General features: G+C 46.6%; 3 protein-coding genes across 3 annotated transcripts; 2 read left to right on the plus strand and 1 right to left on the minus strand.

Moving 5' to 3' along the window:
* Positions 1-6,244: 6,244 nt before the first annotated feature.
* Positions 6,245-9,655, plus strand: LOC143219688 (uncharacterized). Its single transcript, XM_076445556.1, has 3 exons — positions 6,245-6,409; positions 6,547-7,413; positions 7,916-9,655. The coding sequence occupies exons 1-3, from the start codon at positions 6,245-6,247 to the stop codon at positions 9,653-9,655; spliced, it is 2,772 nt and encodes a 923-aa protein (XP_076301671.1).
* A 29,261-nt stretch (positions 9,656-38,916) lies between these two features.
* On the plus strand, positions 38,917-43,129 carry LOC143219689 (uncharacterized). Its single transcript, XM_076445557.1, has 4 exons — positions 38,917-39,222; positions 39,420-40,927; positions 41,021-41,508; positions 41,976-43,129. The coding sequence occupies exons 1-4, from the start codon at positions 38,917-38,919 to the stop codon at positions 43,127-43,129; spliced, it is 3,456 nt and encodes a 1,151-aa protein (XP_076301672.1).
* A 104-nt stretch (positions 43,130-43,233) lies between these two features.
* Positions 43,234-50,073, minus strand: LOC143219690 (uncharacterized). The gene is made up of 6 exons (XM_076445559.1): positions 45,768-50,073; positions 44,935-45,644; positions 44,615-44,630; positions 44,418-44,543; positions 43,683-43,766; positions 43,234-43,391 (listed from the first exon to the last, which is right to left on the minus strand). Exons 1-6 carry the CDS (start codon positions 50,071-50,073, stop codon positions 43,234-43,236), a joined length of 5,400 nt encoding a protein of 1,799 aa, XP_076301674.1.
* Between the last annotated feature and the right edge of the window lie 20,274 nt (positions 50,074-70,347).

Genomic DNA, 70,347 nt, shown 5'->3' on the forward strand with positions numbered 1-70,347 from the left:
CAAAGTGCAATCTGCTCAATCTAAAATTCAAAATTCTTCCGTTAGCTCTAACAACGTTCCCTTTTACAGATCTGAAAGCTATTATGATGCACCTACGCACCTTCGATCCAAGCAGGATCGTGGTCAGCGGAACTCCAGGGAAGGCAACTCCTGGAAATCTAATCTCCCTTCCTCTCCACACTTTGGAGAAATCCGGAAGGCTACGGTCAACTCAGCTAAGCACCACCGACGCAGGATAATCAGAAAGCAGCTACGATCCTTCGAGGAGCTGACCACGCTCCTGACTGGTATCGAAGCTTGCCGTCTCTCAAAATTCGTACTAACCTTGACAGACGACCCTGAGGATCCTGCAGCCCTGACGCCGGGGCACTTCTCAATCGGAGAGCTCATCACCGCTATTTCCGAGCCCAACCTCGAGGAGCCGCCAGTATCCCGGTTATCTCTATGGCATCTGGTTTTACTCGCAACTTTGCGCCTCTTGACGTCACCATTTCTTCGACCGGTGCCCAACCTGATCGCTCGGTTGTCGCCGGAAGACGAGGAAAGGGATACTGGAGGAACTCCAGAGGCTGGACTCCCACGCGGTTTTCCGATCCGTAGCTATAAGCGAATTATAGGTTAATCTACTTCGTGGTGGATCACCTACACGATCCACTATTTTTCTAATTTAGCTATCTCAGCTGTCATTCACTCACCTCTGTATCACTGCTCCATCTAAGTTGTAATCTCGCCGATCATCACTTCATCTCACGATCACTTCACTCGGTGCCACTATTACTCGTAGTTTGTTTCAGGTTACTACGCCGCGCGTTTCCGACCCATTCATTCTTCTCAATTTCGTCAATGAATGACGAGACGGGCGGAATGTTTGGGATTGGCCACGCGTGTCGTAGGATCGTGACGCACAATCCACCACGCAGCCCCCGTATTGGCTGATCCTTGCGACATCGCGAGGATCGATGATCGATTAGCAGCGCGCTGCGCTATAGGCCATCGCCATCGGATCGATTATCGACTGGGCTAATACAGTTTCTATTGGCCCAGCGGCTCATATCGTAAAGTCATCGCCCCGACGGTGAGAGAGAACTTCTCGCTGCTGGTCGATCTAAATCAATCGTTCTTGCTCTCTCTCACGGTAAACGTCGCGCGTCTCTTGACCGGTTTTCGCGAGTAAACATAGTTCGATTCGCCTATCTACGGGATTCACGGCTATATGTGTATCTCGCTATCTATCCACCTACAAAGGGAAACTCATCAGTTTTCATCTGAACTCTTTATTGAACTTCTCAGGCCAAAACGAGCTGTGTTTTGGCCCGTTACATCTTGTGTTTTTTGGACAAGTTCTCGGACATTTTGAACGTACCCGACTTGGGTGAATAAAGTTAAAGTTTGACCTCAGTGCTGAGTTTTATCCATCCTAATCCGTAACAATTACGTATTACGAATTTTCTCGCATATCACCCCTCAAACCTAGATGAAGATTACATAAACCTTTTGTTTCAGGCGAACACAATAGAATCGTACAGAAACGGACCCGCCAGACGTATACAAGATTCCTGGAATCTCGGAGTTGGAGAAGGAATTTCACTTCAATCGCTATCTGACCGGATGACGCCGCCTCGAAATCGCTCAAGCTCTATGTCTGAGCGAGCGCCAAGTGAAAATTTGGTTCCAGAATCGACGGATGAAGGCGAAAAAGGATGGGATAATATGCAAACAGAATGCCGAGGTGGTAACCAACGGGAATCATTTATCCAACAGTCAAAATTGCTCGTTGATTAACAATCAATTTGCAGCTGAAACGATGACACCAACGATGGCGCCGCTGCAGATAGGACAATTATCGGCGACAAAATCAGCCGACGACTTCTGGTTTGCAGGAATATCCATATCTTCACGAAGCCTACCTGCATTAGCTACAAACTATGTACGATGATAACAGTTATTATCAGAAAGAAAACTACATGGAGCCAATGATTAAGTTGGAAACTCTTGGAGACTAATAAATCTCAGTTGCGGAGGAAGAAATTCGGGTGCGGCCACTCGGGGGTTTGAAGGATGCCTCCGCGATGGCTGATACGTGTTTCGTACACACGCGGTTGGCGCGATGTTTACACTCGGGTGCGTTCACCTGTATTCGACATCGAGGCCGTACAGCTGATCGTCCAAAAACGCCAAACACATGAGCGTTCTTATGCTTCCCGCGGTCTTGATTTCGGGACTGTTACGTGTCAAATAAAATATGAAATTCTCATTAATAGTTATTCATCTTTAAAAGGTTTACGAATACTTTGCACACTCGCTGGTACGACCACGCTTGTTAGATCACTTCCATAATTACATGCACGTACGTCGCTTATCAATTTCGCCAATTTTAGCAGATCTCGCGAACCATTTTCGATTCTGTGGGGGGATTGGTGTTCGCCGATAGGTCGACATATACTCCGGACTTATGGGGTAGCCGAAGGGGGTCGCGCACATGGCCGGCATTGTGCGAGGTCGTGCGCATGGAGATTCAAGGGGAACCAAGGGGAACCAATATCTGTTCTGCGTCAATAGCGTTAATGGCGGGAGGGGGTTGCAGTACATATCGGAAAGCGGGTCCGCAGTATCGGGGATGGGTTTAACTCTGAATCAAAGGACAGCTGATAGAACGGAGTTCCCGTGGATACCATCCACGGGAGGCTTTGACACAGAGAACGAAATCAGGAAAGGAAAAGGGAGACAGGAGAGATAGAAAAGAGACACCCTAATTGTAAACCAACCCCCTCCACCTTCGCCCGACAGCCTCGATCCGCGTGGTGAGGTTATAAACCCGGAGAAAGTTTGCCGGGGTGCTCATTTTTGGCACACATAGAACCCCCTGTGCACCGTGACTGGTCGAAATCGTAACGGGGACGTTCCATTTCATTGTAAGTCGGCTACGGTGCCCGGCGGAACTACCTCCACTGTCCTTCAAGTACCTGGACTAGCCGCATTAACCCTGGAAACCATCTAGGTAGTCAGACTTTACACGAAATTCTCGAAACAGTCAATTGGCGTCGCGCTTACAGAGCAGTCTTCGTGCTCTTGAAAGTGCTAGTATAGCTACGCTCGAGGAATTATCAATTGCGAAGAGGGAGTGCAGTGCTACTCGTGCCACGAAGAGGACGTGCTACTCGTGTTATCTACGCAGATCATCTGTAGCCGTGATCTTCAGAATACATAGTGCAGTCTATAACAATTCTAGAAACAGTGAGGAAACATTTTGTGCAATTTGTGTCATCTGCGGTTGTTCCGGCCGATCAACGTTCGGCCGATCCGCGTCACCGCCGTCACCTAGTCGCGCGGATCCGACGTCACGTCATCCGCGCGGCCCCCCTCCCTGCGATCCGCCGAACAGGTGATTCTCGGCTAAGCACCGGCGGATCGTCTCTCGTGACCCAGTCGACGACCTCCGCGGATCAAAAGTAGACATATACATCGCTCGTTAGAACATTGTGCTTCAACAGCCACTCATCGTGACGTGGCTACGAACCGTTCACCGCTAGATAATACCTCATTCTCCGCGATTATCCATAAAGAATTCAACAGTCTTGTGTAACAGTGTGTATTTAGTTATTAAATGTGTGTGTGACAAACGGGTGTATAGTGATTGACGCTCACCCGCTGTTTTCTCACTAATCCCCGATTCCGATCCCCAACATTTTTTGGTCCTTCGAGCCGGATAGATCGGCGGCTCGTAGCATCTCACGTGAGATCATAATTAGTGGGTGAAAATAGTCGCGGGTGTGAGTTACTAGCAAAGCGCTCGGTACATTTGAATCGGTGCGTTAACCGTTGGCGACCGCTCGCGTGTTTAGTGTTTGTGTCGCGCGATTACATCGCGACCTCGCGGTCGTTCAACGTCAACGAGCTCGTTCAAAATTCGAAATGACTACAGCTGTCTCGCTTGTCACTCGCCAACTGGACCTACATGGGCGCATCAGCCGCACTATAGTCAACACAAAAAAGAAGGGTATAGCCAACATTACGGAGTCGTACATCCAGGCCCGGTTAGACGTTCTTCAGCGAAATTGGGATGACTTCCTGGCAAACCACGCACAGCTGCAAGACCTATGCACCGCCGAACTTCTTCAACATGAATATTTCACCGAAAATCTGTGTGAGCAGTGTGAGGCTATCGTCGTCGACACTCAGGCCACCCTCTGCGACATGTTGAAGGACCTATCGCCACGCGGATCCGACTCTACCGGAGAGACCAGCGCCCGCGGTCACACGACCACCTCGGCAAAGCTCAGACGGATCGACGTCCCCGACTTCTCCGAGGAATTCAAGGACTGGCCGCTGTTCAAATCACTGTTCACATCACTAGTCTTAAACAACGCGGGCCTCGACGAAACCGAGAAGTTTCATTATCTTCTCCGGAGCCTAAGCGGCGAAGCGCTCGATCTGATCCGAAATGTACCAGTTGACGGCGATCAGTTCGAACTAGCGTGGGAAATCATCGTCGGGCAATATGAGAATACACGCATCTTGGTCGACAACCTGCTCGACACACTGTATTCGTTAGCCCCGGCGAAATCGGAATCTGCGACGGAGTTGAAAAGAGTTCGCGGGACAGTGAAGCAAATCCTCGGTGCGCTCGAGGTCCTCAACTGTCAAGTACAACACTGGGGGCCGTTCGTCATCTTCTGGGTCTCTCGACGGTTGGATCCGGAGACGCTGAAAGCGTGGGAGCTCCTCATCGCGGATCAAACGGACTACCCAGAATACGCCGTCCTCGATAAGTTCATCCAGAGCCGTATACGCGCACTCTCCACGGTGGACAATGCAAAATCTGGCGCGATCCCGCAAAAGCCGCGAACGGTCAACACGTACTCGCACGCGACCGCCACATTTAAATCCCGGTGCATCCTGTGCACCGCACCTCACTACGTCGGAAGTTGCCCTCGATTTCTCTCCAAGAGCACAGCCGAACGCAAGCAGTTCATCATGCAGCAGCGACGGTGTTACAACTGCTTGGGAAATCATCCATTGGAGGCCTGCCGCAGCAGCAAGCGATGCCTAAAGTGCACGTCCCCTCATCATACATCGCTGCACGACGGCTCCGACGCTGCCTCCAAGTCATCGTCCGCGAAATCAGCACCGACAGGCGAGTCGGCATCCGCAGCCTCACATCACGTCACTCCCGTCTCGCCCAAGGTCTCGCTGCACCGTCCGATACTGCTAGCAACCGCTCTCGTCGATGTCGTTGCCGCCACCGGGGAACGCTTTCAGGCTCGGGTCCTGCTGGATCAAGGATCCGAGGTGTCCTTCATCACCGAGTCCTTGTGCCAACGGCTACGTCTTCCACGGCTGCAGGCCAGTCTCCCCATTTACGGGATCGGAGCCGGTCACACCGTGACGACTCGGGGGGTCTCCATTGTCGCCATGTCCTCGCGTACAGAGACGTACACCTGCAAGGTCAAAGCGTTTATCTTACCTCAATTAACGCATTATGCCCCCACCGTAGCCACTCCACACGCAAACTGGACGCATCTCCAAGGGTTGAGGTTGGCCGACCCTTCCTACCTCGATGCGTAGCCGATCGACATCGTGATCGGCGTCGATGTATACAGCAGCATCATTCAGCCGGACATCAGACGAGGGGACGATAACGCTCCAGTCGCCCAGCTCACCAAGCTGGGTTGGATCCTGTCCGGTCCAGCTGCCTCTACAGTCACTACAGCTGCATTCGTCGGGGCTTCCAGCTTTCAATGTGGCGTCGACCAGGACCTATACGATCTCATCCAGAAATTTTGGGTCCAGGAGGAGCCGAGCAATCAGATCGAAACAACGCGAGGTATCCTTTAAGAACCTTGGCTCATTCTCGTAGGACTCCGTGGTGCGGCAGTACGAAGGACGCGGAATAGTTATTGGTTTCAGGGGTGCCACTTTGGACTTAGCGGAGAGCAGTGTGACGCGGAATGTGTCATCGTCGTCTCGGATTCGGAGATAGATGACGATGCCCATCGCACGTGTGGATGCATCGGCGAATCCGTGAATTTCGATCCCGCGGTTGGGGTCGAGCGGTCCGACCCACCGATCTAGGGTTAAGTTGTGAATCTCCGCTAAATCGGTGCAGAATTGTTCCCATCGAGGTGCGAAATCAGTAGGGAGCGTCTCGTCCCAACCCGTTTTTTGCGTCCATAATTCTTGCATGAGTAACTTTCCCCGCACCGTGACTGGCGCGAGCCATCCCAACGGTTCGAACAATTGGGAAATGGTCGATAATACTCCCCGCTTCGAGCCGTGCGCGTGTGTGGGAACCTTAAAGGAGAACGAGAAAGTATCGGACGCTGTGTTCCACGAGAGGCCGAGGGCACGGTGCGGGGCATCGACGGACATTGGTTTTTCTCCGCAACGCTCACTGACTCCGAGCGGGAATGTGAGAATCATTTTATTCAAACTCATTCACGCGATAACACCGGGCGGTACATCGTGCGATTGCCATTCGCAAAAAACCCCTGCGAGCTCGGGGACTCGCGAACGGCAGCGCTGCAAATCCTATTTCGGAACGAAAAGGTCCTCGCGTCGCGCCCCGAATTCAAAAACAAATACAACGAATTCCTCGACGAATACGAACGGCTCGGTCACATGCGTATCGTATCCGACCGCGACACTCAAACGAAACCCGCGTCCTTCGTACTGCCGCACCACGGAGTCCTACGAGAATCGAAAATACGCGTCGTATTCAACGGATCGCACCGTTCGTCGTCCGGTACATCCCTCAACGACTGTCTGCACATCGGTCCGAAATTACAAGTTGATTTGTCCGACGTTATTCTCCGCTGGCGCCGATTTCAATTCGCGTTCGCAGCAGACGTTGAGAAGATGTACCGACAGATTCGCGTACATGAAGACGACCAGACGTTCCAGCGAATCGTCTGGCGTTCCGAGCCCTCGCATCCAGTTCAGGAATTCGCGCTCACCACCGTCACCTACGGCCTCGCGTGCGCGCCGTTCCTCGCGTTACGATGCATGCAGCAACTAGCCATCGACGAAGGCGACAACTTTCCGCGCGCGAAGGACATTCTCTTGCGGGAAACGTACGTGGATGACGTGCTATCAGGCGCAGACTGTGCGCACTCAGCTCAGGAAAAGATCCAGCAACTCAAGCGCCTCCTGGGAGCGGGTGGATTCGCGCTTAAAAAATGGGTCGCGAACTGCGCTGAATTACTTCCTGCGGAAGAACGAAGGCCGGAATCGTGCGGAGAAAAACCAATGTCCGTCGATGCCCCGCACCGTGCCCTCAGCCTCTCGTGGAACACAGCGTCCGATACTTTCTCGTTCTCCTTTAAGGTTCCCACACACGCGCACGGCTCGAAGCGGGGAGTATTATCGACCATTTCCCAATTGTTCGACCCGTTGGGATGGCTCGCGCCAGTCACGGTGCGGGGAAAGTTACTCATGCAAGAATTATGGACGCAAAAAACGGGTTGGGACGAGACGCTCCCTACTGATTTCGCACCTCGATGGGAACAATTCTGCACCGACTTAGCGGAGATTCACAACTTAACCCTAGATCGGTGGGTCGGACCGCTCGACCCCAACCGCGGGATCGAAATTCACGGATTCGCCGATGCATCCACACGTGCGATGGGCATCGTCATCTATCTCCGAATCCGAGACGACGATGACACATTCCGCGTCACACTGCTCTCCGCTAAGTCCAAAGTGGCACCCCTGAAACCAATAACTATTCCGCGTCTGGAACTGTCGGCCGCTCTTTTGCTCGCGAAACAAATTGCGCACGTCCGTAAAACTCTTGACATCGAGCGAGTTCCGATACATATGTGGACCGATTCGGCCGTCGCTCTCGCGTGGATTCGCAGCCCCCCCCCCCCCCTCCAAATGGAAGGACTTCGTTAGAAATCGCGTAGCGGACATTCAGGAACTCGTACCACAAGCCTACTGGCACCACGTTCCCGGGACCTGCAACCCGGCGGACTTAGCATCTCGCGGCGTGTCTCCACAGTCATTGCTCGATTCCATTTGGTGGCGGGGGCCCGCGTGGCTGCGAGACTTCTCTCCAGCATGGCCCGCTGAAACCCTGTCTCCGGATCCCCGCATCGACATCGAGAAGCGATCGGAAAAATTGTACACGTCTCACTCCGCGACAACACAGTCTTGGAATCTAATCGAACGATTCTCTTCAATCACCAGGTTAGTCCGCGTAACGGCTCTGTGTCTTCGAGCAGCGAGCCGACTGAAGGTGAAACGAGCGGACCGCGGACCTTCAGATCCATTATCCGTCTCAGAGATCGAAAAGACGCGTCAATTTTGGATTCGGCAAACTCAGAAGGAGCACTTCACTCCCGAACTTCTAGCAATCACTCACGGCATCGACATGCCCAAGTCAAGCCCTCTCGTACACCTGATGCCCTTTGCGGACGCGAACGGCATCTTGCGCGTGGGAGGACGATTGCAGCACTCACTTCTTGATGCTGACCAGAAACACCCGGTCATTCTGCCGCGGTCCTCGAAGTTCACCTCGCTCGTCATCGCCAAAGCGCATCTGCACACCTTGCACGCCGGTCCACAACTCACCCTCGCGACGATACGACAATCGTATTGGATCGTCGGCGGGCGACAACCGGTGCGAGCGTTCATAAAGCGTTGCGTTATTTGCACTCGCCACTCCGCTCGCCAATGTACGCAGCTCATGGGGCAGCTCCCGTCGCGCCGCGTCACTACCGCGCGGGCATTTGTAAACACCGGCGTCGACTACGCCGGCCCATTTCACTGGCGAACTATGCGTGGCCGAGGAGCCAAGGTTCTTAAAGGATACCTCGCGTTGTTTGTTTGTATGGCCACCGGGGCAGTCCACCTTGAGTTCGCATCAGACTACACCGCAGACGCATTTATAGCCGCTTATAAGCGCTTCACCGGGCGGCGCGGCATCTGCCGTACATTGTCGAGCGACTGCGGCACAAACTTCATCGGGGCGAATGCCGAACTTCGACGAATGTTCACGCGCGCGTCGCAAGAAGCACAATACATAGCAGACAGTCTCGCGAACCTGGGAACGCAGTGGATATTCAATCCTCCCTCCGCTCCACACTTCGGTGGAAAATGGGAAGCCGCAGTAAAGTCAACTAAATTTCACATGCGCCGCGTAATCGGAGAATCTCCACTGACATTCGAGGAATACGCGACACTGTTTGCACAGATCGAAGCCTCGTTGAACTCCCGGCCACTCTGCCCACTGTCCGACGACCCTTCCGATCTCGCCGCACTCACACCGGGTCACTTCCTCATCGGCGATGCACTAAACGTCATCCCTGAACCGGACCTCACCGATACTCCGCGTTCACGATTGTCACGCTGGCAACTACTGAGGCAGCTGATCGACCATTTCTGGTCGCGATGGTCTCGGGAGTACATGCAACAGTTCCTCACTGCGTCCAAGTGGCAAACGAAGTCACCCCCAGTCCGAATCGGAGATCTGGTTCTCGTCCGAGACGAACGGACACCCCCGGCAAGATGGCCTCTAGCGCGCGTAACGGAGCTGCATCCGGGCAAGGACAACATCACCCGCGTCGTCACGGTTCGAACCGCGACGACAGTATTAAAACGGCCAATCACGAAATTGTGTCGACTGCCGGTCGACGCCACTACGACTGACTCGTAATCCAGCCTCACTCAAGGGCAACGACTCCGCGTCTTATTGCCGAACTGCGTTTCGGCAAGGGGGGGAGTAATGTTCCGGCCGATCAACGTTCGGCCGATCCGCGTCACCGCCGTCACCTAGTCGCGCGGATCCGACGTCACGTCATCCGCGCGGCCCCCCTCCCTGCGATCCGCCGAACAGGTGATTCTCGGCTAAGCACCGGCGGATCGTCTCTCGTGACCCAGTCGACGACCTCCGCGGATCAAAAGTAGACATATACATCGCTCGTTAGAACATTGTGCTTCAACAGCCACTCATCGTGACGTGGCTACGAACCGTTCACCGCTAGATAATACCTCATTCTCCGCGATTATCCATAAAGAATTCAACAGTCTTGTGTAACAGTGTGTATTTAGTTATTAAATGTGTGTGTGACAAACGGCTGTATAGTGATTGACGCTCACCCGCTGTTTTCTCACTAATCCCCGATTCCGATCCCCAACAGCGGTGGTGATATATGCATCAGGACTACTACATCAGTTTGCAAACGGAACTTCAGTCACCTTCCGTCATCAGTGAAATGAGATACGGGTAGGCAAAGTGAAAGACAGTGCAACGAGGTTCACGGGGGTGACCTACCCACGCATGAACAGGTTCACGTGTGTGTCTAAGCAAGAGTCCAGTTGAGAGGAGTATGATCGAGAGAAGAGCTTGATCCGACTGGATGCTGCTAGATTGAAAAGAGATTGATTAAGTGTAGGTTGATCAGGATCGAGGCCCAGTTTCATTCAAGTCCTGCTGGACTTAACTATCTTAGCGTCCAGTTCTTTAGCCACATTTCAACATGTCCAACTCTACGTACCCAGCCAACTGCGGGCCCGACTATTGGCTTTATCAAGCAACGGTCGGCGACCAACCCCCTCTACAAGTTATGTACCCGGATATCGCGCATCAGGCGCATCAGCAAGTACAGCCCAGCCCGGATTACATGCAGCAACTTCAATTACAAGAACTCTCGTCGGCTCCAGCGAGTCTTCTAGAATCACTCCTCCGTCACGGAAAGAACGGAGTCCCCGATAGTTACGCGAATTCTGTCGGGAAACCGCCGACACCACCAGGCGGACAATTCCTGCTGACACCGCCATATACACCGACTTCGACAGACGGAAAGTCACCTGTCACAGGATGCGTGCCGATTGGTCAAGTGCAGGAGACGAGCAACCACGTGCAAGGATATCAGAGTTATTCACAGCAGCCGCTGTGTAATGTGACGCCTGGGCCGTCTGATTATGTGGCGCAACAAACTTACGGAACTGGTTATCTGGACAATAGTAATATTGTTAACCATAATAACGTTAACACCAATAACAATTACAATGGGGAACCGAATCCTCAGTTGAAGTGTACCGAAGAGGCCCAGGTAGATTACGCATGGATGAGATCAAATTGTTTGTAGATTGCGACTTTTTGGAAATGTTATTCTGTGATTGTCCTATTTGTTGTTTAAAAATTAACACATTGGTCGCCACATACATGGGTGATGGATACTTCCGTGAGGGCCCTCTCACCCAGATGTGGATGACGTTCTTCTTCGTCAAAAGTTAAACAGGATTTTACAATTTATAAAAATCCCATTTGTAACACAGAATTAAATGGAATAATCACTGGCAAATATGAAATATACTAATACAAAGCAGAAGTATTTTAAATATACAGGGTGTCCCAAAATTCGTGAAAATCCCGAAAGGGGGTGGTCCCTGTGACCATTCTAAGAGACATTTTCCTTTGCACCAATGTCAACTGCGGCTTTGTTTAGGAGTTATTAACGAAAAACACGGACCAATCAGAGCGCGTCCTGGTCCGCCGCGCCGTGCCACGCCGGCAAGCGAGTGTCGGTGGTACGCCGTGACATCGCAACGAACAAGAGTTTCTCGATAATGTGAATCCTCTCCGATTTCGATGAGCTTTGGATACGTTGTCCAGACCATGATTCTGAACAACATTTCTCTTTAGACTTTTTGGCGATCGGCTTTAGTTTACGAGATAATCGTAAAAAAAGAGAAGAAGCAGAAACTGATTGAATTAAAAACTCACGTATTCAGCCGTAAATCCATTTGCTGCTTCGAAATGTGTGTCACTGGGTCACTCGGTGACGAACTGCACAGATGTCTTCAGGTACACGGCAGTACCGAAAGCCAAGGGACGTACGGCCAGGTCGACGAGCTGCACAGCCGGTGGTAGAAGGCCTAAGGGATGCGCGGTCAAGTCGACGATCCAGAATTTAACTTTCACTTTCGAATCGATAAATAATTCGTATGTTTATTTTACACAGATGCCTTGAAATTTTTCCACACTCACAATCACTGTTCACATTTGTCAACACATAGTTATGCACTAATAATAATTGCCATATCCGTGTCCTGCTGCACAAATCACAACAATCAGGGAATGCAATCACTAGACTGCGGATTTCATGCATTTGTAGCAAACATGAGTAGGTGCATTTTAATACAGTAGAGAGATTAAAATAATTTCAAAACACCAATGTATTATTTTCAAATTCTTAAAATGATCACAGTAAGAATCAAATATCTGTCTGGCTCCTGTCCCTTGTAATAGCGGCAGCCAACATTCATTTTGCATAAAGATTCGCAGTCTAGTGATTAGTTTAAATATCACAGTCAAAAAAACAGCTAATACATAGCAACCGTTAGCTTTGAATTTACAAGTCTTTGGAGATGTTCTCTCTACCGCGGCTCGAACGACACTGATTTTCCGCAAGATTTTTCTAAAGAATTTAGGAAGGGCATTTAGAGTGTCGAAATTCGAAATGCACGCTGTAGCACGAGAACGACGGGACGGTTGGACGAAAAACAGGATACGAGAAGGACCGCTTTAAGACTTATGGCAATCACATGTTTAGGTTTTCCTGTAGATTGGTACGCAGAGTCGATGGGTAACCGTTCGAAAACGTCGTCTGTCCTTCTTTTAGAAAGTTTCTTAAGGAAGGTATAGGACAATAGGGATGCTACGCTGACCTGACATTTTTACCCCCTGCTGGGTAAAAGGACGGATGACGTTTTCGAACAGTTACCCATCGACTCTACGTACCAACCTGCAGGAAAAACTAAACATGTGTTTGCCACAAAGCTTACAGCGGTCCTTCTTGTATCCTGTTTTTCGTCCAACCGTCCCGTCGTTCTCGTGCTACAGCGTGCATTTCGAATTTCGACACTCTAAATGCCCTTCCTAAATTCTTTAGAAAAATCTTGCGGAAAATCAGTGTCGTTCGAGCCGCGGTAGAGAGAACATCTCCAAAGACTTGTAAATTCAAAGCTAACGGTTGCTATGTATTAGCTGTTTTTTTGACTGTGATATTTAAACTAATCACTAGACTGCGAATCTTTATGCAAAATGAATGTTGGCTGCCGCTATTACAAGGGACAGGAGCCAGACAGATATTTGATTCTTACTGTGATCATTTTAAGAATTTGAAAATAATACATTGGTGTTTTGAAATTATTTTAATCTCTCTACTGTATTAAAATGCACCTACTCATGTTTGCTACAAATGCATGAAATCCGCAGTCTAGTAATTGCATTCCCTGATTGTTGTGATTTGTGCAGCAGGACACGGATATGGCAATTATTATTAGTGCATAACTATGTGTTGACAAATGTGAACAGTGATTGTGAGTGTGGAAAAATTTCAAGGCATCTGTGTAAAATAAACATACGAATTATTTATCGATTCGAAAGTGAAAGTTAAATTCTGGATCGTCGACTTGACCGCGCATCCCTTAGGCCTTCTACCACCGGCTGTGCAGCTCGTCGACCTGGCCGTACGTCCCTTGGCTTTCGGTACTGCCGTGTACCTGAAGACATCTGTGCAGTTCGTCACCGAGTGACCCAGTGACACACATTTCGAAGCAGCAAATGGATTTACGGCTGAATACATGAGTTTTTAATTCAATCAGTTTCTGCTTCTTCTCTTTTTTTACGATTATCTCGTAAACTAAAGCCGATCGCCAAAAAGTCTAAAGAGAAATGTTGTTCAGAATCATGGTCTGGACAACGTATCCAAAGCGCATCGAAATCGGAGTGGATTCACATTATCGAGAAACTCTTGTTCGTTGCGATGTCACGGCGTACCACCGACACTCGCTTGCCGGCGCGGCGCGGCGCGGCGTGCCAGGACGCACTCTGATTGGTCCGTGTTTTTCGTTAATAACTCCTAAACAAAGCCGCAGTTGACATTGGTGCAAAGGAAAATGTCTCTTAGAATGGTCTCAGGGACCACCCCCTTTCGGGATTTTCACGAATTTTGGGACACCCTGTATACACTATTACAGTACTCCCCAATCTTTTTATCGCCGCGGACCGGTCAACGTTTTTTTGATAATTTTACCGCGGCCCGCTGAGGGGGCGGGGAACGTTGATTGATTATATTTTAGATTGTTTTGATTTAATAATTTTAATTTAATTGTATTTAATGTTCCTTGCGCGGGGGTTGGGGACCACTGCACTCTATTATACTAATTTATATTTATTAATTTATATTTAAAATAAAAAATATAACATTATACTACGTAGCATCCCAATGAGCACAGGACTATCCTATGTACGTCCGAGGGAGGTCTGCTTCGGACGTTCGGGACGATCGGAAAACGTCCAGAATATCCTAGTAAGGGGCTAGAAACATCCTAGTCACAACCTCTGAATGGTCATGTTACGAAGTAGACTATCCTGAGAACGTACGGTGGCGACATACCTAGACGGTTTTTAGACTGTTCGAAAATACCGTTCTCCGGAAATTCCTAGTAGAGGTTTTTAGACTGTTCGAAAGTACCGTTCTCCGGAAATTCAGAAATTTTGTGAACGTTTAAAGAAGGAACAACATTTATTTAAAATTTCATTTATTTTAGGATTTTTTTTGCATTTGGTATATGTAACAAACGAGATTTTACAAGATTATACGGACATTTACGAACATAACAAGATTTTAAGTACATTTACCTGTACGGTGCAGGCCTGTTACTAATAGACACGCGCCGAACACCGCCGACTGACACCGAGAACCGCCGAACACGCCGTATACACATACCGCGTCACGAGGTACAGTCCCGCGCTCCGAGACGAGTGGTAGGGTTTCCTGGACCATTCCCGCCTGTATCCTGAGCCGGCACACGCACCAGATTGCCGGGCACGCGTCGCGACGCCCCGGTCTCACGACGCCGGTAAACTCATGCACCAGTTACGCGGATGAACACTCTCGCGCCGCGATTCGGGATCCACGTTAGAATCACACCCGGTTCCGCGAAAGTACGAGTATTGAGGCCCGAAAATACATATTCACGCAGTCGTTATTTCTCGCCCCGCGCACCGAGTCATTTTCAGCTTCCGTCGATTCTCTCGCCAGTAAACGAACCTGGCTCGGCGAGCTATTCGGCACGAGAGGACACGACCACCGTGGCAGACACATCCCGCCGGAAGCAGAACCGTTACAGCTTCTTATTTTCGACTGCTGCAACTTCTTGGCTCCGCTTCCTGCTGTCTTCTTTCAAACTCTCTGGGTCTGTTTAGAGTCAGCAAATCCCCGCTGGAGGCAGTAACTAGAAATGAAATATGTTTTTATGATAAAAGATATACTAATTACAGTAATAGGATGAGATGTACAGCTATGAATGTAATAAATTAATGTTCAATATGTAGAGCGATTCTTTTTTGTATCTACATACCAAGGTTGGTTTTCTTCTCCAATCTTAGGGGAGTGGGTAAAATGGTCTGTTCTGTCCCACACAATACGGTTTTCCTTCGTTTTGACTTCTTCGCCGCTTGCGTATGGTCACAACTCGTTACAGACGAGAACACTCCTCATCTTGGATTTCCAGGATTCATCGTCTACTTTGTCGATATTCTGCGCGCCGTGTAAATAGTACTGAATAGTACCTTCATTTTTTGATCGCGCAATGGCGGCGATTTCAGCTTCAGTAGTCGATGAGATGGCGTCAGATGGGGTACCTCGAACACCCCGCAGCAGTGCTTCGATTGAGCCAACCTTTTTGATACGATGGATGGCCGCTAGAGGCGCTGCGCGGAAAAACAGTAACGTATCTACTATTGGGTAGCAGAGCGGCCAGAGCCCTGAGGCAGTTATATTGGCGGGAATGTATCGAAATAATCTTACCGGACAAAAAGACTGCAGGATGTGTCCTACGAGTTACAAAATATACACAAATACACTTGTTATACATTCATTTTTCAGAATCAAATCATATAAATTTTTTAAAATTCTGCGGGGTGCTCAAGGAACCCCATTTCATCTACCCAATAGTAGATACGTTACTGTTTTTCCGCGCAGCGTCTCTAGCGGCCATCCATCGTATCAAAAATGTTGGGCTCAATCGAAGCACTGCCCCGCAGTGCGCCAGAGCGGAAATAGTAACTTCAACAGCGCCACTCGAGGTGAACTACGAAGACAGAGAGCAGATATGTTTCTCGCAGGAAAGACAATGACAGAGAATATGAAACTAAAAATTGGTATTATTTGAATCTGAAAAATGAATGTATAACATGTGTATTTGTGTATGTTTTGTAACTCGTAGGACACGTCCTGAAGTCTTTTTGTCCAGAACAGATTAGATTTAACAGATCCTCATTTAAGCAGATGGGTTACTGTTTGGGACGCACATGCGCGTGAAATCTTGCACCACATCGGTTGATACGAAACCGAAAGAATTATTTTGCGGAAATGAATGGTGTTACCGAGATATTCGCAAAAAACTGCTATGCTCTAGTTCAGACACGGCGGAAACAGCGCGTTTTCGACCGCGCGATTTTTGTTTTTGATTGTTAGACCGCGCGGTTACGTGTGAACGAATACATAAACGCTAATGTCAATAATGTCTGCGCGGTTCAAATCGCGCGGTCGAAAACGCGCGGGTTCCGCCTTGCCTGAACTCTGAACGAGGTCTATTGCTACTGTGTAACCTATAATAAATCTAAGCCGTATTTATTCAAATTATTGCAAATATATAGATTTGGGTTAGGTCTAAACAATCTACAAATTCTGGATGACATCTACAATGAGAAGATTATTTACATATGTGAACAGAATGAGTTGTGGTTAGGTCCTGGGAGGGCTGGAGAGGGTCGGCCCGACCCAATAAAAATCAAGGTCAGTATACGTCAGTATAGTGCTATATACTGCTATAGCAATAGTTTTTTGCGAATCTCTCGAAAACTAACAGAGACACCTCATGAGATTTCACATAGCTATGTGAAAAAGTTGTTTAAAATGTGTAGCTGCATAACATATTCAAATTTCAACAAAATCGGAGAGGATTCCTAAATAATTACCCCACTTTTTTGCGAATATCTCGGTAACCGTTCATTTCTGCAATATTATTTTTCGGATTCGTATTATCCCCCTCCTCCCGCACCATACGCGCCTACCGCCCACCACCGCAGGCGTTGTCAATATACCAAAACAACCGCTTTTAATCGACAAACTTTGGGAGCATATCCTACAATATACATATATATGCTCTCCAAGTTTCCCCAATATTTTATACAGGGTGAGGCGCCAGAAACAGGCCACCTGAATAATTCGGCTGGTATTGGTGTTAGGAAGAAATGCATCAGATGGAACTTGCTTGGCTTCAAGGGCCCGGGGCATTAATCAGATGTGAGTAACTTTTTTGCAGGTGTATGCGTAAAGGACATATGAAGGTGAATTTCATTTTTTTAAATGGAATGAGGTATTTTTTCATACATCAAATGATGCAGCTGGGCATTCGGTATAAGAAAGTACTTACCTATATGTATGTAGAAAAATTAGTAGTTCAGGAGATATTTCAATTTAAATAACTCTAAAATACCATTACTGTCGTACTAAGACATTACACAAGTAAGTAAACACTAACGTCTTAGTACGACAGTAATGGTATTTTAGAGTTATTTAAATTGAAATATCTCCTGAACTACTAATTTTTCTACATACATACAGGTAAGTACTTTCTTATACCGAATGCCCAGCTGCATCATTTGATGTATGAAAAAATACCTCATTCCATTTAAAAAAATGAAGTTCACCTTCATATGTCCTTTACGCATCCACCTACAAAAAAGCTACTCACATCTGATTAATGCCCCGGGCCCTTGAAACCAAGCAAGTTCCATCTGATGCATTTCTTCCTAACACCAATATCAGCAGAGTTATTCAGGTGGCCTGTTTCTGGCGCCTCACCCTCTATATTCAACACGGCTTGAATATTTGACACGATGACTACACACTGAGATCCCACACTGGATCTCATGCACAAGAAATCCCTTCGCTCAAGTTACGCAATGCTGTTTCCGCTGTATATGCCCTAACTATACTATTTATTATTATTTTTTTAAAGCGCTACAGGATTTTACAAAGAACGTAAAATACACTTTTCACATATATTTTTATTTTGGAATATTTGCAATTATATACAGGTGGACAATGATACAGTAGCGGACAAAAGTTTAAGACCGCTCTAGAGAAGACTATAACTTTTTTAATATTATACCATCTTCAATCATATAGTATAATATTAAAAAAGTTATAGTCTTCTTTAGAGCGGTCTTGAACTTTTGTCCGCTACTGTAGGTGACAATGATACAGTGTTAGAAATGTTTCGTTGTTCCCTTACTTCGCTCCGTTGCTCTCTTGAGCCAAGATTGCATGGAAGCTTCAGTTTCGCTATTATGCTTACATACTTTCGCCTTTGTTGCTGCATCTAAACAATGAAAATTTTGTTGAATAATATTCAATCGTATACAAATAAATATTATAATAAAATAAACGTGATGATTACCTATTATTACTTTTGCTATTTGCAAAGTATTGAAAGCTTTCTTGCCTTTCCGACCCATCCAACTGTACTGCATAGCGAATTTATTGGTCATCAAACAGGTCATTACCCGTTTCACGAAATTATAGTTATGTTTACCTCCCACTGCTGCTAATTCGTCCACCTACAAATTGATAATTTTGTTACAACTGAATTAGAATTCTACTTGTATCGTTAACGTTATATTTCTTACCGCGTCTATGAAATGTTTCTCGTTTTTCAGATTATTCTCGAATTTTTCCATCTCTTCTTCACAATCAATCGGGAATAATATGCCAGTTTTGAAAATTGACGGACTTCCTTTTTAAGCCGCAGACTGTAGGTCGTCCCATCTTTTGTCGTTACTGTCCATCCTAATCAACACCTCCATCAGGAGACTGCGCAACAGATGTAGCTGCTCCATTACAATATTTAGCTTGTTTTCTAGAAATTTAGATTTGGTAGGTGTCAGCTGATGTACAGTTATGAATGCAACATTTGATGTTCTATATCATAAGACGCTTGCTTTTGTATTTACATACCAATCGGGCAGGATCTTGTTGGCTCCTCTTACGTTTGCTCTCTTCTTCTATGCAGTCCGCCTAGCAGTGACGGTGATACCTCGTTGTTGGCAGTGACTGCAAATAAAATATATTTTGATGAACAAAGAAATACTATTTACAGTAAGAGGACGAGATGTACAGCTATATGAATGTAACATTTGATGTTCTATATTGTAAGACGCTTGCTTTTGTATTTACATACCAATCGGATAGGATCTTCTTGGCGGCTACTGTGTATTTTCAAATGCTCTGCATCTCTTCCTGGAGGGCGGCAATTCCTCGCTGTTGGCAGTGACTGCAAATAAAATATATTTTGATGAACAAAGAAATACTATTTACAGTAAGAGGACGAGATGTACAGCTATATGATTGTAACATTTGGTGTTCTATATCGTAAGACGCTTGCTTTTGTATTGTCACGTTAACCTTTTTCCGACGAGCGGTTTGACTCGCGGAAGCCGGTCAACTTCGGGCCTTGCAGGCGCTGAGACCAGGCCGCGGGCAAGCCGAGTACACGCGGTCCGCCCGAGACAAACGAGACTCGAGTATTCGACGATTTCCTCACGACAAACGAAAGGTTCGGGCGCCAGGCACCGCAAGGATGCCACACGGAACGCGGAACAAGGCTCGAGCTCGGAGAAGCCGAGGTCGAGAGTCGAATCTTCGAGACACGCGGATCGAAAACGACGTCGCGACTGGGCCAGATGGTTCGAACACGGGATGACTAGGACAGCCCTCTCGGCAGGACGGATCTCACAGGGAATCGAGTAATTCGACTACGATATGGTCTCGAGCTATTTATTGTAGCAGTTGTTAAATTACAAAATCTGCGGCCACGTGACCGCGACCCGAGAGCCCGCGCTCTTCATACAAGATAGCGAGAAGGTGGTCGTTCGCCGCGCGGTTGTCTTACCGATTTTGCTCGCACGATACCGCTGACAATTACCGTGGTTTCGTTCGCAACGAACTTCGGAAACGCGAGGCGCAGATGATCGGCGAACTGCGAGACTGTCGCGATGACTTCCGCCCGTGATTCGCCCCGACGCGTACGCTAACGATTACGCGATCGAACGCCGACGAAAACCCTACGATGTTCGGCGAGAGACACAGGATTCGAGAAACGCGAAGAGACCGAAAAGATCACTCGCACGAAACGCGACTCCTCTTAGGACACTCTTTCGCACGTAATTTAAAGACGAAAACTCTCAAAATAATCTCGAAATCTCAAAGCATTCCCGAAACGAACGCGAGCGAATTATCGAGGACGGAATGGGAAGCATTCGTCCTCTCGCGACGAAGGTCGAGCCGTCGCGCAACGAACTACCGAATGGATCACAAGTGCGGCTTACCGTTTCTCGTTTTCGATACCCTTTTTCGGAACTGCTCTCGATAAAGCGTGAGGCACGGCCGGAGCGTAGGTGGACTTCATCCTAGACACCACGAAAACCTCCAACGGGCACTTCTCGGTTTCCCGACGCTAAGTTACAATTAGTTCGCAACGCGAGTGCAGAGCGCACGACATGCGATAACGAGAGCCAGCGCGACAGTGATCCATCGATTTTCGGCAATCTAGCGGATCGAACTCGGTTCCCCCCACTCGACCACTTTTCCGAATTGCCTATGGCGTGTTTCCACGGCGTAACTCTACGGCACAGGAGCGTTCCCTCTTCGCGCCCTAGGGCCCCGGGCAATCACGAAATTGGTCAAGGAGCCTATCGCTCGACTTGACCAGCGGAGGGGCTTCCTCTTCTTGGCTACGAGGGCACCGACCCCGGGGTAGCTCTCCCTTGACGGGGCGAGACGGCGTCAGGTCTTCCAGTCCGTCACCTTGGACGAGATGTTTAAGAGAGCTACTGTCCTGGCGGCGCCTCCGGTTTGTTTGCCGAGTGTCCTCGCACCAAGCTCTAATTTCTCGAAACGGCCATTCACTTTTCCGTCGGGCGCTTCCTGGCCTTGGGGCGATTGTTCATTTCCCGTGACAATTCGGACGGTCGGTGGTTCCTTCTGCGCGTTCCATATACGGCCCTGAAACTTGCCGTTCTCGGCACGCGCGACAGATGTCATTAGGAGGTCCTCAATAATATCGGGATCTCTTAAAGGAGCGCTCTCGAATCCTGTCTCGGTACGTGTCCCGTTAGAGGGCGGTCCGGTCCTTTATCGCTCTCGAAAATATGCGCGGAATTAGCGGAGAAGGGACGTCGCAAACGTTGCAACGTCACAGTATTTACATACCAATCGGGCTGAGACATCTTGGCTCCTCTTCCATTTACTGTATCTTTCATGCACTATGGTTGTTGTGGGGTAGAAGTGCGGCAATTCCTGACTGGTAGCAGTAACTAGAAATAAAATATATTTTGAAGGAAAAAGATATACTGATTACAGTAAGGGAATGAGATATGCAGCTATATGAATGTAACATTTGATGTTCTATATCGTAAGGCGCTTCTTGTTGTATTTACATACCAATCTTGGGTTTCTTCAACAAAATTGGGGGAGTGGGCAGCATTGTCTCAACTGAACTGTCGTCTTCCTCGCTGCTCCTCCACGCCGGTCGTATGATTTTTCTTTTTTTTAACACTCCTGGTTCGTCCACCTCGGACTGCAAATCGCTGGTGTATTCAGCCTCTTTTGCTTTTGTTCGCGCCTTCGCGTAGTCGGCTAGGAGAATTATTTAATTATTATTTTAATTGTACATGTATGGTGTATAACTACTTCAACTTACTAAAGATGTTGTTCCGGAACTTCTGTATAATATATTGATCCCAATCTGGTTGCGGCACTTCTACTTTTTTGATCGCGTTAGCCAATCTTGGTCCCTGTAGAGACGGCCAAGAGCATATATCGCCTTGTAGCCAATTTGTTGGCACCGCTTCTACCGTCTTGTCAGCTATAAATTGAACAACCGATTATGTTTTTGCCGGCTCCATTGTATGTATATCCTAAAAATTGAAGAATACGGTAAAAGCTATTTTTGTGTATTACCGAGAAATGAGAACGCGAATTCTGCACCCATGCAATCATGGAAAAAGGGGTTTGTCCCCTTAAATAGTAAATTTATTTAATAGTAAACTTACTAACTTAAATAGTACTTACTTTTGTAAATATATACTGGGTCTGATAAGTTCTCTCAATGACACTTCACAACAGCAATTCACAACAGCACTTCAAACTTCAAACAGCTGCTCACAAAACCTCTAGCAAAACGGTACGTGTCCCTTGACGGCTGCAGGCGGACAAGTGACGGAAAGAGACCAGCGCGCTTTTTTATAGAGAAGGCACCCTCGCCCCACTCCGCGGTCACATCCCTTAGGACTTAGGAACATGGTGTCCTTCTACAGGGTGGCTAACAATTAGTTTACTGTAGGATGTGAAAAGAAATTTTGATCAGGACAGTAGAAGTAACACTAAAAGTTGTATTCTGCAACTTTTTTTTATGTGGGCATATATTGAAAATTTAAAAAATACGTTTTGTTTTGTCGATCTGTGTTAATTAAACATATCCTGAAAATTTCGTCAACATCTGTCGACGTTGCAATGAGCTACAAACATTTAAAGATGGTAAAAATTGCAGATTTTCACGATTTTCAGCCTATAACCGCAGTCAGTCTAAGGATTATTACATCTTTCAATGCCTTTCATTTTTCTCTGCATCAACCGATTTCGATGAAACTGTCGCATAAGCCCGCATAAAAAAGTTTGAGAATGCAACTTTTAGTATTTTCTCTACAATTTTGAAAGATTGCAATTTTTCTAACAACTTTAGTCACCTGCGAAAAAAAAGGTTGACGTTCAAAACTTGAGAGGTTGGTTTCTCAAGATAGAAGACTGCTCTATCGCGTGGTATATTTCGATTTTCCGCTGGACCCTTATTTAGAAAATTAAAAAATATCCACAAAAATTGGTACGAAAGTGGTGTTTAAACGTGTTTAATATTGGCATTAATATTGGATATCAGTGTATTCGGGAAAGTCTACAGAATCTTTTGCTGTAAAGAACAAAGTATGTAGACAAATTTAAGGAATTTAAGGAAAATTTCCAATTTTTGCGTCGCCTCCGAAAAGATTGTATTGTATTTAAGTTCGAGTGTATATATATATATTCACATAATTATTTGTATAATACTTATCATTATTTCACACTTTTTAATTAATTTTTTTAGTGCGATTTTTCGAAGTCGATTTAATTGTTAGTTATAACATTTTTTTATTTCACTTTCTCAATTTTTGTGCCGCTTTGTGCTTTCAAATTGTTGTGCCGCAGCCGGTTACTGAGAACCTTTTTTCTTTATTTTCACAATTACAGAGAGTAATAATATATTGACATAGTTGCACGCGTACTCATTCTGCCCGCGTGGGGCGGTGTCCGGAGTTTTTATGTTGTATCTCTTGCTGACTAAGCATTGGCAGGTCGATTGCCTCGCTTTAGCAATTCGCTGAGGCAATCTTATGAAGGTTGTTGCCTTGGCCAAATGCTTAGTTGCAACTTCCGGACACCACATTCCTACCCCCTTGGGGAGAGTGCTCTTACATTTTTCCATGAAATATGTAGAGCACGATATGATACAGTAACGGATAAGTTTAAATAGCTTATAAACAATAGTAACGTATACTTATATTATACTTATATAATAATAACGTATACATAAATATTTTATGGTTCTATGGGATTACGTGGTTCGGTTTTGGTTTATTTGCGGTTTGTCCTGTCATTTCGATTGGTTGGCTATAAATTTGCTGATTTTTTCGCTTACATTTCAATCGTGAAGCATACTTGTAGTAACCTAATACAATTAAAACGAGTATAATTATTCTGCTTATGGAAAAGGATGATATAAGGCTGTATTGAATTTCTACCGGTATTACATTATTCTTAGAATCTAGGTCGGTACTTAATTCTATTAAACTTCTGCTTATCGCTTGTAATTCTTCTGGATTCTTAATTATTTTTCGAAGTTTACATTGTTCCATGTATTTTAAATGCGTGACATTAATGCTCTTCACTAAGTTCGGTACGGTTAAATTATGCATAGGTAAATAATTCAAGTATTTTTCCGACCTACAATTCCTACTTGTTTCTATTGTAAACTCGGTTGTCGAAATTGTACATTTTTCCTTGATCATTATTAGTCCAGAATCTTGTATTAATGTGTTCTGAGTGGGGTACTGATCGCAAGATATCACTAATTGTATTGGTATTGGCGTAACATAGATCCACGTCCCTGGTTGATTTAATTCGATCAAAATGGTTTGGTTGAGGTTTATAAATCTAAGGTTACAGTTGTGAGGTTGCTGTACTAGTTTCGTAAAGATCTGTACTTCACATGGACCTTTTGGTAGTGCTTTAAAAACAAGATGGTGTAACTTACATATACTGGGTGTCCCAAATGTGGTGTACTTAATTGAAATGAGAGGTTCCTGAGACCATTCTAAGAGACATTTTCCTTTGCACCAATGTCAACTGCGGCTTTGTTTAGGAGTTATTAACGAAAAACACGGACCAATCAGAGCGCGCCCTGGGCGGCCGCGCCACGCCGCGCCGACAAGCGAGTGTCGGTGGTACGCCGTGACATCGCAACGAACAAGAGTTTCTCGATTATGTGAATGCTCTCCGATTTCAATGAGCTTTGGATATGTGGTCAAGATCATTATTCTGAACAACATTTCTCTTTAGACTTTTTGGCGATCGGCTTTAGTTTACGAGATTATCGCGAGAAACTTTACTTGTAAATCCATGGGATCGATGTACTACTAGCTCCTATCCGATTTCAATGAGCTTTGGATATGTGGTCAAGACCATTATTCTGAATAACATTTCTCTTTAGACTATTTGGCGGTTGGCTTTAGTTTACGAGATTATCGTAAAAAAAGAGAAGAAGCACAGAAACTGATTGTATTAAAAACTCACGTATTCAGCCGTAAATCCATTTGCTGCTTCGAAATGTGTGTCTTGAAATTTCTCCACACTCACAATCATTGTTCACATTTGTCAACACATAGTTATGCACTAATAATAATTGCCATATCCCTTGTCCTGCTGCACAAATCACAACAATCAGGTAATGCAATCACTAGACCGCGGATTTCATGTATTTGTAGCAAACATGAGTAGTTGCATTTTAATACAGTAGAGAGATTAAAATAATTTCAAAATACCATAGTATTATTTTCAACTTCTTAAAATGATCACAGTGAGAATCAAATATCTGTCTGGCTCCTGTCCCTTGTAATAGCGGCAGCCAACATTAATGTTGCATAAAGATCCGTAGTCTAGTGATTAGTTTAAATATTACTATCAAAAACACAGGTAATAGCAACCGTTAGCTTTGAATTGACAAGTCTTTGGAGATGTTCTCTCTACCGCGGCTCGAACGACACTGATTTTCCGCAAGATTTTTCTAAAGAATTTAGGGAGGGCATTTAGAGTGTCGAAATTCGAAATGCACGCTGTAGCACGAGAACGACGGGACGGTTGGACGAAAAACAGGATACGAGAAGGACCGCTTTAAGACTTATGGCAATCACATGTTTAGTTTTTCCTGTAGATTGGTACGCAGAGTCGATGGGTAACCGTTCGAAAACGTCGTCTGTCCTTCTTTTAGAAAGTTTCTTAAGGAAGGTATAGGACAATAGGGATGCTACGCTGACCTGACATTTTTACCCCTTGCTGGGTAAAAGGACGGATGACGTTTTCGAACAGTTACCCATCGACTCTGCGTACCAACCTGCAGGAAAAACTAAACATGTGTTTGCCACAAAGCTTACAGCGGTCCTTCTCGCATTCTGTTTTTCGTGTAACCGTCCCGTCGTTCTCGTGCTACAGCGTGTACATTTCGAATTTCGACACTCTAAATGGCCTTCCTAAATTCTTTAGAAAAATCTTGCGGAAAATCAGTGTCGTTCGAGCCGCGATAGAGAGAACATCTCCAAAGACTTGTCAATTCAAAGCTAACGGTTGCTATTAGCTGTGTTTTTGATAGTAATATTTAAACTAATCACTAGACTACGGATCTTTATGCAACATTAATGTTGGCTGCCGCTATTACAAGGGACAGGAGCCAGACAGATATTTGATTCTCACTGTGATCATTTTAAGAAGTTGAAAATAATACTATGGTGTTTTGAAATTATTTTAATCTCTCTACTGTCTTAAAATGCACCTACTCATGTTTGCTGCAAATGCATGAAATCCGCAGTCTAGTGATTGCATTACCTGATTGTTGTGATTTGTGCAGCAGTACAAGGGATATGGCAATTATTATTAGTGCATAACTATGTGTTGACAAATGTGAACAGTGATTGTGAGTGTGGAAAAATTTCAAGGCATCTGTGTGAAATAAACATACGAATTATTTATCGATTCGAAAGTGAAAGTGAAATTCTGGATCGTCGACTTGACCGCGCATCCCTTAGGCCTTTTACCACCGGCTGTGCAGTTCGTCGACCTGGCCGTACGTCCCTTAGCTTTCGGTACTGTCGTATACCTGAAGACATCTGTGCAGTTCGTCACCGAGTGACCCAGTGACACACATTTCGAAGCAGCAAATGGATTTACGGCTGAATAAGTGAGGTTTTAATACAATCAGTTTCTGCTTTTTCCCTCGTTCGGGTAAAGTTGCCGTAAGTCGGGTAAAGAGATCCACCCATATGAATTGACAAGTAAAGTTCTTCCGACCGACAAAAACTGTAAAGGGTAATGTTGTTCAGAATCATGGTCTTGACAACATATCCAAAGCTCATCCAAATCGGGGAAGATTCACATAATCTCGAGAAACTCTTGTTCGTTGCGGCATCGCGGCGTTACACCGCGCTCGTCTCCCGGCGCGCCGGGCTGAACGTGGCATCGCGCGTCTAGGGCGCGCTCTGATTGGTCCGTGTTTTTCGTTAATAACTCCTAAACAAAGCCGCAGTTGACATTGGTGCAAAGGAAAATGTCTCTTAGAATGGTCTCAGGAACCTCCCATTTCAATTAAGTACACCACATTTGGGACACCCTGTATAGTCGTTGTCTAAAGCTTACATTTTTTAAATTCTTCGGCATTAATATGCACGTAGTCTAAATTTGCTACATCTATTGTTACATATGTATCGGTGGTATCTAAATATGCGAAGAGTGACCCGTTTATTTTTGTGGGTACTGGATATACCTTATTTATCTTATATTGTTTGGCGTTGAGTAGTGGTACTTCGATAATTGTAGTGATAGACTGGGAAGTGCTATAGGCTGCTAAATTGATTAGTTCGTATAAGGAGTGGATTTAGTCCTTTTGGTAGGTGAGGTAAGGCTGAATTTAGGTATTCTATAATCTGTTTGGGAGGAAGGATTGTTGGGTTCAGAATTCCTTTCCTGATATCTTTTGTGTATTCTAAAAGGTTTTTTACGTCTTCGGCTAGATCCTTGACTATACTTTCGAAAATTATAGCCTGTTCGTCTATTGCGGCTTGGAGGTTCTCGTTGTTCGTCTCCGTTTCCAGTAGCTGTCTAAGTGCGTTTGTTGTGTTTAACAGTGTTCGTTCGTTATGATTGATGTTCCAGATGGATTCGTTATACAATTTAATGTTTCTATTTACGACTTGCATTTGTTCTAACAATGATGTTCTTAGTGTACTACCTTCGTTTTCAAGTATTGCTATCTGTCTATTTATTGTTCGTCTGTCGTTTGCGTCTATTGTACCAAATAATGCTTTCCCGAAATGTCCGATTCCGTCAATTAGTCCTCTGCGACTCCGAGTCGCCGTTCCTATAATTTGCTGTACATAATCGAGGTTTACAGCAATCTGTTCTAATTCCTTGCGGGATATATTGTAGAATTGTTTACAAAATTTATTCAGTCTGTAGTTAGCTGTGTTCGTACACTGTTTCGTCGTCTCGATAAGCGCAGTTTGTATTTTGGCATTGCGAATAGATAACGGTGTTACATCTAAGTGAATTACTAATTTCCAAGTATTCCTATACATGTGTAGATTACCTAGTTCTTCGAAATAGATTTCTGGCTGGTCTGCGAACCTTTGAATGTTAATGGACTCGTCCGGTGGTATCCCGTGAGTTATTCTTATAATTAAAATTGAGACTCTGCAAATGGAGTACAAGGCATTGGTCACTATGGTGTATTGATCTATTAATAAGCCAAAAGCTTAACGTAATCCTATTCTGTTAGTAGTATTAATCTATGAAGTGTTTTAAACGGTTAGTGTGGATTCGTAGAGATCTACGTCCTTTTTTTATAGTATAATTTTCGTTAGCGTGTGCTTCTAATACCGTGTATGGTCCTATCCAACTCGGTGTCAATTTTTTCGATCGCCCTCGTCTAACTGTATCGTCGCGTAATAGTACTCGGTCGCCTGGTATGAATTTGATATCTGTCGCCCTTTTATCGTAGTTTTGCTTAGAACGCAGTTTTTGGTTATTTATTGTGTCCCGCGCTATTGTATTAGTAGAGCGTAATCGTTGTTTAAGTTCGTGAGCATAACGATCGTAGGTATAGTCTGGTTGCGGCGCGAGTCTGAGCGAGGTCGGTAGTTCGGCTTGTCTTCCAAATACGAGTTCGTAAGGAGTAAAACCTGTCGCTGTATGCGGCGTTGTATTATACGTGAACATTGCATAGGAGAGCCATTCATCCCAGTTCGATTGATCTTCGTCAATGAAATTTTTTAGATATTCCGCTAGCGTCCTATGGCTTCTTTCCAACGCACCGTTTGACTCTGGATGATATGCCGTCGTCTGTATTTTGTCTATTCTAAGCAGTTTGCACGTGTTCTTAAATATCTGACTAAGAAAGTTAGTCCCTTGATCTGTAAGTAATTTTTTTGGTATTCCGTACTCACACACTATTTTTGTTACGAATTTCCTGGCTATGGTATTTGCTTCCTGATCTTGTAAGGGTATCGCTTTACTAAATTTGGTTAACAGATCTTGGAATGTTAATATGTATTTGTTTCTGTTGCTGCTCTCGGGTAGTGGTCCTACTATGTCCAGCGCGCATTTTTCAAAAGGTGCCGATGGTGTATCCGTAATTATCATTGGGGCTTTGATTGTTTTTCTCAGCTTATTTTTCTGACATTTTTCGCATTTCGAAATGTAGTTTTCTACGTCTTGTCTTATTCCTGGCCATGAATATTTTAATTGTATGCGTTTCAAAGTCCGCTTCATACCTACATGTCCACCTAATGGGGCGTCGTGGTATTCGTATAATATTTGTTTCTTTTCTTCTTCTGTATATTTGTCGTTTTCCGTATCCATCGTGTCGTCTTCGTCTGTTTCCGAAATCTCTGGTTCGTCCTTTTCTTTTTTATCGTCTTTACCTGAGCTATCTGATGCCGCCTGTGGTTCGTCATCCGTTGATTGTGTCTTTCTTGGCCTTCCGCGTCCGCGTTTGATAATGTACATCCTACTAAGTGCATCCGCGTTTTGGTTTGTCTTCCCTTCCTTGTAACGAATCTCGTAGTCGTATTCTTCTAACTTTAGTCTCCACCTGATTAGTCTAGAGCCCGGATCTTTTACGTTAAATAACCATGTAAGTGGTTTATGATCAGTGACGATTATGAATTTAGTTCCGTATAAGTAAGGTCGGAAGTGTTGGGTTGCCCACACTATAGCTAGTAGCTCCTTTTCCGTCGTACTGTAATTAATTTCGGTTTTATTTAATACTCTACTTGCATAAGCTATTGGTAGATCTTTTGCCTGCTGCTGTTGAGATAATATCGCACCTATTGCCTTGTTCGACGCGTCTGTTGTTAATGTAAACGGTTTTGAGAAATCAGGGTATTGTAACAGTGGTGCCGAAGTCAGTTTTTCTCTTAATATCTGGAAGGCTTCTTGTTCCTGATCAGTCCATCTGAACTCTACATCTTTTTTTAACAATTGTGTGAGTGGTTTTGCTATACTAGAAAAATTTTCTATAAACTTTCTATAATAACCTGCTAATCCTAGAAAGGTTTGTAAGTCTTTCGCCTTCTTAGGTATTGGGAAATTTTTTACTACTTCTAATTTTGACGGGTCTGGTTTAATGCCGTCTTCGGTGATGACATGGCCCAGATAAATTGTTTCTTTACGCAAGAATTGGCATTTGTTTGGTTGTAATTTCAAACCGCTTTCTCTTAATCTCTCGAAAATTTGCATCAATCTTTCCTGATGTTCTTTGAGTGAGCGTCCATGAATGACTATATCGTCTATGTATACGAAGCATTTTATTCCACGTAGCCCTCCTAATAAGGCTTCCATGGTTCTTTGAAAAGTAGGAGGAGCGCCCTTAAGACCAAATGGCATACGTTTGTATTCAAAGTGTCCGTACGAAGTTGAGAACGCTGTCTTCTCGCTATCCTCGGGCTCCATGGCAATTTGATGGAAACCTGATGCCAAATCTAATGTAGAAAAGTATTTCGCTCCTCCTAATTGGTCGAGTATTTCTGCTATATTCGGTAGAGGGAATGAGTCTCCCACTGTTATCTCGTTTAATTTTCGGAAATCGACTACTACTCTGTATCTTCTTTTGCCGGACTCGTCGGCCTTTTTAGGTACTACTAACAATGGGGCATTCCATTCGCTTGTACTAGGCCCTAATATTCCTTGCTCCCTCATTTCTTTGACCTGTTTGTCTACTTCTTCCTTGTGTACTTGTGGTAGCCTATATGGTTTTATGTTTACTGGTTTCGCGCCCGGTATCAATCGTATTTTGTGCTTTACTTTGTCCGCGAATCCTAGTTTGTCTCCAAGTAGAAAATGTCGTTATATTTTTCACATAGCTCAATCAAACGTGCTTTCTCCTCCTCGTTTAGATGCTCTGTTTTAACATTGTCGCGTAGGGCCTTCATCCTATCTTTCCCGGTCAATACTCGAATGTCATACAGTGGGTGTAGAAAGTATTCGTACACTGATAAATTTCAAACAAAACTGTGAAATTGTTGTTTATTAACTATTTTTTCTGTAAACAATGAATACGTACATATTCTGAGATGTCTATAGAATAGATGCAATGCAAAAAAAAATTAATTTCTTGATTAACTTGCGAATGTAATAAGGAAAAACAAAAAATCGACTGAAATACACCAGCAAATAGTATTCGTACACTCCTTAATTCGAACTGCGTAGGGAACAGTTCTTAACGTAAACATACCATGTAAACATAAACAAATTGCGGTGTAAGTATGATTGATCTCCTCAGTATATTTAGAAACGTTGTTGGCATCAATAGCAGTTCAAAATCCTGAAATATTCAAAGTTATCGTTGAAAAATGGGACGGAAACGTGCGGAAACAACGATAGACGGAAGAAAAATTATTATTAATTTGCACAATCAGTGTAAAAGTTTAGCAGAAATTTCGCGTATTGTAAGTAGACCTCGATCTACTATACAAAGTTTAATTGATAGGTATGGGCTACGAAAAAGACTACAAAATAAATCAAGAAGTGGACGTCCACGAAAAATCAATGAATACACTGGTAGAGTTATTATTAGAATGGTAAAGACAAATCCAAGAATAAGTGCAATAAAAATAGTTGAACACATTAAAAATAATTTAAACATTGACGTATCTGCTAGTACTGTGCGCAGTTTTATACGAAATTCAGGATATCACGGACGGGTGGCCCGTAAAAAATTTTTCGTAAGTGAAATGAATAGAAAGAAAAGACTGGAATTCGCAAATAATAATGTAACTACACCAGTGGAGTACTGGAATAAAGTGATCTTCACAGATGAAAGTAAATTCAACATTTTTGGGTCTGATGGACACTGTACCGTTTGGAGAAAAAAAAATACAGAATTGAAACCACAAAACTTAAAACCTACAGTCAAACACGGTGGAGGTTCAGTACTTGTTTGGGGCTGCATGAGTGCAGCTGGTGTTGGCTCATTAGAATTAATTGATGGAATAATGAACCACAGGGTCTATATTGACATTTTGAAACGTAATCTTGATCTTAGTGCAGAGAGAATGAATATTAAAGATAATTTCGTTTTCATGCACGATAATGATCCCAAGCATACTGCGTATAATACCAGAATGTGGATACTACATAACACACCGGCGTATCTGAAAACTCCGCCACAATCTCCTGATATCAATGTTATAGAACACCTGTGGGATTATTTAGAACGACAGATCAGAAAACATGAAATTTCTTAAAAAATGCACTGAAGGAAGAGTGGAACAAGATTCCACAACACGTGACCTCAAATTTAGTAAATTCAATGCCGAGAAGAATTGCAGCGGTTATAAAGGCCAAAGGCTATCCAACCAAATACTAGTTAACAATTTTTTAATGTCACATTAATTTACACTACGTTTTTTTTCTCAAATTGTAAGCAGTTAGAGACTGTACGAATACTATTTGCTGGTGTATTTCAGTCGATTTTTTGTTTTTCCTTATTACATTCGCAAGTTAATCAAGAAATTAATTTTTTTTGCATTGTATCTATTCTATAGACATCTCAGAATATGTACGTATTCATTGTTTACAGAAAAAATAGTTAATAAACAACAATTTCACAGTTTTGTTTGAAATTTATCAGTGTACGAATACTTTCTACACCCACTGTATGTTATATTGCTGACACACTCACTGCTACTGCTGATATCGCGTAGGTCAGTATCTGGTGTTGTCGAGAACGTCTCTAGTTGCATCGTCGGAGGCCGCAACTGTATTGCGCGAGTCGTCATGTTTATTATAGGTATCGGGCACGTGCCATCATCAGAACTTGTCAAACAATTTCCTATATATACGCCCGGTTCTATCATTTGTTTTTCTACTAACCCATGCCCCTGCTTATTTGTTAGTGCTCGTATAATCGTCTCGGTTCGTGGTTGAATAATAATTTCTTCATCTTGAACTAATGGCCAGTGTGTGTCCAAAATTTCTACGCGTACTCCTGGTCTAATTATTGCCTTGTATTTAGTAATGAAATCGTATCCCAGTATTCCATCTACTTGTAAGGGAAAATCATCTTTAACTACGTGACAAGGATGCATAACGAACCTATTACCTAGTTTCACATTAAGTTCAATTTTACAGATGGTAGGGATATCAGTGTTTCCTATACCCCTCAGGGTTACTACTTCTCGTGTAGTGCGCACTTTCCCTATAATTTTGCTATACTTGAGTAACGTAACATCTGCTCCCGTGTCGACCAACATGCGAATTTTTGGATACTTTATCTCCTTCGCTTCTATTTATACTATATTTTTTGATTTGCTCCCTCCATTGGTGCAATTTATTTGATAAGATTCGAGAGTTGGCCTTTCATGTGATTCTGCTCGCCCAGATCTGTTTCCCATTCCGTTACCATGTGACTTATTTTCCGTATTCCCGTACGCGTCACGTCGGTAACTAGGTATTTGCTCAGTATTTCTGGTTCGTATCTCCCCGTTGTTGATTCTCATTAATGTTCTACAATCGCGCTGAACATGCCCGGGTTTATTGCAATAGTTGCAAACTACTGTTGTGTGATACATCTCCCGTCTGGGACCGACGCCTTGGCGATTAAACGCGGGGCGATTAGATGATATTTCCGGTCGCGGCATGCTTAGGCGCGAGTAACAATTCTTCGCAAGGTGCCCTTGTCTGTGACATCTTTCACATTTCGGTTCATTATATCTTTGTCCTACTCTGTCTTTATTAAATCCGGCGCTTCCATAATTTCCATAACTGCGACTGTTGTTCGGCCCAAGTGCCTGTTCTTCTTCGATAGCGGCAGTTATAGCTGATCTAAGAGTACCAAACGCTCGCGATCTAATTATCACTCTCAGTTTTTCCTTCAACCCTATGCTGAAAACGTTTATTGCCTGCTCGTTTACTGATTCTACTAATGCCTTATTTACTATGTTGCTGTTTCCGGGTTTCGATATTAATTGTGACAGTTCTATCGTTAGTTTTTCTAACCTTGCTGCGAATGACCTGACATTTTCGTTATCTCTCTGGTGACATGCGTTAAATTCCGATTGTACTGCGCATAGCGAACGTTTTTCCTTAAATAGTGCTAGTAATAGTGTTTTTAATGAGTCAAAACTGCCTATGTCTCGATATTCTAGTTCTTTGCCGCCCGTTTCTTAAGTTTTGTCCCTAAAATTGCTCGCAATAGTAGTGGTCGTTCACCTACGGAAACTAATTCTGATGCGATCTCGCATGATTTCAAGAAAGTGGTTAACTCGCTAGCTGATTCTCCGCCGAAGTCTTTTACTAATGAGAGCGCTTTTAGTACGGTTACGTTGCCCGTTGCTCGGTCGCTACCGTTGGTTGTCATGTTTCGATTTTCTAGTAGACTGAAGTCGATATTTTTAATACTGTATTCTCTCTGTATAATTATATTATCGTAACCTTCACTATCGCTCGACGGGTCGCTGTCTAGGTTTATGTACGGTGCGGGTATACGTGTTCGCCGCGATGCCGGTGGATCGGAGTAAGGCGTATGCGTTTCTCTTTTCCCAGTGACTATGTGGGATTTATCGAATATTGACTCAAAAGGTCTTGAGATACGTTTATGGTAAGGTAAACGCACGCGTTTTATATCTTCGCCTTTCTCCGACATACAAGATTCTGGTTACAGTTTTTCCAATTTAAATATAATTTCTGCACTTACAATATTAGAAGTCGCATTTCGCTTGGCTCTGCTCGGTCGTTGGTCCTCGGACTGCTGACTGCTGCAACTATAGCCCTTTTGACTTCTGTTAGCTCCTGTCCTAGGTCGCCGGAAAGGAAGTCTGGAGTGGTTGGCCTCCTAAGATTGGTCCTCAGATTGCCGACCGTTGCTGGATCCTCCTTCAGATTGGTCCTCAGACTGCTGAACGTTGCTGGATCCTCCCTCAGATTAGTCCTCAGACTGCTGAACGTTGCTGGATCCTTTTTGGATTAGTTCTCTGACTACCAAATGTTGATGGATCCTTCTTCAGATTAGTCCTCAGACTACTGAGTGTTGCTGGGTCCTTTTTGGATTAGTTCTCTGACTACCAAATGTTGATGGATCCCACCGCTGCCACCAAATTTTTGTGCCGCAGCCGGTTACTGAGAACCTTTTTTCTTTATTTTCACAATTACAGAGAGTAATAATATATTGACATAGTTGCACGCGTACTCATTCTGCCCGCGTGGGGCGGTGTCCGGAGTTTTTATGTTGTATCTCTTGCTGACTAAGCATTGGCAGGTCGATTGCCTCGCTTTAGCAATTCGCTGAGGCAATCTTATGAAGGTTGTTGCCTTGGCCAAATGCTTAGTTGCAACTTCCGGACACCACAGACCATTCTAATAATAATTTCCTATCTTTAAATTGATTAGCAATATTCATCCCTTTATTGTTATTTAACTTATGATATTGACTATACCCCTCACGTTTGAGAATATCCTGATTTTTAACCGTTTCGCTACCACGGACGAGATATCTCGCGCCCCGATACTTCCCGACTAGGGATTGCAATCCCGCGATGCGGGATCCCGCGTCATTAGTCCAGTCAACGAAAAATCGTAGAGGGAAATGGAAGGAACACAATTTTCAACTTTGGGACTTTGTTTGGACTAGTTAGGAGGTAAACATACTAAAAGTCCCCACTCCTAGGAGGTGAGCGGGTGCAGGGGGCACGTAGAAGATCCCTTTTTCGGTTTTCCGCTTATATTTCGGAAACTATGTGCCCCCTGCACCCCGCTCACCTTCTAGGAGTGGGGACTTTTAGTATGTTTACCTCCTAACTAGTCCAAACAAAGTCCCAAAATTAAAAATTGTGTTCCTTCCATTTCCCTCTACGACTTTTCGTTGACTGGACTAATGACGCGGGATCCCGCATCGCGGGATTGCAATCCCTATTCCCGACAACCGCTTTTCTCTACAAAAAGAGATAATAAATAAATAATAACCAATGTAACCTAAATATATAGACCACATGGAAGAGTGCAATGCACTCAAACTACAAAAAATGTTGGCCAAATCAAGGTATAAATGACATGAATTGCACAATAGGGTGGACCTTATTTTTCGACTTTCGAATTTTTTTCGGGACACCCCCTAGAATTGTGACACTTGACGCAAAAATAATGTGTGCAAAATTTGAAATCTATCGGATAACGGGAAGTGCTGCCGCATCGACTTTGAAAATTTTTTAATTTTGTAACTCGACTTTCTCCACTGTAGTATATCATTAGTATATATTTTTATATATCGTTGAATTTGTCTTTTTACGCACTATAATAATGTAGAAACAAAATGTAGCATTAATTTAAAAACAAAAATTCGTGACCTTGACCTATATTGTTTCTCCTCTTCATTTTTTAATAATAACTGATTATAGTCTTGAATAAGCTTAATACCGCGCTCAGCAGTGTCATTAACAACTTTTAAGTTTTGTACGATGTTTAGTCCAAAATCCTCGTCATCTTCCCATGAATCGGAATCTTTCTTAAAAAATTCTATAGGAATTGAAAATCTTTCAAAAAATCGTAGTGTTTTGTGGGAAATAAAATGTTCAATTCCTTTACCAGCATAGTTTTTTAAGTCTTCACGAGTTATTTTCACTTCCCGTTATCCGATCGATTTCAAATTTTGCACACATTATTTTTGCGTCAAGTGTCACAATTCTAGGGGGTGTCCCGAAAAAATTCGACAAAATAATTTTCACCAAGTATAACTAAGATCCACCCTGCTGCACAAACTTACCTCCATGAGTCGCGCGAATCGTACGATCCACGCGATTGTTCTGCTTCGCTTCCGATCGCACGCGATTAGAATCGAGGAGATTTCAGTCGAGCCGATTTCAATCGACCGTGAATCGACCCATGTGCGGCTCTCCATTAATTCACATTGTAAGTCAAGTGGAGGGGAGAGTCGCATGCGACTGGATCGCGTCGACCAAATCGACGATCGACCCGTATGTGGACGGCCTAAAGCTAAAACACCACTATATCGCTGGTGTGTGACGTTGACGTTTATTATTAATTTTCTCGCTATTGTGACGAGATGTCTTGAGAATTATAATAATTTAAATTGAAATATCTCCCGACTTACTAACTTTTCGACATGCATGGTTTCAACTTTTCTATAACGAATGTTCAGCTGCATAGATTGATGTATGAAAAAAAAGGACCGCAATTGGGAGGAGAGCATCTGGAAGGGCGGCTTTGGTTTAATGGTTTAACGACGGTCACGGTCACGGTAGATACGTCGCCGGTTGGTAGTTTACCTGAATCGGACTCGGAATACGGACTCGCGTTTATTTCTTCGCATCGAAGGTTTTATAACGGAACGTATTTATATTGTGTACACTAAAGTAATGAAGGTGGCTGTGACTCTTGAGGGTCCCGGGATTAAGACACCACTTTGTGCGGGATGAAAATGAAAAACGGGTCCGGGCAGTTCGCTGCCGCAGGTAGAGAAAAAGCAGCGAACGTCCAGAATGGGGTGCGTCACAGAACTAGCAATAAACATCCATTATTATTCGCTAGCAAGACCGGGCCTTTTTCCGTGTTCCAGTGGTATCTGCAAAACACGTGTGCTTACCGTTGCTGTTTAGGAGTTGTTCGGACCTATCTGGAACCGCACAACTTACAATTACTAAACGAGAAAACGAACCGTGGCAGATATAACGTTAAGATATAACGTTTTCAAGACAAACTCCGTACAATTCAGATTAAATAAAACATTTAAAAGAGTCATCATAAACTATAAACTATCAAAATACAAGTTTAAATGATAATTTAATTTCGTTAGCATCTTTTTATCCATAAACTATAAACAAATAGTGACAAGTTAAAACAATATAAACTATGAGAAGGCTTTTAAAATACCGGCACAAATTAATCGGCATGAATAAAACCTTTTGCGCGTTCCCCTTATACATTCTACAATTTAAAATTTAGTTATATATTTTAGTTATACATCGTTTATGCTTACATATGTATGTATACATAGTACATAGTCGCGACACGTCGATACTGTTCGTACAGATCGCAGACATGTTTTCTCGCGACGCAATACCGTTCGTGCGGTAACCTTTTTTTCGAAAAAGCCCATGTACATAATGAAGAAGTAGAATAACTAAAATATATAACTAAATTTTAGATTGTAGGATGTATAAGGGGTTCTTGGAACGCGCAAAAGGTTTTATTCATGCCGATTAATTTGTGCCGGTATTTTAAAAGCCTTTTCAAAGTTTATATTGTTTCAACTTGTCACTATTTGTTTATGGATAAAAAGATGCTAACGAAATTAAATTATCATTTAAACTTGTATTTTGATAGTTTATAGTTTATGATGACTTTTTAAAATGTTTTATTTAATCTGAATTGTACGTGTTCGGGATTCAAATTGAAGATTTATTAGTCGTTACGCCGACTGTCGATCGACGTTCGATCTGTTTTGTTGTGGTCTATATTTAGAGTCGAGCAGCGATCAATTGTTACCGTTTCGCTAGGCCACGGTGTGTTTATCGACACTCGTTACCGGTAAACATCTTCAATTTGAATCTCGGACAGTCATCTTCGAGGATCATGCGATCGATTATGATCCAATCGCGTGCGACCCCGCCTGTCGCTCGAAGAGCGTTTAAAAAGGCTCTCTTCGGTCTTCGCGATTATTCGTCTTTCGACCACGATCCACTGTTGTACATCGCACTCATATTACGATTATCACGGTAACGGTTCGCGATCTTCTGGCAACTAGATCGTTATAAAATAAAGTTCAAATTTTCTTTGTGAAACACGCCAGGTGCATTCAGAATCATCTCCTTCTTCAAGTTAACTCCTTATCGTGTTCCTCACGCGCTCACGTCTGAGCGGTTCCGGATATCGGTGATTTCGATCGTCGATCGCCACCGAACATTTTGGTCCTTCGAGCCGGATCGCGAGGAAAATCAATTCAGTGAAGGAGTGTACGAGTTTCGTCATCATGGCACAGTCTCTCGAAGGGCACGTGCAGTCGCAGCTGGCGATCGAACGAGCCCTCACCAACCTCAAGAAGCTGGGGAAAAATAACTGGACCAAATCCAACCTGCGGACAAGAATTGTTCACCTCCAGAACCAGTGGCGGAAGTTCGAGACGGGTCATTCCCACCTCTTCGCTACCATTCCATCGGACGACCGTGCGAGCATTCCGTACTTCCTGGAGGACCATTTCGCTGCAACGGAGGAGGTCTACCTGGACACGTTATCGTTCATGACGACTCACTCGACGCGCTCACTCTCGATTCTCCAGGTCAGTCTGCTTCCGTGAGCGACGGACAAGCGTGTCTGTCGGTTCCCGAATCACAGCTTCCACGGATAGATCTACCGCAGTTTGAAGGCCGTTACGATAAATGGGAATCGTTCCGCGATAAATTCTTAGCTCTCATTATACATAATCGCTCGCTTCGCGATGTAACGCGCCTACATTATCTCGTTTCCGCATTAAAGGGTCGCGCTCTCGAAAGCATTGACAACTTATCGATAACCGAGGACAATTTCAAAATCGCGTGGAACACATTGAAAGGTCGATACGAAAATCCGCGGCGTATCATTTCCGCTCACATGTCGGAGTTGCAAAACATTCCTGCGTTATCTCGTGAATCTGCGACGGATTTGGAAAACCTTTGCGATCGTGTCGGCAGCATACTCAAGTCGCTGCAGAAAATCGGACGAACACCAGAGGATCTCTGGAACGACCATTTGGTCCATCTGGTTTCCCAAAAGCTAGACGGTCCGACGCGAAAGGCGTGGAAATTAAAAATCAGCGACGACGTTACACCTCCGTCTTTCGAAACTCTTCAGAAGTTTCTCGATTCTCGCGCTCGCGGTCTTGAGGAATTTTCAACTGAATCTGAATCCTCGCCCACATCGCGCTCGGAAACTCTGCCTCGTCCCACAGCTGGTTTTTCGCGAGTCCACGCAGCGACCACCTCGCAGTCTTCTACAACGTCGCGACCTATCTGTCCAGTGTGTAGGGCGTCACATGTTTTTAGTTCGTGCCCGAAATTCATGGCGCAAAACCCTAGCGGCCGCCGTGAACTAGTTCAAAGGTTTTCGCGCTGTTTTAATTGCTTGAGCGGTAATCATGTTCTACGAGACTGTGCGAGCAAGTACTTGTGCCGTGTGTGTCATAAGCGACATCATTCGCTATTGCATGAAGATGCACCTCGTTCCGCGCCGTCAGGTACAGCCTCGTCGCCGCTTCCGTCGGAAGATTCGTCCGCGATCAATTCGCATTTCGCGTCCACCCTCGCCACCTCGAGTTCAAGTATTCTTCTGGCCACCGCATGGGTTCAAATTCGCGTTCCGTCGGGCCGGTGCATCACCGTACGAGCCTTGGTCGATCAAGGATCCGAAGCCAGTTTCGTCACTGAATCTATGGTGCACCTATTGCGTGCGACGTGCACCCGCGTTGCGACATCCATTTCCGCCGTCGGAGGAGTTCACGCCGGTACGGTGCGTCGAGCCGTGCATCTCCTCGTAGCTCCTCGCGACTCCGACTCTCCGTCAGTCGAAACCACAGCGCTCGTTTTGAAATCGCTCTCCACGTACATGCCGAAACGTATTCAAAATGATCGAGCCCTCGCTCATTTATCGCAGCTTAAGTGGGCCGATTCTGATCCGTCGAGTTCCGCCGCGATTCATCTCCTTCTCGGCGCAGATGTGTATTCGCATATAATTCTCGACGGTCTCAAGAAGGGTTCAAGCGGGCAGCCTATTGCCCAGAATACAATTTTCGGTTGGGTAATCTCTGGTCCCGTATCATCTCCTCTCTCTCAACCTCGTTCGGAATCAAGCATCTCGATGCATCACTGTATCCAATACGACACTCTGTCGAACGATCTGCGCCGATTCTGGGAAATTGAGGAAATCCCTGCGCATTCCCCCCTCACCAAGGAGGAAGAACAATGCGAACGGCATTTTCAAATGCACACGTCGCGATCATCCGATGGACGGTATATCGTCCGTCTCCCTTTCCGTAAGGGCCCCCCAATTGACATCGGTCACTCTCGTTCTGCTGCCGACAAGGTCCTACAATCAATTTATAGGAAATTTCAATTGCAACCCTCGCTAGCTGAGGAGTATAAGGAGTTCCTCCGAGATTACGAGAATCTTGGACACATGCGTCAAGCTCCCGATTTGCCTTCCTCTTCTCAATGCGTTTACATTCCACACCATCCGGTCCTACGTGCCGACAGCGTTACCACACATCTTCGCGTGGTTTTCAACGCCTCCAGTGTCACCTCAAACGGATCTACGCTAAATGATCATCTTATGCCGGGTCCCAAATTACAGCTCGATCTTCCTGCCGTCATTCTACGGTGGCGAACCTTTCGATTCGTTTATACTGCAGACATTGCCAAAATGTATCGCCAGATTCTGGTGGACGAACGCGATGTTGATTACCAACGCATCCTCTGGAAGCCCTCTCGTTCCGAGGACACGCAGGCATTTCAGTTACTGACCGTCACGTATGGGATGACCTGTGCTCCCTTCTTGGCTCTCCGCGTTCTTCAACAACTAATCAACGATGAAGGCAAACGATTTCCGTTAGCAGTTCCCGGAATGGCCCCTCCAACCTCAATATTTCACGGTTGAAGACCAGTCCGAATCCAAGGTTGTGCTTCACAGCGTGGCTCCAGCTCCCGTTTGCGAGTTAGAATCTCGATTCTCTAGTTGGCCAAAACTAATGAGAGTAACGGCCTATATTCAACGTTTCGTCCGAAATGCTCGCTGTTGTCGCCGGTCCCGTCAAAGGTGTTTTCTAGGACGCGCCCTGTCCGCTCGCGAGGTCTCCGATGCAAAAAAATTTTTGGTTGCGCCGCATTCAAGCAATTCAGTTTCCAGAAACCATTGCCGCTATCAAAAATAAAAAATCTCTCTCGTCAAAGGACTCACTCGAGTCTCTCAACCCGTTTATCGACGAGAATGGACTTCTTCGCGTCGGTGGCCGGCTGCGCAACGCAGTTTTACCCGTTCAATCGAAGCATCCGGTTGTTTTAGCTCCACACCCGTTAGTGCGCCTCATCATTGAACAAGCCCACGCACGGGCCTTGCATGCCGGTTTGCAGTTAACCCTCTATATTCTTCGTCAAGAATACTGGCTTCTCCGAGGTCGGAGTCAGGTGAAGGCTGTCATTCACGCATGTGTCAAATGTGTCCGCGAACGCGCCTCGATCCCGACCCAGATCATGGGAGATCTTCCTGCCGTGAGAGTGTCCCCGCCGAAAAAACCCTTTTCGCATTGCGGGCTGGATTACGCAGGCCCCGTTCTCATCCGCGCCTCCGCGGGTCGTGGGATCACTTCCCGCAAAGCCTATATAGCGCTTTTCATATGCATGGCCACCAAGGCGGTGCATTTGGAGTTAGTCGCGGATTACTCCACCTCAGCCTTTTTGAACGCATACGTCCGTTTTTGTTCTCGTCGAGGCCTACCGGAGAGCATGTATTCCGATAACGGAACAACGTTCGTCGGAGCAGATCGGGAATTGACCATGTCTTATCGCGCCGCTCTTCGAAATCCAGAATTCCAAAATCAAACCGCCAGTGATGGTGTTGTTTGGCACTTCAACCCCCCATCTGCCCCACATTTCGGCGGCCTATGGGAGGCCGGTGTTAAAAGCGTTAAACACCATCTCCGACGCGTTCTAGGCGATCGAAAACTGACGTTTGAAGAATTTACGACGCTCCTTTGCGCAATCGAGGCATGCCTCAATTCACGACCCATCTCACCTCTTTCCGATACTCTCGATGACGTCGTTCCGCTAACCCCAGGTCATTTTCTTATTGGATCTGCCCTCACAACCCCTCCGCAACCTTCGCTTCTGGATATCGCCGAAAATCGCCTCTCGCGATGGCAATTAGTTCGGCATATGACCGAACGATTTTGGAAATTATGGCAGAACGATTACCTCAATACGCTTCAGCAACGCGGAAAGTGGCGTCGCCCCCGCCCTTCCATCTCGATAGGACAACTAGTCCTCATTAGGAATTCAGACCTTCCTCCGTGTAAGTGGGAGCTGGGGCGAGTGGTGCAATTACATCCCGGCGACGACAACCACATTCGCGTCGTGACCGTCAAAACATCCACCTCATGTTTTAGGCGACCCATTGTGAAATTGTGTCCTTTGCCCGTAGCGTGCGAATCCGAAAGATAAAACAAACGATTATATTATTGTAAACTATGTAAAAAAAAAAAAAAAAAGATTCTGTCATTTAATCCGATTTCATTTTAGTATGCGTTCAGCTGACCGCCGCTCTTTCACGCACGCGTCAGCGCATCTCGCGTTCCAGTTCCGTCAAGGCGGGCGGCCTTTGAATTTCGTTCCGGCGTCGTCGAATTTTTTTTATGTATATAAGGCTCCCGCATTCGTATGGTGTTCACCGTTCCACGGCGGGCGGCATTCCGTTTTCGCAGATCTGGGATTAGCGTGCGCGGCATTGTAACACGCAATCCTTTTATCGTTTAAGTTCTTCCTTTAAATTTTTTGCGCTGCCGCACCCCGCCGCTTTCATTTGCGTATATTGCGTTTCGAAACTAATATTTCGAGGCGGGCGGTATGTTCGGGATTCAAATTGAAGATTTATTAGTCGTTACGCCGACTGTCGATCGACGTTCGATCTGTTTTGTTGTGGTCTATATTTAGAGTCGAGCAGCGATCAATTGTTACCGTTTCGCTAGGCCACGGTGTGTTTATCGACACTCGTTACCGGTAAACATCTTCAATTTGAATCTCGGACAGTCATCTTCGAGGATCATGCGATCGATTATGATCCAATCGCGTGCGACCCCGCCTGTCGCTCGAAGAGCGTTTAAAAAGGCTCTCTTCGGTCTTCGCGATTATTCGTCTTTCGACCACGATCCACTGTTGTACATCGCACTCATATTACGATTATCACGGTAACGGTTCGCGATCTTCTGGCAACTAGATCGTTATAAAATAAAGTTCAAATTTTCTTTGTGAAACACGCCAGGTGCATTCAGAATCATCTCCTTCTTCAAGTTAACTCCTTATCGTGTTCCTCACGCGCTCACGTCTGAGCGGTTCCGGATATCGGTGATTTCGATCGTCGATCGCCACCGAACAGTACGGAGTTTGTGTTTGGGAACCCGGGACTAATTTAGGTTTAGGAGTGGACTGTATGGAAGACGAAAGGATCGGGTACAAACACAGAAGGGAGTCCGGATTGGGGAAGGATGTGGTAAGCGTGAGCGGGAAGAGGTCGACGAAGGAAAATGATATAGAGAGACGTCGCACGTTGTTAACAAACCGTGATTTATTTGGCTCGAATCGCGTGAACTAGAGCGGGCGCGCAGTCAAGTCGATATTAACATGTATCCAGACTGGCTGGACGAAACTTTACAAGAAGTGGGCGCGATAGCAAGCAAGTAGATCGGATGGCGGTTAGAACGATTCTCTTGAGCTGGTAATGCGAGCGATTAACGGTCGTTCTCGGGAGTCACGTGATCGCGCATCACGAACGCGGTACCGGGAATCGCCAAAACACGGGCGTTGTGTACATCGGATTCGCAGGACGCGAATCCGAGGTACGGGTAACGCGGGGGGTCGGCTGAGGGCCGTATAGCTCGACATCGATATCTTAAACTACCTTATTTTCTATGTGCTTAATCCTAAACATACCGCCCGCCTTGGATTTCTGGAGAAATCCGAAATCAAAGAAAAGAACGTAAAGATCGATTGCCGCCCGCCGTGAACGGTCGGCGAGGCAAGATCGACTGTATGTACACAGCTGTTGTCAAAACACGGGTGTCTCGCGAGTCGCGGGCTAGACAGATGCGTCGTTGCTTATATCTAATTATATACACTATATACATCTATTGCATCTGTTTACCGTTGAACCTCGGTACGGTCTACGGTACGGTATCAACTGGTCGCGCCTTGCCGCGCGGCGGACAAGGCGGCTCGGACGGAAGGTCGATCGGCAAAATACACAATTTTACGATGGGCCTCTTGTATTGGGATTGCGCGGTTTTCACCGTCACAACACGCACGATGCCATCATCGCCGGGATGACAATCGATGACGCGGCCGAGCTCCCATTTACACGGGGGGAGATTAGACTGCAGTAATAAAACTAATTGCCCGACAACAATATTGGGCTTTTGGGTTTGCCACTTAACGCGTTGTTGGAGACCTTGCATATACTCTTGCGACCATCGTCGCCAAAAACTTTCCGTCATTTGTTGGCATAATTGCCAACGCGAGAGACGTGCTTCGTTTAAATCGAGCAACGATGGATTAGGAACAGCAGTGAGGGCTGCCCCAATCAGAAAGTGCCCAGGCGTCAGAGCACAATAGTCGTCGAAGTTTTCCGATACTGCAGCTAGTGGACGCGAATTCAGACAAGCTTCGACCTGGCAAAGCAATGTCGCGAATTCTTCGAAAGTGAGTGTGTGGGCTCCAACAACTCGTTTAAGGTGGTACTTCACGCTACGCACGCCGGCCTCCCACAATCCTCCAAAATGAGGGGCGGAAGGTTGAGTGAAGTGCCACGTGACACGATCGAGCGCTAATCGATTGAGCGTCGTGGGATCGCGAGTTGCTGCACGAAACGCGCTCGCGAGCTCACGATCGGCGCCCCTAAACGTTGTGCCGTTATCGGAATAAAGGGCACTGGGAATGCCGCGGCGCGAGCAAAAACGATTATACGCTGCAAGGAACGCAGCCGTCGAATAGTCACTTACGAGTTCTAAATGAACTGCCTTTACGACCATACAAATAAATAGCGCAATATACGATTTGCGAGAACGTTGACCGCGGCCGGGTGACGTACGAGTTTGAATCGGACCTGCATAATCGAGACCGCAATGTACAAACGCTCGAGCCGAACGCGTAACTCGAAAGTCCGGTAATTCTCCCATCAATGCACTTTGCGGTGCAGCCTTTTCGCGTGCACACTTAACGCATTTATGCAGAACGTTTCGGACGGTGGGACGCGCTCGCAACATCCAATATTCTTGGCGGAGAATGCTCAGTGTCAGCTGCGATCCAGCATGGAGAGCTCGCAGATGCGCGTGAACAATTATTAGCGTCAATAAGGGATGGGATTTCAGTATAATCGGATGTTTTGCTCGTTCCGACAATTTGGCGTTTTTAAGGCGCCCGCCAACTCGAATTAGGTTGTCCTCGTCTACATATGGATTAAGGGAGAGGATACTGCTCCTTTTATTGAGAGGGCGATGGTGACGAAGCGCTTGCAGCTCTTCAGGAAAGAGCTCTTGCTGCATTTGTCGGAGCCAGAAGGCTTTCGCGAGTTGGACTTCCGACGCATTGAGGGCTGGACTTACGAAGTTCACTCCGGGCTGTTTTCGAATTCGGGCTACGAATCGAAAAATGTACGCAGTAACTTTCAACAATTTTGGCCAAGACGAGAAGCGATCACGGAGCTCCCATGGCGTACGAGCCGGGCAAAGATTGACCGAAATGGTCGGACGTTCCTCGGTGAATGTGCCAGACGGAGCCTCGGGAATATTGCAAGGCCAATGGTCGGTTGAGAGTTTCAGCCACGATGGGCCTGTCCACCAAAGGTCATGAGCCAGTAGTTGGGACGGAAGCAGGCCGCGAGATGCGCAGTCTGCGGGATTTTCCTCAGACGGTACGTGGCGCCAAATGGCATCGGGTAGGATGGAATTGATTTGGGCCACTCGATTTGCGACAAACGTTTTCCATTTTGACGCGGGTTGTCGAAGCCAACAAAGGGTGATAGTCGAGTCCGTCCAGCAATAACACGGGACGTTTTCCGGCAGCTCGTGCAGTGATTGTCGAATGAAGACGACGAGATGAGTAAGGAGAAGGGCGGCCGAAAGTTCGAGCCGTGGAACCGTCAATGGTTTGACTGGAGCTACTTTCGATTTGGCGGCGAGTAGCGAGATGACGATTTGACCGGAAGAAGTCACGAGGCGCAGATACACTGCAGCAGCATACGCTAATGTGGACGCATCCGCGAAGCCATGCAATTGACAGGAGCTGATGTTTACATCCTGGTGCGTCCAGCGAGAAATTGAGAGCGAATTCAGCACTGGCAATTCTAAACGGTATCTCTCCCAGCGTTCGAGAAGGACCGGAGGAAGTGGGGAGTCCCAACTGCATTTCTGCACCCACAGCTGTTGCATGAGTATTTTTGCATACACTGTAGTGGGAGTGACCCATCCTAATGGGTCGAAAAGGCGAGCAATGTTTGACAGGACCGCTCGTTTGGTGCACGCGGCATCAGACGGAAGCGTGACTTTGACGCGGAATGCGTCGACTTCGGGACTCCACGCGACACCAAGGACCTTGACAGTGTCATCGGACTGCAAGATTTTCTCCTGGACTATTCCATGATCATGAGGACTAATATCAGCAAGCAAATGCGAAGCATTGCTTGTCCACTTATGCAGACGGAAATGTGCCTTGCTGAGCAGTGCAATCAATTGATTACGAGTCTCGATTAATGTCGATTCCTCGAACGCTCCAAAGACACAATCATCAACGTAGAGGTGGTGTTGAAGAACGCGCGTGGCTAAGGGGAATCGGGACCCTTCGTCCTCTATAAGTTGTTGTAGGACTCGAAGAGCGAGAAAGGGGGCCGGAGCTGTACCGTATGTCACGGTCAGCAGCTGATAGTGACCAATGGGCTCCGACGGAGACGACCGCCACAAGATACGCTGATAGTCAACGTCTTGTGGATCCACCAGTATTTGGCGGTACATTTTTGTGATATCGGACGTTAATACGTACCGATATTGTCGGCACCGAAGAATTATGGTCGGAAGATCGGTTTGGAGCTTGGGTCCGATCAACAAATGGTCATTCAACGAAGTTCCGTTGCTAGTGAGGCTGGACGCATTAAATACAACACGAAGGTGTGTTGTTGCGCTGCTATCGCGTATCACCGCGTGATGCGGAATATACACGGCGTGGGGGGCGTCGATACTCGACGGAGGGAGCTTACGCATATGCCCAAGCTGTAGGTACTCGCGTAAGAAGTCATCGTACTCGGCATAGAGTTTCGGTTTTGGTTGCAGTCGAAGTTCCAGTTTGGAGAGCATTCGTTCTGCAATGCGATAAGAGTGCCCGAGGTCGATTGGAGGGTTCCTTTTGAAGGGTAAACGGACCACATAACGACCGGACGAATCACGTTTATGTGTGGTGCGAAAGTGATGTTCGCATTCTTGCTCTTCGTCTGTGAAATGTGAAGTAGTCGGTATCTCCTCAATCTCCCAGAAACGACGAAGGTCGAGATCAAGCGGATCGGACGGGGAGCAATGATAGATCGGGACGACTGGATAGGACGTGGACTTGGTCGAGCCGACGGGTCCGGACAAAAACCAACCGAATATCGAATTTTGCGCGATTGGCTCGTACATGGATCCAGCGCGGAGTCCTTCCACTAATATAAAACCGTATAGATCCGCTCCTATAATAAGGTCGATGGGATCGGAACTCGTCGGATTTTCGTCAGCAAGATCAAGGTCGCGCGTATGATGCCACGAGATCGACTGGTCACTTCGCTCAGGGACGTAGCGCGTTAATGACGTTAAAATCAACGCAGTGGTTGATAGAGTCGGCCCGGTTCCGCGCCTTGATGCGATCTCGATTGTTGCCGCGTGTCGTGCATTGATCTCGCGGTTTCCTATGCCGGTAATGGCGACGGAGACGCGGCGACGAGGTACGCGTAATCGTTGCGCTAGCGATTCCGTCATCAAGGTGGTGGCGGAACCTTGGTCTAACAACGCTCGCACGCATTCACGCCGACCGGCGACGGAGGTCACAATGACCCATGCCGTAGCAAGCAAAATACGGGGGGTAGCGAACGCGGTGTGCGACGATACATGCAATGCAACCTGATTACTCGTCGACGGAGGAGAAGCAGGCGATGATGATGGATCATGCACGTCGGAACGGTTGGGCGTTGAGTCAAAGTGCAAGAGCGTATGATGTCGGCGTCCGCACTTTTGACAGGCATACTTGCTTGGGCACGCGTTGACGCTATGTTTTTGACTCAGACAGTTGAGACAACGGCGCTCACCTTTGACGAAGTCAAACCGTTGCGACGTTGTTTTCGATTTGAACAGCGGACACGCGTTTAAGAGATGTTCGGTTTTGCATAACGAACACACCAAGGGCGCGTCACGAGGACGCGACAAACGGTTGGAGGTCGCGACGTGAGTTTGAACAACTCGCTTCGATTGTTTTGGAATCGACTGGAGAGCGCCGAGCGCGCGAATTCGCGTCGCGATGAAATTATCGAGCTCGGCATATGTCGGATATTCGGTGGATTCGCCCAACTTTAATTCCCACGCCTTGCGAGATGATCTATCTAATCGCGATACTAACAAATACACGATCATATCGTCCCACGTATCGACAGGGCGTTCTAAATTCCGTAAAGCTTGAAGCGTTTTGTGGGCGTTATCTCGAAGGGATCTGAGCTCGCTCGCGTCCGAAGCGTGCGGAAGAGAATAGAGCGTTTTCAAATGCTCTTGAATTAAATCGCGTTTATTATCGAAACGCTGAACTAATGTATCCCACGCGATCTTAAAATTGGCGTCCGTAACCGGGAGGTTACAGATTAGGTTTTCCGCTTCGCCTTTCACGCACGAATTAAGATGATGAAGTCGTTTAACGTCGGACAACGATTCATCATTAATGATAAGGGACGTGAACTTATCTCGGAAACTTTCCCACTTGGTGGGTTCTCCGGAGAACGTAGGTAGGCCGATGCGGGGAAGATCGCTGCGTGACTGGGCTGCGGCAGGCATCGTTGGAGCCGACGAGGCTGGACCGGACTTTTGCAGCTTGTCGATGTGGTCGGCAATGAAATCCGCGGCTACGTGGTACTCATCCTCGCAGAGGCTGAACTGCTCGTCTTTGAAATAGGCGACCTTTTCGGCTCCTTCGAGTCGTCGAAAGGCTTGGAGGCGCCGATCAATTTCCCGACATTGGGCATAGGCATCCTTCAGGAACTCCATGCGTTGTTGGAGTTTGGCCACGGTGAAGTTGTTTTGTCCCATCTTCTTCACATTGGGAAGGACACGAACGAGAGATCTCATGGCGGCTTCCTGCTCCAACATCACGTCTTCAAATTTGGCGGCCATCTTTTCTTCGTCAAAACGTGCTCACGTTACGTATTCACGAGTTTCACTGAATCCGGCTCGAAGGACCAATATGTTTGGGAACCCGGGACTAATTTAGGTTTAGGAGTGGACTGTATGGAAGACGAAAGGATCGGGTACAAACACAGAAGGGAGTCCGGATTGGGGAAGGATGTGGTAAGCGTGAGCGGGAAGAGGTCGACGAAGGAAAATGATATAGAGAGACGTCGCACGTTGTTAACAAACCGTGATTTATTTGGCTCGAATCGCGTGAACTAGAGCGGGCGCGCAGTCAAGTCGATATTAACATGTATCCAGACTGGCTGGACGAAACTTTACAAGAAGTGGGCGCGATAGCAAGCAAGTAGATCGGATGGCGGTTAGAACGATTCTCTTGAGCTGGTAATGCGAGCGATTAACGGTCGTTCTCGGGAGTCACGTGATCGCGCATCACGAACGCGGTACCGGGAATCGCCAAAACACGGGCGTTGTGTACATCGGATTCGCAGGACGCGAATCCGAGGTACGGGTAACGCGGGGGGTCGGCTGAGGGCCGTATAGCTCGACATCGATATCTTAAACTACCTTATTTTCTATGTGCTTAATCCTAAACAGTTTGTCTTGAGAACGTTATATCTTAACGTTATATCTGCCACGGTTCGTTTTCTCGTTTAGTAATTGTAAGTTGTGCGGTTCCAGATAGGGCCGAACAACTCCTAAACAGCAACGGTAAGCACACGTGCTTTGCAGATGCCACTTGAAAACGGAAAAAGGCCCGGTCTTGCTAGCGAAAAATAATGGATGTTTATTGCTTTTTCTCTACCTGCGGCAGCGAACCAAACAATTGTTTTATAGCTAGTTCTGTGACGCGCCCCATTCCACACGTTCGCTGCTCTTTCTGCCTGCGGCAGTTAACCAAACAATTGCTTTATACGGCCGATAATTGCCCGGTCCCGTTTGCAAAAGTGGTGTCTCTCCATTTTTAACGATTGTTTAAACATCTTGTATCCGGGAAAGTCTACAGAATCTTTTGCTACAAAGAAAAATTCTATATCTTTTATAATAGTATCAAAATATTTGCTGAAAGGTGGAAATTATGTTTCTTTTTCAAAGTCATGTTTCTCATAAACTGTGTGGCTAGGGGGAAAATTAACCACTTCGTTCCTCCAGACGTGTTATGACGTCAATATAATTATGTCGCCCTATACTGTTCGTATAGGGTCGTATAGGTGACGCCGATACTTTCCCTCTGTACAGATCAGAAACGTGTTAAGGTGAGCGCATACTAGATGGTCGCAGGAAGGCCACGGGAAGGCCAAAGCCGCCGATGGACGCCCAAAGCCGCCGATGGACGTCCATGCGGCAAGGGAGCAGGGCTATCTGCTGTGCGTGGCAGAAAAAAAGGTCTCCGTGGGCTCCCCACCTCTTTTAGGGAAAGGGACCTTTCTTTCAGGGAGCCCTGCTCTCTGCTGTGGAGCCGTCGGCCCGCTAGAGATTTCTTCCCGCGTGGACGTCCATCGGCGGCTTTGGGCGTCCATCGGCGGCTTTGGCCTTCCCGCGGCCTTCCCGCGACCATCTAGTATGCGCTCACCTTTATCACGCGACGCAATGTCGCTTGCGCCGCGCCGCCCCACGGTGTGAACTTTCGACCAAACTCGATTCAAAATCAACGAACATTCGATAGAAATGAGATTGAGTGATTAAATTTTTTTTTAATTAAACCTGAAACTTGGCAGAATATGGGAAAAATAGGGAGATTAAGGTACCAATTTTTTATAGAAATGGGAATCACGTCAATTTTTTTAATGTTACTGTATATTTCTGACTATATAATATTATTGGTGGTGTCGAAACGAATTAAACGACCTACCATACTATAACCTTTAACTTTAAATAATGCTAAAATTCTGCAAATAGTTACGCGTACGGATTTGTGGTACAGTGTGTAAGAAATATCGAAATAACGGAACAGAGCAGTGAACCAAACTGCAAAAACAAAAAACAATAGTTATAAAACCGTAACGGTAACCGCTAATGTAACATTATGAAATACGATATATATATTGTTACGTCCCGGGTCGGAAATGATCCGACGGAATGGAGCGGGCCGGACGGGGACGTAACCGAGTAGTTTATTAAGACGATCTTAGATCCACGTGGCGCGTAACGTCCACGTCTGATCAGGGACCCGATACCGGTGTTTGTTGTTAAAAGGGCGGAGACGAGGATAAATGCGAACCGAGACGGACGTCGTCCGTCGTGAACACCGCGTAGAACTAACACGCGTCGCGGTAGTAGTGATGGTTCCCAGTGGTCGAAGTGTCACTATGCGGGTGTGTGCAACTCGTCCGAACGCGTGGGTTTGCTCGATTTGTGACAGGAGATTTCGATCGAAGGGAATTAGTGTTCTCTCGTTACCGAGCACCCTCTGGGCTCAGACGTACACGATTGAAACACCAATTTTAGGGTTAGAAGAACGGACGTAGGAAGTCTAAGGAATTTGCGGAACAGGTCGGAGCCGAACAACCCGATGAAACACCACGCGGACACTCACTTTCGCGATCACTTTAACCGGTCACTGGGAACGACACTTTAGAAGTGGAAGATATCGGGGAGCAGGATGTTGCTGAATAAAGCTGCGAAATAATAGGTTTAAACAAACAAGGTATAATGAACCCGAATAGATACAGAGTAGTGGTTTGCGAGCGAGCTCGTACAAACAAAATAGCACAAAAATAGCAATTGTAATATAAAAGATAATGCGAGCGAGCTCGTATGAACACAATAGCGCAGAAATAGTAATTGTAATATGAAAGATAATGCGAGCGAGCTCGTATGAACAAAATAGCACAAAAATAAGAATTATAAACTGAAGGATAATGCGAGCAAGCTCGTATGAACAAAATAGCACAAAAATAGCAATTGTAATATAAAAGATAATGCGAGCAAGCTCGTATGAACGAAATAGCGCAGAAATAGCAATTGTAATATGAAAGATAATGCGAGCGAGCTCGTATGAACACAATAGCGCAGAAATAGCAATTGTAATATGAAAGATAATGCGAGCGAGCTCGTATGAACGAAATAGCACAAAAATAAGAATTATAAACTGAAGGATAATGCGAGCAAGCTCGTATGAACAACATAATCGTAATGGTTTAAGAGTAACCTCGTGCAACAGAATAGCCACGAATAATATCTGTAAATATGTGATAATAATCTACGAGCAAGCTCGATTAACAATTTGGGACCAAATAATATGTGAATATGATGAAATAGTAGAAATGGTAAGGTGCAATACGACCTGTATCCCGTGAATAATCCGTAAATGAAACAGAGTCCGAAAACGCGAGAAAATGATTGAACTGAACTCGATTGAAGACGCAATAGAACTGAATGGTAGGAATTCCGAAACTGGAAGAGAGTCTGAACTGTGTGAAATTCGGAACTAGAAGAGAGTCTGAACTAGAAGAGAGTCTGAACTAGAAGGGGGTCTGAACTAGAAGAGGGCGATTCGCGCGATTTCGTCTTATTTATAATGAGAGCGCGGACCATAGGGATTCGGTGAACCGTGAAATCCTTTGTCTAAATCGTACGAGGTACGGACGAATATGTTATTGCCGAATGTATACTTTTCGCTGTTTGAACAGGACAACGGTTTAGATGTACGTACACCTGTACTCGCGGTTGCCATGCTGGCGTTCGCTTGTACTGGTGGCTATCGCGTCTTTTCCGATTCCCTACGTTCGCGCTCGCGGGGACATGTATATATATATGCACGTAAGATATATATATATGTATACATATCTTCGTATACAGATTTTAAACGCGATTTTCGGTTTGAACTTTATGAAGGGGATATATATATACAGTTACATATATGTACGTGAACGACGAGGATTTGCTCGTTCGAACAAATCCGACGCAACACGTCGGTACGACGTTACAATATACTGTGACGTGGCAGTTTTGCCAACGTCACCCGATGCCGGTTATCGGAAGACCGGGTCACCCTCTGGCAGCCTAATACGTGAGAGGCGCCGTGGCGAGCGCTCGCCCTGGGTGCGAACGAGACCCATGGGCGAGTTCTAATATTTTTGGAGCGTCGCGCCAATTGCGCGACGCGTATCTGCAGGACCGTAGTCGGGCCCCAAGGGGGGACCCGAAGCACCTCTCCCGCCGAAAAACAAAGAAAGGATCGGCACCGGCGTAAACTCCCACACCAAGGAAGTTAGGGATCAACGCGACCCAGGATAGACAACCTGGAAGCGCCGACGAGGACAGGCGATGCCAAGCAAGGGATCTCAGCTGTCTCGCCGTCGCCTCATCCGAAGAGAAACCTGATCAGTTGCCGGATTGGCTCGCGTCGATCACCTCGGAAGGAAGCGGCGAATCGACACACATCGCTGCCGGAGAATCATCGAATCGCAGGACGCCAAGGACCGTCGCGCAGGGCTAAGCCCCGTCCGAAAATCTATTAGCGATCGGTCGAATTGCGTGCGGGGGGACGAGAGCGGCAAGAGGGGGACGCTCCGCTTCCGCGTTCCCGAGTCACACCGCGAGAGATCACTTCTTCGTTGGCTTTAGCGAAAACTAGTTGCGAATTTCGAACCTTAATTATTGCATAAGAACTATGGTATTTGCGAAGCGAGCTGCCGGACACAGAGGGACGAGAACGTGAGACCATCAATCGTTGCCCTGGGTAAGCTTCTGTCAGATCTAATTTCGTGAAGTGATCTTTCTCGCGTTGGCTCGGTAGTGTGTCGTGTCCGCGATCGCGTCGTCGAATCACCGACGTGGCTTCGTAGCTGCCGGTATTTGTGACGGATACGATTCCATTCGCGAACGGGAGGAACCCGTCGGTCAACGGGCGTGCGAAGAAAATACGTTTAGCGGGCGTTAGTAGTCTCAATAGAGGTCAGACGTAGGGATCCGCGATATCCGGACCTCGATAGTCGCGGTGACGGTGTTAGCGGAGACGAGCCATATTTCTTTTCGCGAACTTCCCACGTTGTATTCACGCGAACCTCGAGTCGTCCCACAGTGCGACGCCGCCACGTGCTCTCGTCGTATTTCCGCGATTTGTTCTGCCGACGAGAAGCTTATAATAACGCGTACTCCATCCGAATTCGGGCGTAGAACGCGAAGATCGTGAGCGCCGACATTAGCATCACGTTGCTGCCGGATTCGTAGCGTAAAGAGAAGGACCAGGAAAGGTCGAAGCGCGCGTACAACGAGTTGTCGTTGCCGATCACCTGTTACGCGTAGGTTAACCGTGAAACGCTGCCGGTCGCTGCCGGCATCGTTATTGTAACATCGGAATAATAAACTGCGTTAACCCAGATCGTACGAGAGTGTTGATTGCGTGAGAAACCTTCCCGCCGCGGGGAATGCCTCGTGTTCGACCCGCGTAGAATCCTGCGACCATTCGTATCTCATCTTCGCGTAATATCGATTGTCGCGGGCTCGTATGGTCGTCTCTCATCGTGTTTATTAGCGAATTTAGCGTGGCATCTTCTGTGCCTGGCGCCCGAACTTTACGTAAGAGATCTCGAGAGACGACGAGCCTGCGTACAATTTTTGTCCCGGGTGGACCACGTTTCGCGCGGCCGAACGTGGCCCGGCGGTATCGCTTGTAAATACCCGGAGTCGCTATCGTTTCGCTAAGAAACGAGAAACGACGTGACAATACATATATATTATTTCGGTTCTTCATAACTGTTTCAAACAAAACCGATAAATAACAATTTGAAACAGTTATTTTCAGAACCTTCTTACTTCCCGATTCAAAGAAAATGGGTAAACTTCCATACCACCCAAATGAGGTACGTGTCACCCGTTGGTGACTGGTGACTATACTATACTATTTTTTTAATGTGGGTAGTTCGCCGGTAGCCCTATCGTCCCACAATCTGACTGAGTTTATGTACATAATTGTAGTAAGTGTACGTACAGAAAGTTACATCTCACTGATTTCAATGATTTTTAAATGTGTTGCGAGTTCAGATTTAGAGATACAGTGACTCGGGATATTCGTGGGCCGTGGGCCGTTCCCTCAGAGCAGAGATGGGCAAAATTTTTATTTGAATAAAAATTCCGGGTAATGAATAAAAGATACAAAATTTTTATTCTTTATTCGAAGGCTTGAATACAAAAGTATCTTTTATTCAAAAATTATTTGAATAATTTTGTATTCGCCGAGAATTTATTCGAGTTTTGAATAAAATTTTTATTCTTTATTTCTATTCTATTTTCTCGAAAATAAATAAATCCATGAATACTTTCGGCCAGCTCGAGGCTACAATGAACACGACCGACGCACACTGGGCTAAACCGACGAAATCTGTGTCAAAATCAAAGAACTTTCGATAGAAATGAGATAGAGCGATGACATTTTTTTTAAACGAAAGCTGAAACTTTGCAGAATATGGAATAATTATGGAGATTGTGGCACGAACGTTTTTTAACCTTGAAAGAATTCGTTAAACTTGCACAATTTCAAGAAAATTGTGGTTGTTTCAATATCACGCGCGAAAAAAATTTTGTTTAACATGCAACATATCATTTTTCGTAGATTTTTTCACGCTGATTTCAAATCTGGTTTCAAAATTTTTCTACGACCTCAGGATATTGCAAAATCGATTTCTTGAAATTCTACATGTTTAACGAATTTTCTCAAGGTTAAAAAACGTTCGTACCGTAATCTCCTTATTTTTCCCATATTCTGCAAAGTTTCAGCTTTCATTTAAAAAAAATTTCATCGCTCTACCTCTGTTTGAGATCGGATCGAGAGTCTGGGATCTTTAGTGGGTGAAAGAACGGAACACTGTAGTATAACAACGAGGATGATTGTATTAACTGTAATAACTGTATAAACTGTACAAACTGTGTGAAGAATGACTGTGGTAAACGATGTGCGAACCATGAGGTGTAGCGAACGCGGTGTGAGACGAGATGTTAACGGTCGTACGAAGCGGTGATAACCAGCTGAGACGGTGACCGTTAACCGAACGAATGCCTCTTGATCCGCCGGTGCGTGCCGAAAATCACGCGTTCGGCGTATCGCGAAGTGGGAGGTCGCGAGGCTGACGTGACGTCATTCGCTCGGCTACCCGACGTCGGTTGGAGCGCATCAGCCGAGTCTAGATCGGCCGGAACAACCTCATTTCTATCGAAAGTTCTTTGATTTTGACACAGATTTCGTCGGTTTGGCCCACTGTGCGACGCCCGAGGTTCGAGTCCTGAGGCCTGAGCCCAGAACACAGTAGTAGTGCAATAAACACGGCCCGACAATCCCCCGGCCAGCCAGGTAGCTCGGCATGAAACCGCTAAGGAGCGAATGGTGAACTTATTTATTTTCCGTGCTGCCCTCACGAAAGTCACACGAGCCAATTCGTGGCGTTCTGCCGATTACGAAAAGCCTAAACTCGATAGAATTAGGACTGTTACTAGTGGTTGTATTCATTAAACTATGCTCGAAATTTTTATTCAAATAATTTTCTGCCCATCACCGTGTTCTGGGCTCAGGCCTCAGGGCTCGACCCTCGGGCGTCGGTCGTGTTCATTGTAGCCTCGAGCTGGCCGAAAGTATTCATGGATTTATTCATTTTCGAGAAAATAGAATAAAAATAAAGAATAAAAATTTTATTCAAAGCTCGAATAAATTCTCGGTGAATAAAAGATACTTTTGTATTCAAGCCTTCGAATAAAGAATAATAGTTATTTATCTTTTATTCAAAAATAATTTGAATAATTTTGTATTTGAATACTGCCCATCTCTGCCTCAGAGTCGCTGGTTTCCCCTTCCCTGACGTACCGTCGTATCCGTGTCGACCGCGTATGCCCGAGTTGGTGCCTGCTCGATTGCACGCGCGCTACGCACACCAGCGTACCTCTACTCTTTCCGTGGGAACTACCTGCTCGACTGATCGACGCTGACGCGTTCCTTCGGTTTTCGCGTTACCGAAGTTTCGAAAGCATGAGGCGAAAAGTCGGAATCTGAAGACGGCGCGCATTTGAATCCCGGCACATCGCGCCGCGATGCGGCGCACATTTTGCTATAACTTTCGATCTAAAAGAGAATAATATTTTGTATTTTTTAAATAATGCTTTCGTCGATTCTTAAGGTATAGCCTGATAAGATGGTCAAAAGTATCCATCCAAATTGATTTTTAGTCACGTCATGTTAAACAGAAAATTATGAAAAAATTCATGAATATTCTACCTAATAGCATACGCGACTGAGATTTCTTTCAAAATTTTTGGTTGCAAAATCGATTTTTAAATAACCCGGAGAACATAAAATTGCCGATTTTATATAAAAGTCTTCAGTTGACCACATTTATATTATTACGTTAGTTGTGTGTCTCATCCTGATTATTAATGTGTATTTTTTTCAGATTTTTCAGATTATGGAAACATGTTTTAAAAAATTGAGAACCTGCAAACAAAATGCATATTTTATATTGAAGTTTTAGATACACCAGTTTCATAAAAATTCTGTACTTGGATATTATGGAAGCAATTGTTCTTAATTTTTTTATAATACTATAACGGTTCTGCTTCCGGCGAGATGTGGTCGCCAATGATGGTCGTGTCCTCTCGTGCTGAATAGCTCGCCGAGCCAGGTTCGTCTACAGGCGAGAGAATCGACGGAAGCTGAAAATGACTAGGTGCGCGGGGCGTGAAATAACGACGGCGTGCATATATATTTTCGGGCCTCACTACACGTACTTTCGCGGAACCGGGTATGACGGGTGCATGACTCTAACGCGGGTCCCGAATCGCGGCGCGTGATTGTTCATCCGCATGACTGGTGCGTGAATTTACCGGTGTCGTGGGATCGGGGCGTCGCGACGCGTGCCCGGCAATCTGGTGCGGTTAACGACTCAGGATACAGGCGGGAGTGGTCTAGGAAACCCTACCACGAGTCGGGACGACCTCGTGGTGGTTCTACGGGAAACGAAGAGGATGTCCCCTTCATTTAGACGTCCCCGTGGTTTGACGGAGTTCTCAGGGTGCTGCCCTGAGAGACCGTGCTCGGCGGCTGGCCGAACGGTAGAAAAGATGCTGTCTTTTCTGTTCGGAGACGGAGTTCTCAAGGTGCTGCCCTGAGAGATCGTGCTCGGCGGCTGGCCGAACGGCAGAAAAGATGCTGTCTTTTCTGATCGGCGAGTATGCTGTACTCGCCGGTGGGAACTGTCGATGTCGAGAGGGCCGGTGCTGTCGGCAACTCGACGGCGAGAGCGTGGGAACTAGGAAGAGTGAATAGCGATACGTACCACTATTCTGGAGAAGATTCCTAGCGGCTGGCCAGGATGGAAAAGAGACCCGTGCCTCGTTTGCATCGCCTTTTATAGGCCTATATCCAAAGCGGATGTGTGACGTCGTGTTTCCGTGTCCGCCAAGATGGCCGAACCTCGACGTCCGTTTCCCGCCGAATGTGTCTCGGAGCGCGGGACTATACGTCGTGACGCGATGTGTGTATACGGCGTGTTCGGCGGTTCTCGGTGTCGGTCGGCGGTGTTCGGCGCGTGGCTCTTAGTAACAGGCCTGCACCGTACAGGTCTGTTACACCCCCTCCCCTTTCAGGACAGCGAAAAGCAAGAGAGCGAGGCCCCATTTATTAACTTCCCGATTTTATAGGGAAGTTATTGTAATGACCCCGAAAATCGAAAATCGATTTTTTAGCAGATCTTCACGTTTCATGGTCATTGCAGTCATTTTAGACTATTTTCAGCAAAATGTTCGTATGTGTGTGTGTGTGTGTGTGTGTGTGTGTGTGTGTGCGTATGGCCGTTTCTATGTAATCAAATTTTTCGTTAACGTTTTCAGAAAAAGTAACAACGCGATCAGGATGATGAATGATGCAATCGATGTGCCCCGCTGTAACTTAGAGCTGATTAGATTTTGGTCCATTTTGGTCAAGTAGTTTTTTAGTTTTTTTAGTTTTTTTCGAAAGAAGTTTATTCAACAATGCAATTTATACGAGAGAACGGAAAGTTTCCACCGAAGGAACAAACGTAATTACACAAAAAAATTTTTTCGATTTTTTTAAAATTAAAAAAAAAATTTTTTTTTAAATTTTTTGTACCTTACGATGATGTTTCCGCTTACAATAATCGAAAATTATCCCAATGCAAGAGTGAGTTAATCATATCTACTCCCGAGAATACATTTTCAAAGAATATCGATGAAAGTACAAAAAAAATTTATATTACAATCTTTAAAAAAACAATCAGTTCAAAACGAATTATTAACTGAGATTAAATTGAAAATTAATATAAACTATATGATAATTATTAATAATATTGATGTTGAAAACGGATTGGTTAATGGAGCATGCGGAATATTAAAATTTATTACTTTTCAAGAAAATACTAAAATTCCGTCTATATTGTGGTTAGATTTTCAATTGGCCAGAGTAGGAGTGAAAGTAAGAACTCGTTATCGTGATTATATGAAAAATGCAAATATTCATCAAAATTTAACACCAATAATAAAAATATCGAATCAAGTTCATATGTCGAGTGAGGAAAAATATCAAATCACACGTAGTCAATTTCCAGTGGTTCCTGCTGAAGCGATTACGATTCATAAAAGTCAGGGACAAACATACGAGAAAGTATGTTTGGATTTTAAAAAATCAGAAAGGCGAACTTTAAAAATTTTGTATGTAGCACTGAGCAGAGTTTCAAAATTGAGCGCGGTTTATATATTTTGGGACAATTTAAATTAACAGTATCGAAGAAAACCAAGATCAATACTGCAAACCCGGATAATGAGGAGTTGTATCGTTTGCGAAAAACTAATTAAGACAATTTATTTTGCAACATTAGTATGCTATAACAAGGAACCAAGCGAGGAACGAGCCTGCGATGTTCGTTTAATGCGACGCCATATAGCAAACATTTTGATAAGTAGAAAACTATTGAATTTCCCTGAAAACGTATAATCTTCTTAAAACGTACACTTAATAATGATAATAATATACTGCAACTAACGAATCGGGAAGTTCTTTGTGTGGCTCGTGGAGAGTCACACCAAATAAAAAAAAAACGTTAATAGCTATAGGTACTACTAGCCATGCGTACCACTAACCCTTTCGCAAGAGCAGTCCTACTCGCGAGCGAGCGAAGCGAGCGAGCAACAATAACCCTCTAGTTTAATTAAAAAACAGTCTCATCCTGGTGTACATGTGGCGGCGTGGTATCGGTCCCTTACATCTAGGGGTAGGTAACGAATAAAACGGCACTGGGTTGGACAACACAATAGACATTGTGACGTTGCAAGCGTGCGACGTCACTTCGCCGTTTAAACTCGGTCAAACAGCCGAATTACGTGTGGACCGGACCGACCTTTTTCGGTTGCCAAAGCCACCCGCAGGCCATAAGAGCACTCCGAGAGGAAAATCTTCCGATTTCGTGCATCGTACTAATGCCATCTGTTGTGCGTACGGAGTACGACGTTTCAGGCGATTATCGACAAGAAAGAAAGTGTACGAGTCCGAAAAGGTGCCGAAGGATCAACTATCGAATAAAAGGATGGCCAACGATCAAATCCGGCGCCGGAAGCAGCAAAACAAGTCATCACACACGGGCGAACAAACCCGGAGGCGCCGTCGTGGGACGAAGAGATCCTATTGCGAACAGCAGCATTCACGGGTCCCGCCGCCGTCTCATCCCGCTCAACTAGGATCTCAGCGTGGGTGGTGTGTCGAATTGGCTGCCGAGGATTATGCGAACCGCTCGCCGAGGGCGAGCGGGAATTCAAATGTCGCGGTAAACTAAGAAGTCGCGTAAAGTCTGGGGCCCTAGGACTTTTTCGTAGTTGCGATCCTGCGACAACCTAGTTGCGTTGCGTACGGCACCTATCGGAAAATTCGGCAATACGCTCGGAGTAGGGGGAACCAGGATCGATGCGTTCCGTCGATGCGGATCGAGGAACTACTGTCGCACAGAGGCTCATCGAGTATAGTCGCGTTTCGCTTCAAATAATCTCGTCCTTGCAACTACCGAATACCGCTTAGTTTCGCGTCGCGGGTGGCTTTTCCGGATCCAGCTCGGAATTTCGGTCGAGGGGCAACCTTCAGCGAGGCCTACGAAGTCCATCGTTAGCGGCTAGCGTAAATATCGTCAACGGTAAGTCGATTCTGTGATTCCTCGATTCGTTTATCGTGGTGGCTCGGGTTATTCGCGCGAGGACGACACGTGTTCGTCTCGTCCTCGGAGATTTCGTAAGAGCCGAGGCGCAGGACGCTGTGAGCATTCGCCCTCGTTCGTCCAGCGTTCGTCCTCGAGGGAGGCTCGGTACTGCCTTGACTGGACGCAGCGGTCTGGTACCTCCACGTACCGGCCGGTGGGCAGCTGGTACCACGTTGTGGGGCACGGGGCGTAGTTCCCGTTGTACGTGATTGGGCGAGGCGCCCCCGGTGCCCTTCGCCAGGGTGCTACCGGCTGTCCTCCGTTCCCCGGCCGTTCCTCTTCTGGTAATTCCGGGCCCGTTGCCGTCGCCACGATTGGCCGGATCACCCGCGGAGACCGCTCCCTGGCGGTCACCCCCGTCGGAGCTGCTGCTGGTGGTGGCGTGGCCGGTCCCGGCCGTGTGGGGGTGGGTCGAGGCTGTCGTCCCGTGTTCCCCGTGTTGCTGGTACCAGGGCGCTGAGTGTCGGTGGGTGCGCCTGTCGACCGGGCACGCTGGCGTCTGGGTGCTTCGAAACCCCCCGGTTCGGGAATTTCCGACGCCTTCCGCCGGCCTGCCGTGGCTGCCCCCGGGGCGGTCCCGGCTGGGGTCCGCGCCCGTTGAGGTCTTGATGATAGTGCCGTGTGGCGCCGCGCCCTAGACGTTGACCGGCTCTTCCGCTCGGCCTTGGGTGTCAGCGGTTCGTCGGGCCACCATTTTGCCGGTTGTGGCGGTTCCACCCGGTGCGGTTGGACGGACGGCGGGTGGCCGGCTCGTTCACGGTGGTCCTCGATTGTTACCGGCGGCAGGATTTCCACCGGGGCGAGGCCACTGGTCACAGTTGGCGATGGCCGTGTGGCCACCAGCTTTATTGGCGTGGGGAACCACGTCACCGCCCGTATCCGCGGCGTGCCGGTCCTTGTTTGTGTGGCGGCCGTCGTTCCTGGAGTCGGGGTGGCTTCCTTCCCGGCCTCGGTGCCCCTCGCTGTTCCTGCGGGGTTAGCGGTAGAGGACCGTTTCGGGGTGGTCACCGGCTGGGGCCGGGTGGCTTTCCGGGCGGTGACCTCCATTTTCCGTTCTGCCGCCGTGCGTGTGCGCACTACGTGTCGGATGGTGGGGCCCTCCCTTCCGCTGACGGTGGTGCGTGTGCGTACGGCCTGGCGGACGGAGGATTCCGTCGCCGTTGCGGGTCCGCTGGTCTCCGTCGGTGCTCTCCTGATGGCGCCGGTGACCATAGCTGCGGTCACCGATGTCCTTGTTGCCCACTCTGGGATCGTCGGCGTGGGCGGTCTCTGGTCGGTGTTCGACGGCTCGTCGAACAGGTCGCGGAGGTCCCCGTAAAACTCGTCCATCTCCTCTCCTGCACTGGCGTGTCGCAGATGCTGCTGCGGTTGACGCTGCGACTCGGGAGCTGCTTGCCTATGACAAAGATGAGCAATGTTTGTTATTTTTCGTGGTCGGCCGCGCCGTCGTGGTGGTGGCGCCGCACCAGGGTTGGTGCTCGAAGCGGTCCCCTCTGCGGCGTCCTCCGCCGCGCTCTCCTCGCCCTCTCCGGACCTCTCGCCATTCCTCGTATGGGGTTTCAGGTCGTGCACGTGGATGTGCCGTGCCCATTTCCCTTTGGCATCCCGAAGGTCGACGATGACCGGGGACACAATGCGTCCGACCGTGTACGGACCGCTGTACTTCGGTGCGAGTTTCGCGGCGATGCCGGCCCCTTTGTCCGAGAGCGTATGTTCTTTTTTCCAGACGCTCTCGCCGACGGCGGGTTTCCACTCGCGGTGTCGCAGGTTGTAGTACTTCTCCTGGCGACCGAATGATTTGGCCAGGTGCAGCCTGGCCAGTTCCTGGGCCTCACGGAGGTTCTTCCACCTCTGTAATGCTGGTTCAGAGCTGTTTCCAGCCGGGGGCTGCCCGGGTGGTCGCAGCTCTCTCCCCTGATTAAGATACGCCGGACTGTACCCTGTTGACTCGTGCCATGCGGTGTTAATGGCGAACCGTGCCTCGTCCAGTTTCTCGTCCCACCGTTCATGGTGGTTCTCGGTATATTGAGCGAGCATGGTCTTAATGACCTTGTTGGCTCTCTCGACCGGATTGCAGTGGGGCGAGTATGGTGGCGTGCGTCGATGTTGCGTTCCCGAGGCACGAAGCATTGCGGTGAAGGGTTCGCCGATGAACTGGCGTCCGTTATCAGTAATGATGATTTCGGGAGCTCCGTGCCGGAGGATGACATCCTTCTGAATGGCCGCGGTGACGGCGGCGCTGGTGGCTTTTCAAAGTGGCGTGAGTTCAACCCACTTCGAAAAACGATCAAGAGCGACGAGCAGCCATATGTGTCCCCGACGTGAACATGGCAGGGGACCGACGAGGTCAATTGAGACCGTGTGCCACGGTTGTGTCCCTGGGTTCGCGTGCAGGTGTCCCGGTGGCTGCTGCGGTGTTGTCTTGTATTGCTGGCAGCTCGTGCAACAACGGACATGGCGGGCTACTTCCCTAAACATTCCAGGCCAGTAATATCTTTGTGCAAGCCGGACGATTGTTTTTGCTATGCCGAGGTGCCCGGCGGTGGGATCGTCATGGTGTTGGCGGAGGAGGGCCTCCCTTTCCCCCGCAGGCACGCACATCTTCCAGGCGTTGCTGGCCGTTGGTTCGTTGTAGTCGAGCTGGTGTAACAGGTGTCGAAACAGTTTCCCCTCGCGTATCTGATAATCTGATGATCGACTGTTTCGATCTTTTTCTGGTACCACGTGTCGGTGCGCTGTTTCGACTGGAGCAGATTTACATCTGGTGGTACTGGAATGTTTCTGGAGAGCGCATCGGCGACGTGGTTAAGTTTTCCGGGTCGATATTAGATATCGAAATCGTACTGCTGCAGCTCGAGGGCCCATCTTGCGAGCCGTCCCGTTGGGTTGTCGATCTGCTGCAGCCAACGGAGTTCCTGGTGGTCTGTCACGACGGTAAACTGGTATCCTTCTATGTACGGTTTCATTTTCCGTATACCCCATACCACGGCGAGGCACTCCTTTTCCGTCGCACTGTAGTTCCGCTCGGTCATGCTGAGGGTGTGGCTCGCGTAGGCGATAACCCTTTCTTCGTCTCCTGTGCCTTGGGTCAGGACTACGCCCAGTCCGTAGTCGCTGGCGTCCGTTTGGAGCGTAAAACGCTCCGAAAAATCTGGGCACGCCAGTATCGGGGAGGCAACGAGTCGCTGCTTCATTTCCTGGAACGCGGTTTCTTCGGCCTCGGACCATTTCCACTTCGCGTTTTTGCGCGTGAGCTTGGTCAGTGGCTCCATAAGTTCGGCGAAGTTGGGCACGAACCGACGATACCAGGACGCCATCCCGTGAAATCGTCGTACGTCCCGGATGTTTTTCAGCGTCGCAATTTTGGCGATCGCGTCCGTTTTTTCCGGGTCGGTGCGTATCCCTCGTAGGTCGACCACGTGTCCCAGGTATCGGAGGCTGTCCACGCAGAAACGACACTTATCTGGGTTTAGCCTGAGTCCGGCGGCTCGCAGGCGTTTGAAGACCTCACGCAGATGCTGCTGGTGGGCTTCGAACGTCGGGCTGACGGTAATAATGTCGTCCAGATATGCGAACGCGTAGGGCTCTAATTCTGGGCCAATGACTCGGTCGAGCAGTCGCTGGAACGTTGCTGGCGCCGAGTGCAGACCGAACGGCATCACTTTAAACTGGAACAACCCTTTCCCGGGTACCGTGAACGCCGTCAGCGGTCGGCTACTGTCTTCCAGTGGAACGTGCCAATATCCGTTCTTCAGGTCGAGCGTTGTCAGGAATTTGGCGCCGCGTAGTTTGTCAAGCGTCGCTTGGATATGCGGCAGTGGATACGCATCTTTTTCGGACCGTTCATTCAGTTTCCTGAAGTCGACGCAGAATCGTGGCTTCCCGTCGTTTTTTTTCACCACGACCATGGGCGAGCTCCAAGGGCTGCTGGAGGGCTCGATCACTCCGTCACGCAGCATTGATTCGACTTCGGTGTCGATGACGGCCTGCATCGCTGGATTCCGTGGGCGATACCGTTGTTTTATCGGCGTTTCGTCCGTTAACTTGATTCGATGCTGAACGAGGTTGGTGCGGCCGGGCACTGTTTTAAACAGCTCCATTTCGCCGACAATAAAATCGTCCAGTCGTTCGCGGTCATCGGTACTGGGGGTGCATAAACACGTTTCCAAACCTGGTCTTGTTTCGGCGAGGTACGCCACGGGCCACGAGGCAATATCGGCCGGTGGGCGTAATTGAATTCCCAATGCGGCAATTGTATGGATGCCCAAGAGTACCTGCGGTCCCATCTTCGGCAGTATGGTGAACTCGTGTTCCCACTCGTACCCCATGGTGATAAACGGGAGTCGTAGCGTGCCATTCGGACGTGTATTTGACCCGTCGGCCAGGCCGACCAGGCCGTTCGTGGTCCGTGGGGCGATGCCCTGTTCCCGGGCCCATTCCTGCACTTCCTCGTTGACGCACGACAATTGTGCTCCCGTGTACAGGAGGGATTCTACCTGCCGGCCAAGGATCAGTATTGATAGCAGCGGCCGGGGCGTGTAATTTATTGCGGGGGCCTGCGGTCGTTCGATTGCGCCGCGCCCCTCGGCCCGTTTCCCGACGGGTTTCCGGCGTACTGGTTACCTGGCGGGTGACACTCTCAGGTGAGCACCCCGCCTCGGCCGCATCGTGCACAGAACCGCCGGTATACATTAAGACACTCGAAGCGATTATGGCCCCGTTGCTTGCACCGTCAGCACTGCGTAACGGGACTGTATGTATCGTTCCCTGGGTGTGCTGGTTGCTGACCTGCATTGTGCGTGGCCGCCACGTCAGGCGTGCAGTGTTCTGGACCGGCTTCGTAGGCGGTGCCCCGTGTAGGAGGCCTCTGCATTTTGTTCTTCCGCTCGAGGGCCCTCTCGATGCGTTGTACTTGACCCAGTAAATCGTCCAGGTCCTTGACATGCGCCGGGTTAATCACGACGGTATGCTCCGGCAGCATGTTTTCATATACCGTCTCCAGGTAGTCCGTATCTATTGTATAATAAGTATGGTAATAACAGTAGCGGACAAAAGTTTAAGACCGCTCCAAAGAAGACGATAACTTTTTAAATATTGTACTATACGATTTGACATTTTTGGGAAGCTAGAGCACTTAGTTTACTAAAGGATGTGAAAATAAATTTTTTCAAAAATTGCAATTGATCGGAATTATTGAAAAAATACTAAAAGTTGATTTTTTAACTTTTTTATGTGGGCTAGGGTGGTCCATATTTTTTGACCAACGAATTAAATGCACCGCACCCCCCATAATTGTTCCTTTAGGTGAGAAAAAAATTTGTGCAGAGTTTGAGATCGATCGAAAAAAAGGATCACGTGCCTCAAAGCGACTGAAAATTTTGAAAATTTTGAAATTCACCTCAACTATATGGAACATGGCATATCGTTGGATTTGTCTTTTTTTCTGAATAGGAATATGGAAAATTATATGACTTCCTTTAAATAATAATAACAATGACCTTGAAATTTCAAAAATATGATTTCCAAAAAATTTTTTTATTTTGCCATTATTTATTTTGCCTTATTGAACAATGCAAATTTCTCCTCTGACATTTTTTCGTACAATCACAAATAACAGAGATATTTAAACATTTCCATGTATTACATTTTATTTATACCTGTACTGAAACAAGACTTTAAGAAGCCTAAAGTGACAGTTTAGCTACATTGGCATTGAACAATAAGCAAAATCAACTTGTACTTTGCATTACGAAGTACTTTTGTCAACTGTTAAGTAAAATTATTAAGTAAAACTATTTCTGCTACCACAATTTTTTGTCAACTGGCTTTGGTTTGCAAAATATGAGCTGCAAACGACTTTCGTAAGGCAGAAACCAGGTACAGTTCCGTACCTGGGTACCCTCGATGCCGTCCATTAACATAAAACGCTATAAAACATTTCACCGGGATTAGGACCCCTTAAATGAGGGTAACGAGGGGCAGCGGACCCGTTTACAACTCTCCGTACTGAACACTGGACCCACGACGGTCAGGTACGAGGGACGTTTAGTACACGTGCACCCTCCAGGAAAATTTCCCGTTAGTCTACCCCTGTTTTCCTGACACAAGGGCGTGCCAATAAGAGACGCTACATCGCTTCGCGTCACGAGGGGCACTCTCCAAGGTCCGCGCTCCTTCACGACTATTAGGCCCTTTCCGGACCCAGACAAAATTGTATAAAAGCCCGTCCGAAAACGGATCATCAGTCATAGCTGATTTAACCACCGAACAGTGCACAGAAGTCCAATGGAGAGTAGAAATCACGGAAAACTGTTCTTATTAGAACATGACGAAAGTCAAATTGTAGGCGCTAAGTTGCCATCGATAGGACAAGTTTTAAGAGTTTTGTTTTACAATTTACGGAAAGTGAAATTGAACCTTCGATCTAGCTCATATCTTGCTGTGAAAGAAGTGGAAGTGTTGTGGGAAAAGGCAAAAATTCCATTCAGGCAAAGCCATCACAGCATCGAGAAATTGGAGTCCTTATACCAGAAGTGGAGGCTGTTACAAAAGAATTCTACACGACGATCGCAGCTACAAGATAACAAGGAACAACATTTTCTTGATCAATTAGATGATCTTTTCGATATCGCACATGTTGATGCTTCGATCTCCTACAATCATCGATCCTGGTCGTCCTTTTTTTCTTTGGTTCAGAAGAAAATGTTTATCTTCATCAATCGTGATCATTTCTAAAGCATCAACATATCGAAAAGATCATCTAATTGATCAAGATTATTATGGTTAACAATATTACTATTGTCCAGATAACCCGTTCCGTAAGTTTGTTGCGCCACATAATCAGACGGCCCAAGCGTCCCATAATCAGACGGCCCAGGCGTCACATTACACAGCGGCTGCGGTGAATAACTCTGATATCCTTGCACGTGGTTGCTCGTCTCCTGCACTCGACCAACCGGCACGCATCCTGTGACAGGTGACTTTCCGTCTGTCGAAGTCGGTGTATATGGCGGTGTCAGCAGGAATTGTCCGCCTGGTGGTGTCGGCGGTTTCCCGACAGAATTCGCGTAACTATCGGGGTCTGCGTTCTTTCCGTGAAGACTCGCTGGAGCCGACGAGAGTTCTTGTAATTGAAGTTGTTGCATGTAATCCGGCCTGGACTGTACTTGCCGATGCGCCTGATGCGCGTTATCCGGGTACATAACTTGTAGAGGGGTTTGGTCGCCGACCGTTGCTTGATAAAGACAATAGTCGGGCCCGCAGTTGGCAGGGTACGTAGAGTTGGACATGTTGAAATGTGGCTAAAGAACTGGACGCTAAGATAGTTAAGTCCAGCAGGACTTGAATGAAACTGGGCCTCGATCCTGATCAACCTACCCTCAATCAATCTCTTTTCAATCTAGCAGCATCCACTCGGATCAAGCCCTTCTCTCGATCATACTCCTCTCAACTGGACTCTTGCTTAGACACACACGTGAACCTGTTCATGCGTAGGTAGGTCACCACCGTGAACCTCGTTGCACTGTCTTTCACTTCGCCTACCCGTATCTCATTTCACTGATGACGGAAGGTGACTGAAGTTCCGTTTGCAAACTGATGTAGTAGTCCTGATGCATATATCACCACCGCAGATGACACAAATTGCACAAAATGTTTCCTCACTGTTTCTAGAATTTGTGGTGTCCGGAAGTTGCAACTAAGCATTTGGCCAAGGCAACAACCTTCATAAGATTGCCTCAGCGAATTGCTAAAGCGAGGCATTCGACCTGCCAATGCTTAGTCAGCAAGAGATACAACATAAAAACTCCGGACACCGCCCCACGCGGGCAGAATGAGTACGCGTGCATCTATGTCAATATATTATTACTCTCTGTAATTGTGAAAATAAAGAAAAAGGTTCTCAGTAACCGGCTGCGGCACAACAATTTGGTGGCAGCGGTGGGATCCATCAACATTTGGTAGTCAGAGAACTAATCCAAAAAGGACCCAGCAACACTCAGTAGTCTGAGGACTAATCTGAAGAAGGATCCATCAACATTTGTTAGTCAGAGAACTAATCCAAAAAGGTTCCAGC

The sequence above is a fragment of the Lasioglossum baleicum genome, unplaced genomic scaffold, assembly GCF_051020765.1.
Source record: "Lasioglossum baleicum unplaced genomic scaffold, iyLasBale1 scaffold0059, whole genome shotgun sequence".
Taxonomy (NCBI): domain Eukaryota; kingdom Metazoa; phylum Arthropoda; class Insecta; order Hymenoptera; family Halictidae; genus Lasioglossum; species Lasioglossum baleicum.

Coding starts and splice junctions, on each gene's coding strand:
- LOC143219688 (XM_076445556.1), top strand. CDS start 6,245: ATGGTCGATAATACTCCCCGCTTCGAGCCGTGCGCGTGTGTGGGAACC. Junction 6,410..6,546: donor CACTGACTCCGAGCGGGAAT/GTGAGAATCATT, acceptor CGGAACGAAAAG/GTCCTCGCGTCGCGCCCCGA. Junction 7,414..7,915: donor GATGGCTCGCGCCAGTCACG/GTGCGGGGAAAG, acceptor GCGGACATTCAG/GAACTCGTACCACAAGCCTA.
- LOC143219689 (XM_076445557.1), top strand. CDS start 38,917: ATGGCACAGTCTCTCGAAGGGCACGTGCAGTCGCAGCTGGCGATCGAA. Junction 40,928..41,020: donor TCGCGATCATCCGATGGACG/GTATATCGTCCG, acceptor ATCAATTTATAG/GAAATTTCAATTGCAACCCT. Junction 41,509..41,975: donor ACAACTAATCAACGATGAAG/GCAAACGATTTC, acceptor CGGTTGTTTTAG/CTCCACACCCGTTAGTGCGC.
- LOC143219690 (XM_076445559.1), bottom strand. CDS start 50,073: ATGGCCGCCAAATTTGAAGACGTGATGTTGGAGCAGGAAGCCGCCATG. Junction 45,645..45,767: donor TGCAGGTCCGATTCAAACTC/GTACGTCACCCG, acceptor CGTTCCTTGCAG/CGTATAATCGTTTTTGCTCG. Junction 43,767..44,417: donor CGTGACTCCCGAGAACGACC/GTTAATCGCTCG, acceptor TTCGAGCGACAG/GCGGGGTCGCACGCGATTGG.